At 40.4% G+C, this 72089-nt stretch overlaps 1 protein-coding gene across 1 annotated transcript; it reads right to left on the bottom strand.

Moving 5' to 3' along the window:
- Positions 1–24360: 24360 nt before the first annotated feature.
- On the bottom strand, positions 24361–53205 carry myl3.S (myosin light chain 3 S homeolog; the record flags this gene model as incomplete). The annotated part of the gene is given in 7 exon segments (NM_001089150.1): positions 24361–24572; positions 27593–27628; positions 29081–29158; positions 30291–30464; positions 33836–33985; positions 36295–36322; positions 53052–53205. Coding segments are annotated over 6 exon segments (565 nt in total), but the record flags the coding sequence as incomplete, so codon positions are not given.
- Between the last annotated feature and the right edge of the window lie 18884 nt (positions 53206–72089).

Here is a 72089-nt window from a genome sequence, read left to right on the forward strand (position 1 = left end):
GACGTGGCAAATTTTGGAGGAAGTTTTAGGTGCGTGCATGTGTGTGGGTGGGAAGGAGATAAGTTGAAAGCCGGTTGCTAGAAGGAGGGCAATTCAGTAGTAGTTGACATATTTTCCACCATATCCTCCATATTTGCACCTCTGCAAGGAAACACTTCTACCTCTCTCCTCTTCATGGTGCCAAATACTTATACAGGTACGGGATATGTTATCCAGAATGCTCGGGGCCTAGGGTTTTCCCAATAACAGATCTTTCTGTAATTTGAATCTTCATTAGTGAAGGGCGATTTTTTTCACCAGACATGGATTTGCAGGGAATTTCTGCATATCACCATCTGTGAATCTTTTAGCAAAAAAATTATTGCAGACACAAAAAAGTGGGCATAAGAAAAAAACGCCCATTGAATTCAATGCATTTGGACAAAAAAGTCGCTGAGACTAAAAAGTCACAGAGACAAAAAAGTCACAGAGACAAAAAAGTCCATAGACTTTATGCATTTGGAGTGAGAAAACTGTTGCATGCGTAAAAATGTTTAAAAACGTTGGAAATTTTTCAGTGAAGTGAAACAGAAAAGATTCGCTCATTAAAAAAATTATTTAAACATGAAATAAACCCAATAGGCTGGTTTTGCCTCCAATAAGGATTAATTATATCTGAGTTGGGATCAAGTACAAGTTACTGTTTTATTATTACACAGAAAAAGGAAATAATTTTTAAAAATTCGGATTATTTGGATAAAATGAAGTCTCTAGGAGAAGACCTTCCCGTAATTCTGAACTTTCTGGATAACGGGTTTCCGGACAATGGATCCCATACCTGTTCTGTAAAGGGCAGATTTACATAGGGTCAAATCCAAATCCCTCGACTTCGAATATCGAAGTCGAAGGATTTACCGCAAATAGTTCGACTGAACGATCGAACAAAAAATAGTTCGATTCGAAGGATTTTAATCCATCGATCGAACGATTTTTCTTCGACCTAAAAATTGCTACAAAGCCTATGGGGACCTTCCCCTCGGTAGGTTTTAGGTGGCGAACTAGGGGGTCGAAGTTTTTTTTAACGAGACAGTACTTCGACTATCGAATGGTCGAATTTTTGTTCGAATCATTCGTTTCGAAGTCGAAGTCATAGTCGAAGTAGCCAATTCGATGGTCGAAGTAGCCAAAAAAACCATTCAAAATTTTTTTTTATTCTATTCCTTCACTCGAGCTAAGTAAATGGGCCCCTGTGTGTGGCAGCTTGTGACCCCCTAATTCTATTGTTTATGGGTATCCCCTAAGGTGTGCACTCCTTCTGTCTCATTGTTTGATGGAACTGTACAGGGGCTCCTGTGTACTCGTCTCCTTTGGAAGACAATGGGGCAAATTCACTAAAGCGTGAAGCGCCCAACGCTAGCGTTAATTCGCTAGCGTTGGCCATTTTCGCTACTGCGCAAATTCACTAACGAACGCTGGCGTAGTTTCACTAGTGTTACTTCGCAACCTTACGCCAGGCAAATCTTCGCTAGCGACGAAACTACGCAAATTCACTAACTTGCGCAGTGCAGCGAACGCTACCTTTTACGCTAGACTTCCTTCGCCACCTCAGAACTGGCGAAGCGCAATAGAGTAGATAGGGATTGTTTCAAAAAAAGTCTAAATTTTTTCTAAGTCCCAAAAAACGCTGGCGTGTTTTCTACATGACGGGTGATAGGCTGAAGAAGATCGAAAATTTTTTGGGGCTCCCCTTCCTCCCCCCTACATTTCCTGACTCATGGCAACTTACCTAGACAGTGGGCACATGTGTAGGGCAAAATACATTTTTTATTGGCTGATTTGAAGGTTTTCTAGGCATTTGTAGTGCAGATACGTATTCCTCCATTGAAATTTGAATTTCGCGCCGTATGCAAATTAGCCTTCGCTAGCGCAACTTCGCTTTATATAGCGAAACAACGCTAGCGCAACTTCGCAAACTTACGCTACCCCTGTGCGCAACTTCGCATTTTAGTGAATTTGCGGAGCGCTGGCGAAAATTCGCCTGGCGAAGTGCGGCGAAGAGCGGCGAAGTTGCGCCTGGCGCAACTTCGATTCTTAGTGAATTTGCCCCAATGAGTTTTGATGCTCCATGTTGGAAACGTAGAGAAAAAAAGCCCTTCATGCCAGGAGATATTCTGAATAAATCCAAGAAAAGCTGTGAGGTTTTTCCTAGGTTTTATCCAGCTTTGGCTTTACTCTGTAAATGCGTTGGTTGTGATGAGTCACGGAAATCAAGACAATTTATGAAAACAAAGAAATTCCCAGATGAACTTGAATCATTTATGCAAACGCAAGAATACTGCAATGAAGCAAATCCCCAAAAAGTGCTGGTTAGAGTCATTAAGAACCTAAACACTGAATCATTGTAAAGTCCAGCCACCCAGTTCCTTTCTGAGCTCATTTGTTATAATGTCAAAGGAATTCATGAAAACAGCATTTACCAATGTATCAGCAGATGAGGAGCAGATGGTTTCCAATGGGGTGGAGAATTTATATAAAGAGAGCAGGATAATGAAGATGCATTATTTAGCAAAGCCAACAACATGAGTTATCATTCTGGTTATGAGCAGACATTTTTTTCTCTGTTCCCTGTGCAGTCTTTTAGCCAACAGCTTGATTGTCCCTCCAGTCCTGAGCCTCTCGCTTTAAATCAACCCCTCACCTGCTGTATATAACATAATAACATAGTAATTTAGGTTGAAAAAAGACACAAGTTCATCAAATTTAGCCTTTTAACTCTATATATAACCTGCCTAACTGCCAATTGGTTTCAATTTTGTATCGTTTATCATAGATAAAAAATTAAGACCAATTGAAAAGTTACTTAGACTGAGCCATTCAATAATATACTAAAAGTAAACTTAAAGCCATTAAACTTAAAGTCGTTAATGAAAAAAGTGAAATAATAATTATATAATTAAAGTTAAACAAATGTGGACCCAACACTGAGCCCCAGGGGACCCCACTAAGAACCTTACTCCACGTAGAGAATGTCCCATTAACAACCACCCTCTGTACCCGATCCTGTAGCCAGTTTCCTATCCATGTGCAAACGACTTCATTAAGCCCAACAGACCTTAGTTTAGAAAGCAGTGGGCCACGGGATCAAACAAATGCTGATTGCTGCTCATAATGCCATTGACTAGGACAATGGTGATCCCTTTACAAGCCTTCAAATACTTTGCTCACCATGGATGTCAAGTTTACTGGCCTATAATTGCCAGGCTGAGATCATAATCCCTTTTTAAATATAGAAATGACATCAGCTTTTCTCCAATCCATAGGTACCATATCAGATGAAACATTAGGAGACCGAGATTTTTTGGTAAATAGATACCTACAGAATTAGACTCTACTGGATATGATCAACAGTTCCACCTCCTGGTAAAACTCTAAGGAGCCAGTTAGCTAGTTGTTCCTCTAAATCCTATAGTGTATATAGTCTAATAAATATTAATCACGAGCAGTTAAGCTGCGTTTGAGTTCTCTCCTTCTTCTTCTTGAAATATTGTTCCTCTAAATCAGTGATCCCTAACCTGTAGCTCATGAGCAATAAGCTGTTTACCAACCCCATGGATATTGCTCTCAGTGTCCTCAAAGCAGGAGCCTATTTTTTAATTCCAGGCTTGGAGGCCTTCCAAGTAGAGCCTCCTGTAGGCTTTCAGTTCACCTAGGGGTGACTAAATAGCCAATCACAGCACTCCCTTGGCACCTCAATGAACTTTTTCCATGTTTGTGTTGCTCTCCAACTTCACATTTTACATTTGAATATGGCTCATGATTAAAAAAGGTTGGGAACCCCTACTCTAAATGAAAATAGCCGCTATATTCTAAAGTTGTCTTGAGCTCCACTGGTGGTAACCTTTCTTTCTACACGGGCTGTTTGGGATACAATTACTGAGATCTAGCTCTGTCCCTGTGTCCTGAAACTTACTCATTTTGGCAGTGGGAGTGACATTGAAGCATTAAAGCTACAAGAAACCTAAAAAAACCTGCAAGTGAAAACACTTTCAATCTAGCTCAAGTCAGGAAAAAACCCGGGTTGAATAAAATCATCCTGATTTTAGCCAATATACTCACAAATATAACAGATTCATTCTGCTTCATGGTACAGCAGATCCTCCATACAGGTGTGAGTCATCATATATGTCTAGAGTATGTTGTCCTGCTATTGAGAGTTCCAGTGATGCAGCTTGTGGACAGACAGCTATAGAGTCAATGGAGCTTAGACTTTAAATTGCAGACTGGTTCATTAAGATTCCTTAACATTATGGTTCCAATGAAATGCCTTTCTCACTATGGACAGTATTGCTGCTCTACTTTCTTCTCACTATGGGACATAATTGATGTTACAGTTCTCTCTCACTTGAGGAACAGGTTTCACTTCACTTCTTACTCAGCATGGTAAACCTTGATTGTCCCCATCCATCTTTATCTCAGAAGAACAGAATATCCGAATGGTTTTCTTCTTTTGTCATCTTCGGACAACTTGCTTATTGGTCTTCCATGATGCCAAAGTAGGACTTGGTCTTTGTGTCAAACAGCTTCATTCCAATCGCTCCACTCTAAGAAGTTTTTATCACCATTTTACAACTCTGGCTGTGAATAATTGGATGTAAAGCAGAGTCTGTAACTTGCTAAAGAGTATCATCGATAGAATCACTATCTTCAACATGTCTTCCATTGAGGCTTGGCCAAGGCAAGTCACATACACAAGCCACACTCAGCATCAACCCCATCTAATTGGAAATGTTCCTGAGGGGATTGTTTTATACCTTGTGATGAATCCCAGTGTGGGGACCTTGGTTTCTTATTCATTTTCTCTGTAGAGTTTATAGTGCACTGTGCATCTACAGAGAAGGCTTAACTATAAGTAATTCATATATTAAACTTATTTTACATCAGAGGGTTCTGAATTCCAAATATTATCAAACAATAGAGGATAAAAGAATGATTTTACTCACCAGCGTTGACTTTGGTGACCCCAGTTTTCTGGGAATTGCATTAAGGCAAAATGGCCAAATTCTGATATTTCAGAATTCTGATATTTCTGCCTAAACAACGTATACAATGATGTTGTCCATTTTCAGTTCCCCCAACGCATTCAAAAGACGGCTTTCTAGAACAAGGACGAAGGATTACGAGCGTGTTTGTTAATAAGAGCATTTACCTTAGATAACCTCATGTTAACTGAAGCGAAGGAAGTCTGTAATTTCCATAATGCAGAACAGCCTGATTACATTCTGCCCTTTAATTGGCTTATAAACCTCCTTTAGATAGTGGCCGACCTGTTCTCAATTTAGTAATGAGAAGTTAGAAATATATGTCCCCTACTCGGCACAGGGAACAGGCGGACATTGTGCCAGCCACAACTCAACATTCATAAAGGTAATCTCGTTTCAGCCTTCCTTTAATTACAGATAGCAGTTGCTTTCATATTATTTTTTCCCCCAAGATTAGAAAGTGTTCTTAAAGGCCCATGAAACTAATATTGTCAGGCTTACCAGTATGATCCAGACGTAGAAGGAGTAGGAACAGAAGACAATGAACCACAAGCGCCTCACACACCCGCTAACTCACCCGAGGTTGGAAACGGGGAGCAGGGGTGTGGAGAGTAGCCAGTGAGACTAAACGAGGTACAGAAGGATCAGGCAAGGCGTAGTCAGGATATCCGGGTCAAGGCAGGCAGCGAGAATCGTCAACGGTAAACAGGCAGAAGGTCTAGGCAACAAGCAAGAATCAGAGTCCAGGAACAGGCAGGGGTCAAACACAATATCGACAGGAAGGTATCAACGCTAGGGTTTCAGTTATAAACCTAATAACCAGGCACAGAGCAGAGACTGGAGCAGGTTTAAATAGCGCTAGTTTGGCGCCAACTGACGTCATCAGACCGCGTCCGTTACGTGCGTCCGTCGCGCGCGTCCGTTACGTCGCGCGCGTCCGCTACGTCGCGCGCGTCCGTTGCGTCGCGCACGCCCCGGCGCCAGCGACCGTCGCCCGCGCCTCCGCGCCGGCGTCCGTCGCCCGCATTCGATGCGGCGCGCAGGCGCACATCAGTTGCCTGATTACTGCACCTGCGACCACACCGACCAGGGCGCAACGCTGACACAGCAGGGACCTTACATTGCCCCCCATCAAGGAGTGGCCTCAGGACACGACAACCAGCGGTCTTGTTAGGATGCTCTTCGTGAAATTTTTTCAACAGATCTGGAGCGTGAATGTTCTTGACTGGCTCCCAGGAATTCTCTTCAGGGCCATAGCCCTTCCATCCCACCAAGTATTGTACTTGCCTGCCTCTAATACGAGAGTCCAGAATTTTTTCGACCTCGAATTCCTCTTGATTATCCACTAGAACTGGGAGAGGAGGAGGAGTCGTACGACCTGGAAACTGGAAGGTGGAAGCAGATTTCAGGAGAGCCGAATGGAACACCGGATGAATACGCCAAGAAGCAGGAAGCTTTAACTGAAAGGCCACAGGATTAATTTGACGAACAATAGAAAAAGGACCCAGGAAACGTTGGCCGAGCTTCCTGCTGGGAGAAGATAACTTAAGATTAATAGTAGACAACCAGACTCGATCACCCACCTTGAACTCTGGGTCTTTATTCCGTCTCCGATCAGCGTATAACTTGAAATTCTTCTGGGCCTTGGACATGTTCTCTTGCAGTTTCCGAAAATTGTCTGTTAGGAAGTTGAGGCGGTCTTGAACTGCGGGAACCAGAATATCAGCCACTATAGAAGAAGGAAAGGTTAAAGGGTGGAGACCATAATTAGCAAAGAAAGGAGACTGGTTAATGGATGAATGGTGAGCATTATTGTAAGCGAATTCAGCAAGAGGTAGAAGGTTTGCCCAGTTGTCTTGAAGATGAGAAGAGTAGCACCTCAGATATTGTTCTAAAGTCTGGTTGGTTCGTTCCGTCTGGCCGTTGGATTGAGGATGAAAGGCTGAAGAAAGGGAAACAGAAATTTGAAGGGCGCCACACAAGGTTTTCCAGAACTGAGATGTGAATTGTGGGCCTCGATCCGATATCACCTCCTGCGGAAGACCATGGAGCCTAACAACTTCCTTGATAAAAACGTCTGCAGTTTCGGAAGCGGAAGGGAGCTTGGGCAAGGACTTGAAATGAGCCATCTTGGTCAAACGGTCAATAAATACCACTATGGTAGAACATCCATCAGACTGTGGTAATTCCGAGATAAAGTCCAACGAAACAGAGCTCCAGGGACGGGAAGGGACAGGAAGGGGTTGAAGAAGGCCAAAGGGTTTAGAATGAGAGTCTTTAGATCTGGCACAAATTTCACATGAAGAAACGAATTGGAAGCAATCTTTGGCTAATCCTGGCCAAGAGAACGATCTTTTAGCTGCGATAATAGTCTTCTTGACCCCTGGATGTCCGGCCAATTTGGAGTCGTGTATACTTTTAAGAACCTCCAACCGCATCTCCTCAGGAACAAAAATCTTGTCTTTTAGAAGAAGAAATCCTCCCTTAGGAACGAGGGCTGGTTCCATGATGGACTTGGAAGCGTTCTGGATCTGTTTAAGAAGGGTCGGCTGTAGTAAAAGGAAATTGTTGGATTTCAGGATGGTTTCAGGAGAAGAAGGTATTTCGTCATCGAGGGTAAACATACGGGATAAGGCGTCGGCTTTAGTATTCTTAGATCCAGGCCGATAGGTAAGGTGGAAATTAAACCTCATGAAGAAAAGAGCCCACCTCGCTTGTCTTGGTCTCAGTCTCTTGGCGGAACGAAGGTACTCCAAGTTTCTGTGGTCGGTGAAGATAAGAATAGGGTGCTTGGAACCTTCCAGAAGATACCGCCACTCCTCCAGTGCCAGTTTAATAGCGAGTAGTTCCCGATCGGCCACATCGTAATTGCATTCACATTTTGCCATTTTACGGGAAAAAAAAGCTACTGGATGGAGCTCCTCTTGGATCCCAGATCTTTGGGACAAAACAGCGCCCACCGCAACTTCAGAGGCATCGACTTCCAGAACAAATGGTAAGGATAAATCAGGATGACAAAGGATAGGAGCTGATGTGAAAAGTTTCTTTAAGTTTTCGAAAGATACTTGGGCTTGAGAGGACCAAAAAAATTTCTTATTCATGCGAGTCAGCTCTGTTATTGGTAGAATAGTCTGAGAGAAACCTCTAATAAACTTCCTGTAGAAGTTTGCGAAACCAATAAAGCGTTGAACTGCCTTCCTGGATGTGGGAGCTGGCCAGTCGAGGATTGCCGAGATCTTCTTTGAATCCATCTGGATGCCTAGAGGAGAAATAAAGAATCCTAGAAATTCAACAGAGGACTGCTCAAAAATGCACTTTTCAATTTTGGCATAGAGTTGGTGAGTGCGAAGGCGAGCAAGAACCCTCCTCATATGGATCCTGTGTTCATCTAAGGAACTAGAAAAAATTAAAATGTCATCCAGATAAATTATAACAAAAATGTCAAGAAAGTCCCGAAAAATGTCATTGACAAAATGCTGGAATGTTGCGGGAGCGTTGCAAAGGCCGAACGGCATCACCAGATATTCGAAGTGGCCGTAGCGAGTACGAAACGCCGTCTTCCACTCGTCTCCCTCACGTATCCTGACCAGGTTATATGCTCCCCTCAGATCCAACTTAGAAAAAATCTTGGCCTCCGTTAAGCGTTGGAATAACTCTGGAATTAAAGGAAGAGGATATCGGTTTTTGATCGTTATTTTGTTCAAGTCTCTATAATCAATACAGGGTCTTAATGAGTGATCTTTCTTTTCGACAAAGAATATCCCTGCCCCGGCTGGAGAAGAAGATTGACGAATAAAACCTTTGGCCAAATTTTCATCAAGATATGAGCGAAGTTCAGCTAGTTCTGGTTCGGACAACGGGTAAATACGACCAAAGGGTACTTGGGAACCGGGCAAAAGATTAATTGGGCAATCATAGATGCGATGAGGGGGTAGAGAATCGGCACCTTTCTTGTTGAACACATCTGCGAACTCCCGATAGCTTTGAGGAAGAATTTGAAGAACTTCGGATGAGGAGGATAACGAACAAACTTGACTAGAAGAAGGATAACTTTCGAATCTACATTTAGATTGACAAAATTGCGAAAGAAAGGTTATTTCCCCTGTGGCCCAATTGATGGATGGATTATGTTTTTGTAACCATGGCAACCCCAAAATGACAGGAAAAAGAGGAGACGTGACCACATCTAAATTCATCATTTCCGAATGCTTTTTATTGAGGGAAACAAAAAGAGGAATGGTTTCTTGCACCACTGGGCCCGAAGTAATTAAGGAACCATCAGCCACCCGAAGGGAAATGGGATTCTTCTTAGGTTGGAGAGGAATCTGGAGTTGGGAAACGATCGTACTGTCCATGAAACAGCCACTTGCTCCGGAATCAAGGATGGCTTGGAGTTTTGCTGTTTGACTTCCCCACTGCAGAAAGAGAGAGACTGTCAGTAAAGGTACTGGTTTGTTACAACATTTTAAGTCTTTACTAAAAAAGTCTTTACCCGTAGGACGGGTTGGGCAGCTCCTTAGTAAGTGACCGGCCTGGCCACAGTAGAGGCAAAGGTTTAATCTGCGGCGACGAAGGCGTTCTTCCGCAGTGAGGGCAGACCTGATGGCTCCAATTTGCATCGGTTCCGAGGACGAATCTGAAGCAGAGGAAGGCAAGGGAAAAGGTACTTGGACTGGAGGAGGGGCGGTAGGTACAACCCAGGTATGAGGTATCAGGCCAGCCTTTTCGGCTTTCTCCTCTTCTCTGCGCTCTCTGAGTCTCTGGTCGAGCTGAATGGCAAGAGTGATGAGACCCTCCAGCGTGTCTGGAATTCCTGTACGAGCGAGCTCGTTTTTCAGTTCAGGGAAAAGACCCAAACGATATTGGTGCTTAAGGGCCGCAGGATTCCAATCCGTATCTTCGGACCATTGCCGGAACTCAAGCGTATAGTCCTCCGCAGGACGAGTTCCCTGTTTGAGAGCATGAAGGGCGGCTTCAGCGGTGGAGACTCTATGAGGGTCGTCATAGAGAATCGCCATGGCATCAAAAAAAGTGTCCACAGAAGCTAATACAGGGCTCCGTCGATCCATTAAACGAAAGGCCCAGGTCTGGGGTTCTCCGGACAGAAAAGTAATAATAACCCCTACTCGTGTGTTCTCATCGGGGTATGTGTGAGGTTTCAGAGAAAAAAGGAGTTTGCAGCTGCTCCTGAAATTACGGAAGGCTTTCCGATCCCCAGAGAATTTTTCGGGAAAAGCAACTTTAGGTTCCGAGATTTCGGAGGTGAGAACTTGTACCTCAGTGGGACCAACAGAAGTGGTAGCAGCTACAGTGGATTGGCTTGCGGTGGATGGTTGGGCCCTCAGCTGGGATTGCATCTGGGTATATCCGCTCTGAAGCTCCCTCACTGCTTGTGTCAATTCCGACATCTGTTGGATGAGTACGGTAAGCGGTGAAGCCCCTTCAGCTGGATCCATGGCCTGGTTATAATGTCAGGCTTACCAGTATGATCCAGACGTAGAAGGAGTAGGAACAGAAGACAATGAACCACAAGCGCCTCACACACCCGCTAACTCACCCGAGGTTGGAAACGGGGAGCAGGGGTGTGGAGAGTAGCCAGTGAGACTAAACGAGGTACAGAAGGATCAGGCAAGGCGTAGTCAGGATATCCGGGTCAAGGCAGGCAGCGAGAATCGTCAACGGTAAACAGGCAGAAGGTCTAGGCAACAAGCAAGAATCAGAGTCCAGGAACAGGCAGGGGTCAAACACAATATCGACAGGAAGGTATCAACGCTAGGGTTTCAGTTATAAACCTAATAACCAGGCACAGAGCAGAGACTGGAGCAGGTTTAAATAGCGCTAGTTTGGCGCCAACTGACGTCATCAGACCGCGTCCGTTACGTGCGTCCGTCGCGCGCGTCCGTTACGTCGCGCGCGTCCGCTACGTCGCGCGCGTCCGTTGCGTCGCGCACGCCCCGGCGCCAGCGACCGTCGCCCGCGCCTCCGCGCCGGCGTCCGTCGCCCGCATTCGATGCGGCGCGCAGGCGCACATCAGTTGCCTGATTACTGCACCTGCGACCACACCGACCAGGGCGCAACGCTGACACAGCAGGGACCTTACAAATATGGTTTCCAAGGTCAGAAATTCCTATGGTCATTTTGAGGGTTTTGGACAGAATGTGTCTCAAAATTGTTCCTTAAACTCTTTATAAAGTAATTACTGGTCAATAATCACAGGGGCCATATATTTTTTGTGATTTATTGTCACCATCTTGCCCTACTGTTTCTATAATGTCTTAAAGGCATGATAATATTCTACTATCTCCATCTGTACTTACTGTCACCATGTGTTGTCTCTATTTTGTCTTATCAGTATCATAATGTTCTACTGTCTCCATCTGGATTTACTGTCACCACCTTGCCCTACTGTCCCCATCTTGCCCTACTGTCCCCATTTTGGTCTACTGCCTCCATCTTGCCCTACTGTCTCTATCTTGCCCTACTTTTAATATCTTGCCCTACTGTCACTATCTTGCCCTACTCTCTCCATCTTGCCCCACTGTCTCCATCTTGACTTACTGTCACCGTCATTTTTTAACATCTCCACCTGGACTTACTGTAACCATGTTGTCCCACTGTCTCTATCATGTCTTACTGGCATCATAATGTTCTACTGTCTCCATCTGTCCTTACTGTCACGACCTTGTCCTACTGTATCTATCATGTCTTACTGGCATCATAATGTTCTACTGTCTATATCTGGCCTTACTGTCACCACCTCACTCTACTGTCAGCACCTTGTCCTACTGTCTCTATGATGTCTTACTGCCATCATAATATTCTACATATCCATCTGTAATCACTGTCACCATCTTGTCCTGATGTCTCTATTATGTCTTACCAGTATCATAATGTTCTGGTGTCTCCATCTGGACTTACAGTCACCACCTTGCCCTACTGTCCTCATATTGCCCTACTGTCCCCATTTTGGTCTACTGTCTACATCTTGCCCTACTGTCTCCATCTTGACTTACTGTCACGGTAATTTTTTAACAACTCCATCTGGACTTACTGTCACCACCTTGTCCTACTGTCTCTATCATGTCTTAGTGGGATCATAATGTTCTACTGTCTCGTCTAGCCTTACTGTCAGCACCTCACTCTACTGTTTCCATCTGGTACACATTTCAGTTAATTTTAGTATGTCATAGAATGGACACTTCTTAGCAACTTTCCAATTGGTCTTCATTATTTATTTTTTATCGTTTTTAAATGAATTGCCTTTTTCCTCTGATTCTTTCCAGCTTCCAAATTGGGGTCACTGGAAATTGGGCCCATCTAAAAACAAATGCTCTGTAAAGCTACAAATGTATTGGTATTACTACTTTTTATTACTTATCTTTCTATTCAGGCCTCTCCTATTCATATTTAGTTTCTTATTCAAATCAATGCATGGTTGCTAGGGGAATTTTCTGAAATTGCAAACTGGAGAGCTGCTGAATAAAAAGCAGCATGTGTGACCCCTTTTGTGGGATTCCACTGCTGCTTTGTAACAGTCCCTATACAGCAGCCTGGTGATGCCCCTGAGAAATGGAGCTGATTAGTAGGTTCCCTCTTTTTACTTTGGGTAGACTGATTGTTGCAGAGATTGGTTCCTTAGGTGAAAGACTTTGTGATTGAATAGATCACTTTCTACAACCCTTAGTTTTAAGGCTTCCAAGTTATTTAAGAGATAGAAGTCATGTGTTACATAGCTTTGAACTATTTAACTGGCAACCTGGCTTTAAGTGGGCCTCAATTGATGTTAACTCACTCTTGCATACCTCAAAATGTAGGCATTATGCTCATTAAGGTCAAAGTGAAAATTCTAATTAAAAAAAAATCTAATTTCAAGCTAATTCGATTTGAATTTGAAAAAAATTTGAAAATTTGAATTTTAAAGTTTTGAGTCTCTTTAAAAATTTGACTTCGACCATTCGCCATCTAAAACCTGCCAAATTGCCAATGGGGGACCTCCTAGAACCTATCTGGAGTCAGTTAGTTTTTTTTCTGGGAAAAACTTCGAATCGTTCCATTCGAATGCACTATTACTTCGATTCATACCATTCGAATTCAATCAAAAATTGACCAATTTGGCCAAAAAAAACTTCGATATAATTTTATTTGGTCTTTTTGAATTCGAATTTCGACGTTTTTCAAATTCGAAATTCGACCCTTGATAAATCTGCCCCTTAGTATCACCTTTACCGATACAGTTTGTATGACAACAACAGTATCATTTTTATTTTGGATTGTGTTTTGTTCTTGCTCTCACACAACTATTGTCTGTTTGATCAGAAATAGTATCTTCAATGCTGCGGCACAGCAATGGGTGCTACGTTTGCTCCCTCCTTTGCAAACTTGAACCTTGGCTGTGGGAGGATCAGGTCATTTTTCATGATTCAAACACATACAAAGAATCTATCATCTATTATGGCCGCTATATAGATGATATTCTATTAGTTTGGTCACTCTTTCAAGAGTTTATTTCCCACATCAATGGTAATGATCTCAATCTAAAATTCACCTTTGAATTTAACATGCACACATTGAACTTTATAGATATCACACTTTTATCTTTAAGTGATAATTAGTGATGGGCGAATTTGCGCCGTTTTGTTTCGCCGAAAAATTTGAAAATTTCCCGCGAAATTCGCGAAACGGCAAAAAATCTGCGAAATGGCTCCGGCTTCCACTTTTTCGACACCGGCGTCCATTTTTTTCCGAAAATTTTTCGACACCGTCGAATTTTAGCCAGCAAATTTTTGCGGGCGTTTCGCAAATTTTTTTGTCGGCAGTGAATCGCGCAAATTCGCCATCACTAGTGATAATGTTTTCTCTACACTCTACCAAAAAGCCTGTGCAGGTAACACCATTTTACATGCCAGGTTCTTTCACCCATACCATCTTATAGCCAGTTTTTGAGAGTTTTAAGAATTTGCTAGGTACCAAATATATAGAGACAGAGACAAGAGAAAAGGGTTACTGTCTGCTCTGCTCTTATTTCCTAGATAGGTACCTAATATATAGAGACAAGAGGAAAGTGTTGGAAGGGTTACTGCCTGCTCTCTCTCATTTCCCTACAGAAATAGGGATTGGTAACACTAGATAGGTACCTAATATATAGAGACAAGAGGAAAGTGTTGGAAGGGTTACTGTCTGCTCTCTCTCATTTCCCTACAGAAATAGGGATTGGTAGCACTAGATAGGTACCTAATATATAGAGACAAGAGGAAAGTGTTGGAAGGGTTACTGTCTGCTCTCTCTCATTTCCCTACAGAAATAGGGATTGGTAACACTAGATAGGTACCTAATATATAGAGACAAGAGGAAAGTGTTGGAAGGGTTACTGTCTGCTCTCTCTCATTTCCCTACAGAAATGGGGATTGGTAACACTAGATAGGTACCTAATATATAGAGACAAGAGGAAAGTGTTGGAAGGGTTACTGTCTGCTCTCTCTCATTTCCCTACAGAAATAGGGATTGGTAACACTAGATAGGTACCTAATATATAGAGACAAGAGGAAAGTGTTGGAAGGGTTACTGTCTGCTCTCTCTCATTTCCCTACAGAAATAGGGATTGGTAGCACTAGATAGGTACCTAATATATAGAGACAAGAGGAAAGTGTTGGAAGGGTTACTGCCTGCTCTCTCTCATTTCCCTACAGAAATAGGGATTGGTAACACTAGATAGGTACCTAATATATAGAGACAGAGGAAAGTGTTGGAAGGGTTACTGTCTGCTCTCTCTCATTTCCCTACAGAAATAGGGATTGGTAACACTAGATAGGTACCTAATATATAGAGACAAGAGGAAAGTGTTGGAAGGGTTACTGTCTGCTCTCTCTCATTTCCCTACAGAAATAGGGATTGGTAACACTAGATAGGTACCTAATATATAGAGACAAGAGGAAAGTGTTGGAAGGGTTACTGTCTGCTCTCTCTCATTTCCCTACAGAAATAGGGATTGGTAGCACTAGATAGGTACCTAATATATAGAGACAAGAGGAAAGTGTTGGAAGGGTTACTGCCTGCTCTCTCTCATTTCCCTACAGAAATAGGGATTGGTAACACTAGATAGGTACCTAATATATAGAGACAAGAGGAAAGTGTTGGAAGGGTTACTGTCTGCTCTCTCTCATTTCCCTACAGAAATAGGGATTGGTAACACTAGATAGGTACCTAATATATAGAGACAAGAGGAAAGTGTTGGAAGGGTTACTGTCTGCTCTCTCTCATTTCCCTACAGAAATAGGGATTGGTAACACTAGATAGGTACCTAATATATAGAGACAAGAGGAAAGTGTTGGAAGGGTTACTGTCTGCTCTCTCTCATTTCCCTACAGAAATAGGGATTGGGTAACACTAGATAGGTACCTAATATATAGAGACAAGAGGAAAGTGTTGGAAGGGTTACTGTCTGCTCTCTCTCATTTCCCTACAGAAATAGGGATTGGTAACACTAGATAGGTACCTAATATATAGAGACAAGAGGAAAGTGTTGGAAGGGTTACTGTCTGCTCTGCTCTCATTTCTCTATAATAAAAATAAAAAACACTATTTCCATCGTGTGCTGCTTGGCACTTTATAGTAATAGTCTGTGCCCGATAAGATACACACTGTACTTTCTAAGACTTTATGAGCACAACAACAGGACGGCATCATATGAACATCCAAAAACAGTTTAGAATTTTCCAGGCTTGACACTTCTGTTTCCTGTGGGGCCCGAGGCGGCAGTCAGACCACCCTCTGTCACCCATCGTTGCAAGTGGTCTTTTTGGAACCCACCGCCGTGACTGTATTTAACCTGTGTGGGAGATTCTGATGCGCCGGCGGTACAAACCTTGGATTAAAAACAGACTTTAATAGCTGAATATAAAAACAACAGGAGAACTGCCAGCTCCCACAGGCCTCAGCTCCCATGTAAAGGGACTTTATGGGAAACAAGGAGCCGGGTCGGTGCTGAAGAACCAAACCTAAAGCTATTTTGGGAAATGGTTAACAGACCCCCCGCTATGAAAGAGCTGAGTGAAGTGCTTTGTATCTGTGAGTTGTTTCGAGAAACTGTGTGTTATTTACCCAAAAATGACTCATTTAAAGGACAAATTCTGGTAAAAGGCCATGTAATCCTAAGAATATGTAACTCTAAGCAACTTGTTTGTTTGTTGCAGTGTTTGTCAGTCCCTTTCTACACTGTTGGTTCTGACTCCAGAAACCATGAAACCAGCTGATAATAACTGTCCTGCATGGCTGACACCTGCTACATTGTAGCAACCAGCAGTGCAGAAAAAGCTTTCAGCTGCAATAGAGACATGAAACCATTTTCGGAATATGTATTTTGACATTATAAATATTACGTTAAGTGTGCTCTTGTGTCTGCGATTACTGTGTCTTATTCTGAACAGATGGTGCTGTAAATCAGTGCAACTTAGCGTTGCAATAACCCCAGATATGCCTGTAAGATCAATGCAAAGAATGAATAATGAGCACTGCATTAACAGCTGTCAGTTGTCACTGTCACTTTGTTTTCTGAGAAGAGCAACATCACAAGACTTTCCTCTTCTCGCTAACTTAATTTTCTGTTGAAAAATATATTATCTTAGAAGTGTAAAAACTGCCAAAATATTTTAAAAACTCTAAACAATATAATACTGTTAGGGTTAGGGCAGAAGAGCATTCTGAACAGATTTATATTGCCAGGTTGCTAAGGAAAGGATACCCTAGCAACACAATACCACCATTCCAAACTAGAAACATGCAAAATAAAAAGGTAAATAAAAAAAAAAAACACAATTGTCTCGTTTCAATTCAATTCAACCAAAATTACAGTTTTAACAGGGAAACCAACCCAGATCTGTAGGGTTGCATCTTGGCCATGCCTACTCCAGCCTCACCCTTTTCTGTCTATGGTTTTCCAAAACTGCCTGCCCAGTTGTCCAAATTAGGTAAACCGGGCAGGATTCCTTGAGATTATCACAGTGATCGCCATGTCATAGCCACTCCCCTCTACACCACATCACGCCCCTCTATGTCATGCCCCACCTCTGCTACATCACAGCCCCGCCTCTTGTGAGGAAAGGTGTCAACCCTAATTCTGTCCCATCCCTGCCCTCATTCTACCCCAGGCCGACCCTCATGCTGCCCGTCCACTGCCATGTGTAGAAATTCCAAATTAGAGAGCTGCTGAAGGAACCTTTACAAAACCATTAGAAAATAAAGAACAATTGTAGATGGTTTCAGAATTCTAAAGTTTATTTACTCTACTCCTTTAAAGCTAAACATTTAGTTCCACTTCCCTTCATTCTTATTGGCCAATAATCAAGGGTATCTGATGTTTCTGTCCAGGTTTTGTACAATTCCTATTCCTTTCTTCAACCAGCTTCCTGACCAGCTTTGGTTGACCCTCTGGTTGTGACCTCAGCCTTTTCTTTGATGTTGCCTCACTCCATATCTGCTCTGTGTTCCACCCTATGGTACCCAAAGTGCTGATTATGAACCTCAAGACCAGAGATGACTGGTTTAGACTAAAGAGTTGTTTATGACAGAGGTGATGAGTTTTGTAGTTTAAGCCAAGGCAATTGCATGAGCTCCATCAAGGAGGCCCAACTGGAGACAACGGCAGGGTTATACATTGCCAGAGAACCAGAATAGGAAGGGATATTATTTCTTTGATGGCAGAATTACATCACACAGGCCCATAGTTTTGGTTGAATATAAAATAATGTAGACATTACTTTTCCATATGGTCTTTATAGTGAGGTCAATATTCTGTAGGACTCACGGCTGCTCAGTGATGTTCATCTCCCAGCCCTGAGTTTCTTTGTAGCCAAATACATATAAATCTTTATTAACTAAACTATCCACAAATTCCATTTCAATAACCCAATTCATCTGTGCCTGGCCTTAATTGATTAATCCCTGCCTTCTTCTGTTTGCAAAGCTTTCGCTTGTTAAAAATAATATTGGGGTTCTTTGTGAATGAGGAGCAGCACGTTGTGTACCATAAAATTAAATTAGTTTAATTACAGTGCCATTAACTGGCCAAATAGACTACTCACAGTGTGCAGCCGAATTGCTTGCCCCTGTTTATTCTTTGGATGGAGCAGCGTGTGTATTTGTGAAATTGAGCCTTCAGTTCTGTGGTCAGGGATCCAAGGAACTGTGTGCAGAGGACGGGCAATGCTCTCACCCCCCTCTGTGGTTTGGGCGGAATGTGCCCACACCGTGTAGCTTTGAATTGACACTAATGCTTCAAGGGTGGCACATCTTAAAAATAGCCTGAGCAGAGAAATACACTGACTTTTGTTACTGGGCGTAATGACAGCCTCCACATTCCCTCTCAACCTCCTCCCGCAGAGTTAAACAAACCCTGAGTCAAAATAGGTTTATGGCAGAGGAAAAGCAGCAATGGATCGGTAATTGCTTCAAGCTGAATGATCCTTCTTTGCATCGGGTCTTTTTTACTCCCTCTCCCATTCATCCGTCTGTTTTTTAGTCCAGCTCTCCACAGGAATGTTGTGGGGGGAAGAAAAATGCGTGGGGGGGGGGCCTCCGATCCAAGAGTTCCATTCTCCACACTAAATATACAATATTAATGATGTAGCATTGGGTAATTGGTTGGTATTTTATAAATCCATAGTAATAAAAGAATATGCTCAGGATTATAAAAAAAAACAATACTGAACATGAAGAATGTCTGGGACTCAAATAATATGGAGAAGCCACAAGACGAGAATAACAATGCCCACCATTCAGCCATATTGATATGGTCTGCAAGATGTATTTTATGTATTTACTGCATTCTAGAAGATCTGGAGTGACAAAGGTTGACTATTCCCTGACCAGTAGTTGCCTATTATTGGACCTCTGGTTGCTTATTCCTTGACCACTGGTTGCTTATTCCTGGACCACTGGTTGCTTATTCCTGGACCACTGGTTGCTTCTTCCTGGACCACTGGTTGCTTATTCCTGGACCACTGGTTGCTTATTCCTGGTCTAGTGGTTGCCTATTCCTGGACCACTGGTTGCTTCTTCCTGGTCCAGTGGTTGCTTATTCCTGGACCACTGGTTGCTTATTCCTGGACCACTGGTTGCTTATTCCTGGACCATCGGTCATCACCCTAACTTCTCTACAGGATCAGAAGTGAAGAAGACTGCTGTCGTACAAGGGCTCACACCATAGGCTGATGGTATCAGGAGAACCAGAGAAATATGTTACTGTGCAATGATTTGACTATTTTGAAACTATATCAAGTTCTAGCAATCTGTTAGGAACTCACTCCAGTAAAGCAGGAGTTAAATGAGAGGTTGCAACTGGCTTACTCTTACTTAGAGCCCATGTGCATGCGGGCCAGTTGCCAGTACAAGTGGTTATTCAGCAAACAAGGTTGCTGCTCGCGAGTCTGCTACCCGAATCTCCTAACCGTTCATAGTGTTAGTCCTGGTCAGTCCCCGACTAACTTCTGCCGTGACTCCTGTTTCCGCGTTAGTTCCCAGTGCGGTTCCTGCAGGTGCTCTCCCGTTTGCCGCATCCGGCACCGCTGCTCGTGTTTCCCTCACTCACCGATCTCCTGAATGGCACCCGCAACTGGGTTACTAAATCCTAACACAATCATCTGAATATCTATCAAAGACCTCTCGGTTGGCATTGTACTGTAAGTTTTTTTTTTTTACTAAACTCTGTATGCAAAAATCACGAAAAATTCATGAATTTTTTAATAAAATCTGAAAATTATGATTTTTTCGGAATTTATCAAACCCCGAGGATGGAAAAGTCTAAATCTGAAAATCCGGCATCTCAGACCTGTCGAGGTTGCATATAAGTCAATGGGAGAAGTCCCAATGATTTTTTTGATGTGCGCTGGGTTTGGGGCAATACCGAAGTATTCAGGTGAAAACTACGAAAAAATGAGAATCGGATGAAAAAGTCCGAAAAATTATTAAAAATCGGATTTTTTTCCCGCAAAGCAAATTTTCAGGAAGATGTAATAATAAATAAGCGTAAAAAAACCCAAGCAGATTTGATCGGAGTTTGTGGCAGAAGATATTGAGATAAATTCAGACTTTGATAAATAACCCCCCAAGTGTTGTCTCTGTGTTTACTGATGGTACTTAATTGGGGTGACTCAGCATCTAAATGTCGTCAAACTAAATTATACTTTATGGTCAAAAGTATGGGTGGGACACATGCCTATCCAACATCTCATTTTCAAACCAAAGGGATTAATATGGAGTAGGTCCACCCTTTGCTCCTTCAGAAGGTTCCCACTAGATGTTGGTACATGTTGGAATTTGCTTTCATACAGCCACAAAAGGATCATTGAGGTTGGAAAATGATGTTGAACGATCAGGCATGGCTTACAGACAATGTTCCAGTTCATCTAACATGTGTTCCCGTGGGTTCAGATGAGGGCTCTGAGCACGCCAGTCAAATTCTTCCCCTCCCATCCCATTCTGTAAAACCTGTCATGGTGCATGGGGCCATTGTGGTGCAGCAGCAGGAAAGAACCTTCCCCAAACCCATCATTGAATTGTCAAGAATGACATTGTATGACAAAGCCTTGAGTTTTGGTTTCAATGGAACCCAATACCATTATTTCTCCTGCACCAAATGTGACCATCATGATGTTTCATTAAGGTAGGTAAGTGTTGCCCTGGCAACTTCTATACCAATTATCACTCCAATGGACACATTTCCACTGCCCCAGTCTCCAATGTTGACCTTTAAACCTCTCCAGCCAATGGCTGACCAACTCATAAAACAAATGCTGCCAACATGTAGTTCTTGTTGTGGCATTACTTCCAGAGACAGTTTTCCATTTTAGAGGGACTGTCGAGATACTTTTTAGTTAAAAAAAAAATGTGTCCGGATATTTGGCTGTGTAGTCTACATGAGATGGAACGCTATTCACAATGAACTCTGTTCTGCCATTTGTAGAGTTATTTTACAACAAGAAAGCCCTTTTTGCTTTTAACTATGGTACAATAGCCATTGTGTGACTCCCCTGTGTTTAGGCAGGGACAACTTGACTGAACATTGCCAGAAGCAACTGAGCAGTGACTGACGCACCTTCTTCAGATAAAATGAGAGAATGAGACTGATTATTGAAAGCAATGTACAGAAGAACATCTCAAGTGCTGCCGTGTCATTGAGCAATCTGTCATTAGGTGGGACTGATGTGACAGGTGGGTGCTAATAATTTGCCATCGATATATTTCCCTTACTCTTCCCCAGTTCCATGGTAGGCAGCTGTGCCTGACAGTTTTTGCTCTACCCTTGTTCAGGACTAGGCAATCCAATAAATCAGTGAATAGCATATTTCAATTTGTCATGCATTGCTACCTGAGGCTGGGGATAGATAAGTGAGACCACAGGAATACCATAAGGTTGGTAACTATAAACTACAATCAAGATTATAGATATTTATTTATTATGTCTACATCCACATGGCAATCAGAGATACCTGTGTGGAAGTAGGAGAACCCAATAGAACCGAAGGCCTCCAAATGGATGTCGCTGTATACAAAGTATCAGTAATAAGTGTGTAAAACAGGGAAACGTCTTTTCATTTCTAGTTATATCGGAAGATATAGGAAGAATAGGCCAACAGGAGAGTACCAGGAGAGTAGCAGAGTCAGTGTTGGACTAGAAGGACACCTGATGGACCCTGCTGCCCTACGCCCGCTGCCTGAGATCTGTGGTGGGATCGGTTTGTGGTGCCCTCAAGTTATCAGCGCCAAGCAAAGAAAAGGTTTGGCTACAGCAGTCTCAACGTGGGTGGGCCACCATGACTGGGTTGGTGGGTTCTCGAAGTGGCAGCTCCAACCTGGCCCTGGTCACCCCAGTCTGACAGTGAGTGCAGTGCTACAAGTCCTTCCCTTGGACAAAGTCCTTGAACCCATCTCAAGAGTTGTCCCTTTAGCCCCAACTTTGCTAAGGCTTTGTTTACCCCCTAAGTAGTTTCTCTTCTTCAGGCCATTACTCCAGCCTCCTTCCTAAGACTCTCTAGCAACATCCACTCCCTTCTGAAGGAAAAGTCCAAAGAGGAAGAATCACTATATTGAGCCATCACAGTAAGTCCTTCCTGGGTCAATAGGAATTGGTCTCCCACCAAAATATCCAGGTTGCAGGAATCATGACTTAAATGATAAGAATATGCTTTGTATTCCTACACTTTTTTTATGGTTCCTTTAAACCATGGTTATTCCAACAATGTTTGGTCAATAAATAAGGGGGTGGGATTGACTGCATAAAAACTGACAAAGTATGACTAGGAGAACTTTATACAAGAAACCATCTTCAGCAAGTTATTTTATAGGCGGTTGTGTATGATATTATAAACGATATGTGAAATAAATTAAAATTAGGCAGCCAGTCCCTTTAATAATTCAGTTAGGCAAATCAGTAGTAAAAAAAAAAAAAAGATAAAAAAGTACAATAACCCTGTGGATTATGCCCAGATGTGTTCCTTGGATAAAAGGCAAGCCTCTGCTAATAGAGGTCAAGCTCTCAAGCCTAGAAAGGAAGCCAACAGCAAAGAACAAGTGAACCCTTGGCACTGAATATGTGAAATCTGCTTATGATATGTGTAAAGATGGCCGCCCTGTCCTTGATGTATCCCTCTGGCACGTCCTCCCCATCATTATTCTACAAAACTCTTCCAACATCAATCTTTTATCTTAATACACACTGATTTGTATATTATTTGAAAGCACTGAAACGCCAATTATTTTTTATATATTGGTTTATGTTTTATAATATTGCATAATAAAGATGCCCTTTTTGGCCAATCCGCTGTTACTTGTGACCATGAAGGACTCACTGGGGTGCACACAAGCTTGAATTAGGCAGAATAAAAATTAACCCACTGCCAATCAGACCAGTAGAAAAGTAGAATTTATGAGAGGCCCCGCAACCAATCAGAGCGGTTCATTAAGAAAATCTGAGAGACATATCAGTTTGTTTTCTATGATCACTGTTAGAAATTATCCTGCATGTGCAACCTTTGTATTTGCTAAGGAAGGCCTGTTCAAATATTGGACTTTTGGCCAACTGAAAATCTCTCAATCAATATTAAAATATTCAGTGTTCAATGCAATAGACAAAAGCCATGAATATTCTGTAAATAATATCTGACGCATATTTATACCTTGTTATATATATGTTTATGTATATACGGTCCTTAGTGGTGTAATTTGTGAAACATGACTGGAACTTGTTATAAGGAATAATAAATCCCTATGGTATGAGGACATTAAAAGTCATGCTGAGTCCCTATACCTTTATAAATGCATTCAGCCTGCAGCCTTGTGCCTTTATATGGTCACAGAACAACCCCTCAGTGACTTCTAATATCCTTATCATTTACAGTAGGGGTTACATTATCCCTTATAATACATGAGTGATACTCAGAGTTCCCTGTATAACTCAGCCTGCAGCCTTGTGCCTTTATATGGTCACAGAACAACCCCTCAGTGACTTCTAATATCCTTATCATTTACAGTAGGGGGTACATTATCCCTTATAATACATGAGTGATACTCAGAGTTCCCTGTATAACCCAGCCTGCAGCCTTGTGCCTTTATATGGTCACAGAACAACCCCTCAGTGACTTCTAATATCCTTATCATTTACAGTAGGGGGTACATTATCCCTTATAATACATGAGTGATACTCAGAGTTCCCTGTATAACTCAGCCTGCAACCTTGTGCCTTTATATGGTCACAGAACAACCCCTCAGTGACTTCTAATATCCTTATCATTTACAGTAGGGGGTACATTATCCCTTATAATACATGAGTGATACTCAGAGTTCCCTGTATAACTCAGCCTGCAGCCTTGTGTCTTTATATGGTCACAGAACAACCCCTCAGTGACTTCTAATATCCTTATCATTTACAGTAGGGGGTACATTATCCCTTATAATACATGAGTGATACTCAGAGTTCCCTGTATAACTCAGCCTGCAGCCTTGTGCCTTTATATGGTCACAGAACAACCCCTCAGTGACTTCTAATATCCTTATCATTTACAGTAGGGGGTACATTATCCCTTATAATACATGAGTGATACTCAGAGTTCCCTGTATAACTCAGCCTGCAGCCTTGTGCCTTTATATGGTCACAGAACAACCCCTCAGTGACTTCTAATATCCTTATCATTTACAGTAGGGGGTACATTATCTCTTATAATACATGAGTGATACTCAAAGTTCCCTGTATAACTCAGCCTGCAGCCTTGTGCCATAAATACTGGGTGCAGGAGACCCATGTCCAACTTTCAAGCATTTTATGCCCAATAAGAAAGGCAATGAGGACAACTCATTTGGAAGAGTAGGTCAGTGATTTTATTGGTTCATTGGATGCAGAGCTGAACAACCCTGTGATCTCCGTGTGTTTCTGAATGGTGTTCCTGTGTAATTATATGCGTGTCAACCCTTGTTATGATTGTTGGATTCAAAATATGGCAACTAGAATTTCTGCAGCATTGGTTTTCAAAATGAGTTCTAATATTTGGCAAATTCCAACAATATTACCTATTAGAGAGAGAGAGAGAGAGAGAGAGAGAGAGAAGAGAGAGAGAGAGAGAGAGAGGTATCAATAGAAAACATTATTTAAGGCATGATATAGAATAGCAGTATCTGGATGGGTTCTGTGAACCTATTGTTATTAGGCTGTGGACCATCTTCTGCTCCATCCATGGTACATCAATAGAAAGTCACCCACCCACATTGTAAGTGGCTGAGGACAATAGACAGTGGCGTTACTATAGAGGAAACAGACCCTGTGGCTGCAGGGGGGTCCAGGAGGTATAGGGGCCCCATGAGGTCCTAATTCATACACAGTTTCAATAAATATTGGTAAAACAAGTCAACCGCTAAACATTTCGAGGGCCTGAAAAAGAATTTGCTGTGATACCCAGTAATAACTAGTAGTGATGGGCAAATTTCTCCCGTTTCGCTTTGCCGAAAAATTTGCGAATTCCCCCCAATATTCGCAAACAGTGAAAAATTCACGATATCGTGAAATCGAAAAGTTCATGGAAAAATTGTGAAATTCAAAAGTTTTCGGGAATAAATTGTGAAATTCAAATGTTTTCACTAAAAAATCGTGCAATTCAAAAGTTTTCACAAAAAAATCAAGCAATTCAAACATTTTCACAAGAAATTCGAGCAATTTGAATGTTTTCACGGGAAAAAAAATCAAGCAATTCGAACGTTTTCACAAAAAAAATCGAGCAATTCGAAAGTTTTCAGTAGAAAAGTGAGCAATTAGAAAGTTTTCACGAAGAAATCTAGCAATTCGAACATTTTCACAAAAAAATTTCGAAAATTGGAATTTGATGCCGGCGAATTTTCACCGGTGAATTTTCGTAGGAGATTCGCAAATTTATTCGCCGGCTGCAAAACACAGAAACCGGCCGTGAATTCATGCCAGATGAATTTATTCGCCCATCACGATATCTAGTTAAAGGAAAACTATACCCCAAAAATGAATACTTAATCAACAGATAGTTTATATCAAATTGAATGACATATTAAAGAATCTTACCAAACTGGAATATATATTTACATAAATATTTCCCTTTTACATCTCTTGCCTTGAACCACCATTTCGTGACTCTATCTGTGCTGCCTCAGAGATCACCTGACCAGAAATACTACAACACTAACTGTAACAGGAAGAGATCACCTGACCAGAAATACTGCAGCTCTAACTGTAACAGGAAGAGATCACCTGACCAGAAATACTACAACTCTAACTGTAACAGGAAGAGATCACCTGACCAGAAATACTGCAGCTCTAACTGTAACAGGAAGAGATCACCTGACCAGAAATACTACAACTCTAACTGTAACAGGTAGAGATCACCTGACCAGAAATACTGCAGCTCTAACTGTAACAGGAAGAAGTGAGGAAGCAAAAGGCAGAACTCTGTCTGTTAATTGGCTCATGTGACCTTACATGTGGTTTGTATGTGTGCACAGTGAATCTTACGATCTCAGGGGGCGGCCCTTATTTTTTAAAATGGCAATTTTCTATTTATGATTACCCAATGGCACATACTACTAGAAAAGTATATTATTATGATAATGGTTTATTTACATGAAGCAGGATTTTACATATGAGCGGTTTTACTCAGTATCTTTTAATAGAGACCTACATTGTTTGGGGGGTATAGTTTTCCTTTAAGCCACAGACAATGGGGCAATGCCTTCAGGTGAGAAGAAGAATTATATGAAATTGTCTATGCATAGTTAATGTTGTGGGGTAACATGAGTTTTACTTTCCTTTGGGTAATCATTATATGCTGCTCTTTTAGCTATGGAGGTTTCCACTGCAACATGTCACATCTACAGCCAGCCTAGCTTTGAGGGCATCTTAATTGCATTGGTGATCCTCAAACATTCTGCATTGCTTTTCCAGCTTCAAAAAGGACAGGATGACTTGTAATACACTACCCCCAGTTATGAAGTCCTATGGGAATTTGCCCACAACTGAAGGAGCTACTGTAAGTTCAACATTCAACATCATCAACCACATGCATCTGGCTTGACCCCTTTGGTAGTGCTTGAGTGTCATTTCAAACTGCCACAGGTGGGACTGATCAGCCTACAGTCTAAACTGATGGATTTTGTTCCCATTCAACCTTTCAAATCTGTTTTTTTTTTGTTGCTCAGTATTTTAGGTGAGAGATTCTGAACTAAAGTGAGCTGGAGATCTCGCTCCTTCCCTTTCTGGATCTGCTGATGTCCTATCCAGCACCCAGTGTGGGAACTTGAGAAAGAAAACAAATCCATCCACACGACCATAGCTTGGTCCATTGGGCATATGTCCCAACATGTCTCTACAGGTATGGGACCTGTTATCCAGAAAGATTCATTTTTAGTTAGTTGGGATCAAGCACAAGGTATAGGTATGAGATCCCTTATCCAGAAACCCACTATCTAGAAAGCTTTGACTTACGGGAAAGGTCATCTCCCATAGACTCCATTATAATCAAATAATCCAAATGTTTAAAAAATAATTTCATTTTCCTACGAATAATACAACAGTAGCTTGTACTTGATCCCAACTAAGATATAATTAATCCTTATTGGATTAATTATCTAGTAGGGATGCACCTAAATTCTTGTGCCTGGCCGAACCGAACCCTAATTTGCATATGCAAATTAGGGACAGGAAGGCAAATCATGTAACGTTTTGTCACAAAACAAGGAGGTAAATTTTTTTTCCACTTTTTACTTTCCAGACCCTAATTTTTTATTCTGTGGTTGTATGGATAACGGGTTTCCCATACCTGTACCTGTAGGAATAATTCCTGCTAAATCCTGACCTATCACCGCACTGAATCGCTCAAGCTGATTTTACCAATAGAATGTTGTGGGGCTCTGAGCTTCCATTCAATTCTCCAGCACCTGTGACACAATATGACTATATCTATGAACGATGTCCTGTTCTTTAATGAAGTCGTTTTTATCTCTGCACAACGTTTATTTGCCTTCATTAGCTTTGCTGCTTTATACAAAAAATCCGTTTCTTTCCATCATCTCACCTTGTGCTCAGTTTGCCAAGATGTACTTCGCAAAGGCTGTAAAAATAATAAAATCAAACATTAAACAACATGATATGAAATAAAGTGAACTCTGCAGACGAATGGCTTTAATTCTCTAGTGGCTAAATGTTCATTATTGCATTTGCTGATAACAGGGACACCCAGTGTATATAACGGGAGGACATTACTTTCCCCATACTAAGGTGAAAAAGCTTCTTCTATATGACGATTATTTATTTCCCATAATTGAAGGTATGATCAAGTTTCTATGAAAATGTTACTAGCTCAGCGGAGTGTCATCATTCCCTTGCCTGAAGGCACCATTCTATCGAAACCATTCACCAGAGCAGTGTGCAAACGCCATCTTGGAAACAAATCACAATGTTTTTTGTAACCATAATGCAGTGATTTTTCAAAAATTCAAGGTGTAGTCAAAGCTGTGTTCCAAGTAACGCCTGCCCAAGATGCTCCTGGTGCATCAAAAAAGCTGAATTGGGCTTGTGGTTTGATGCAAAATGGGTTCAATGTTGTCCCTAGTGGGGGGTGTCACTGCTTGGGCACTTGTTAAAACTAATGTTTACATGTATTTTGCTGGGCAAAGGTCTGGTCTACCTATTCACGCAATACACTGTGGGAGCCCTTGAGTTACTACCAGAATGGAAGCAGTTTCAGGGTTCCCCAGCGTTAATTGGCCTCATGCATCAAAACAAGAAGGATGGACTCTTGTCTCAACATGCTCTCTCCATTGTGACCATTTCAGAACACCCACAATTGCAGGTGCATTTGCAAGTGACCCCTTATGAGTCACAGGGTAAAAGTCAAACATAATTAAACATCTCAGTCTCATACTATGACATTGCAGGTGGTACCTAGTCTTATCTGTTGCAAGAAGGTAGGCTATTTCAGAAAGCAGAGGAGATTTAAGACATACTAGATAAGGTTGTACCATGTCTAGTGACCATTGGGAAACAACCACATGATTTAAGGAGAATTATAAAATGTTGCGCCATGTCTAGTGACCAATGGGAAATAACCACATGATTTAAAGAGAATTATAAGATGTTGCTCCATCTCTAGTGACCAATGGGAAATAACAAAATGATTTAAAGAGGGTTATAAAATGTTGCACCATGTCTAGTGACCAATGGGAAACAACCAAATTATTTAAGGAGAATTATAAGAGGTTGCAACATGTCTAGTGACCAATAGGAAACAACTACTAAATTATTTAAGGAAAACTAGAAGATGTTGCACCATGTCTTCTGACCCATAGCAGCAGCTAAATATTTGCATTAAAATGAGTGACCAGTTAGTGCTACTTTCTATAGGTTCTAGATCTGCTGCAAACGTTGTTCCTTTTATTATAACATGTCAGAGAAAGCTTCATTCTTATGGGTTGATAAGCCAAAAATGTGGTAGTGATAACCTAAAGAAGTGTATTCCCTAGTGGCTTCAATGAGGTGATTGAAAACATCCTTCAATCTTTACCATCATAATTGATGAGTCCATTTGGGTCTTCTTGCCCCTGCAGTAACCTGTCTACCTCTTCTTCTGTCATTCTTTCCCCTAGACATTATAGAGAGAGAGATACACCACTAAGACAAATCATAGTCATACAATAGAAGTGGTAATTGGCAGACAGGTACATTTTTAGGCATTTAGCACTAATTTAACTTTACATTTTAAGTTCTAGTTTTAGTTGGCTGGAGGCATTGTATCCATTTCGTATTCCCTATGTAAAGCCTTATATCAATGGTATAAATAAGTGAGCATTGCCATTAAGAATGGGAAAGCAAAGGCAATATAGAAAGAGGTGTTAGCTGTAGAAAGAATTGAAGTTGTGGTTGGGCCAATCACAGTAGGACATTGGTCATTGGTCCAACCATAACTCCAATGCTGTGGGCAGTTTTGGATGCCCATCCTTTGAACGGTATCAACATAAAACTAAAATGAATCATCAGTAGCTAATTTATAAATAGTCAAAGCAAGGTTGATGCCAACTGCAGCTATGGATTAATGATTGGTACAGTCACTTAGGGGGTTATTTATCAAAATCTGAATTTTTCTATGTTATTTTAAAAAAGTATGACCAAACTAGAATCCACGATTCAACCTTATTTATTATTTAAAAATCATACAAGTTTTTCAGGCTTTTTTACTGAAAAGTCCAAATTTTTCTGATTTTTTCCCGAAAAGCCCAAAATAGTCAGATTTTTGGCCTATTCGAGTGCAGAAAAACAGAAGCTTCTAAGTAGGATAGGGACCTCTCCCATAGACTTATATACAACCTCGGCAGGGCTGAGATGGCTGAGTTTTTTTTATCTCACTAACAATTTGATTTTTTTGAATTTTTTACCATTCAGACTTTAATAAATAACCCCCTTAATTAAAGAACTGTCCAAATCTGTCAAGAACTGTCACATGCAATTGAAGATTAAATATTTAGATGGGTGTTAGCACTCAGTGCTGCATCTAAGCTCTAAAACCTTATATGGCGGAACTTGTTATACTAGATGGGATTTCTGGCTTCACCTCTTTCCCTATGACCCATATTACTGAAATGGTTTATACAGACATCGCATCAAAAACCAGCTTGTTTGTGCTGTGTAGACAAGTCAAGGTTGGCAAAAGATTTTGTTTAATTGACCCTAAATTGTTACTAGACACATTGAGGCACAGGGGGCAGTAAAGAGCTTACCGAGAGTAGCCAAGACGTGACGGATTTCAGCTCCCATTACCGTACCATTTCCTTCCTTATCAAACACACGCAGCCCTTCAACAAAGTCTTCGTATGTCCCCTTCTCCTTTGACTTGGAAATGTGTTGGAGCATGGGCAGGAATGTATCAAAATCCATCAGCTTAAGATTTAATTCTGTAAATAATCATTGCAGAAACGTATCCGTTTATTATACTTTGGCTTTGTTAGACATACTATATAATAAATAAAAGATTCTTTTGCTTCTCATCAAGAACGAGGCATATTTTGCATCAGTACAAATAATGGCACCCAACAATTTGGAGACCAAACAGCCTCCAGGTTGGTCTGTTCACTTGGCTGTACATAGGGATGGCCACATGCTATTGTTCTGTTCCTTCTGGCTGATGGGCCAAACAAATGAATATTTCATGAAGTGAAGAGGAGCTCCTTTAGTTGCTGATGCATCATGGCAAAATGGATCAGCAGATGACAGTTTGGATATATTAGGGTTCATTCATCAAACTGTCATGTTCATTGCACACTTGCAACCTGCACTGCACTTTGCTGAATGGCCAAAAGTTTCTACTCCAAAATGGGACACATGGAACTTCATCTTTCCCATGAATACATCATTGTCTGTGTTTGGTAGCACTGGATTTATGACGGACCGGGGGAGTCATGCATCAGAAGAACCTGCATTCACAAAATACCTGCAAAGAGGTTGGGATTCTGTGTCTGTGCTAGTAGCCTGTATGTATTCTACCTGGGGATATTTACCTTCCACTTTTTGAGGAAATCAGGGTTTTTTTGTCACTGGGTTGATCTGCTTTTGTAATGATGTCACTTCCAATCCGCAGTAATTTCACAGTTTGAGGACAAGATTAAAGTTAACTCATGGGAGTTGGTTCCGGTAGCCATTCTGGGGCAAATAAGGGTCTGGGTGGGTCAGCAGGTCTGGTTTGGGCAAGATTCTGCCCCATTGGACCCTTGTGGGCATGAGGTGGACAATGCAGATATGTCTTTGCTGCAAGATAAGTAAACCTTTAAAATAAGTGAAAGTAAAAAAAGAATGATCAGCTTCTGACCATTCTGACCACCAAATGGTCAAGGAAGAAGTTGTCAGAAGAAAGAGGCTGCTCTGATGTTTTTCTGCTTAAGAAAGGTTTGAGAATGTTTTTTAATTTTTTTCCTAAGCAGACGAACATCAGAGCAGCCTCTTTCTTTCTGTTCATGACTTCCTTGACTACTTGCTGGTCAGACTGGTGGGAAAATGACCAGCAGGTGGTGCTGTTGTAACAAAATTCATTCCTATTAACAGTACATGTATCCCTTCATGTCTTGGGAATAAAAACAAAATAAATAATGAACGTCAAAAAGTTCTTAGAATTGCCCCCTCATCAATTATTTTAAAGGTTTACTTATCCTTTAAGAATCAATGCTAAGTGTCATGCTTTTTGGGTTCCTAAGTACAACTTAGGCTAATGACCCCTATGAATTTCATCTTAAATGGAACAGAATATTATCCCTTTCAATATACATATGAAATAGACACTGGAATGGCGTAACTTTATTTTGCTGCTTGGCCGGTCAAGCAATTTCCTTTTCAACCATGTATTTGTGCATGAAACATTAAAATATATGTATTAATATTTACGGCTAATGAGCAAAGTGTTTTGACATAAATCTGTTCCCCCTTATTTAACTCATTTAAATATCAGGGACATGCGTAGCATTAGCATATAAATTGCTCATCGGAAACCTTTCTGCTCCGCAATTTGTCATTTATACTTTGCTTGGAATGTTAATTATTGTTATATTAGATTAGGGGTTTACGTAACCTACAGAAATGCTATTACTCTCGCCACTAGGCCAACATGAAAAGCAAATTGTTTAATATTTACATTTTGGGTCTGCTTATTGGAGGGGGTAAAAAAAATAATGATGTTTTGAGGAAATTTCTAGGTACAGATGCAGAATTATTACTATAATGACAGAACCGGAGATAAGTACAAATGCAAGGAACTATATATATATATATATTATTATATATGCTGTATGCTACAGAAAATAGTCAACTGGAAAGAAAAGAAAGCCAAGGACAATGGGCCGTAGTAAGGAAAACATCATGTCAATACAGGTATGGGACCTGTTATCCAGAATGCTCAGGACCTGGGGTATTCCAGATAACAGATCTTTCTGTAATTTGGATCTTCATACTTTAAGTCTACTAGAAGATCATATAAACATGAAATAAACCCAATAGGCTGGTTTTGCTTCCAATAAGGATTAATTAAATCTTAGTTGGGATCAAGTACAAGATGCTGTTTTATTACAGAGGAAAAGGAAACCAATTTTAAAAATCTGGATTAATTGATTATAATGGAGTCTATGGGAGACGGCCTTTCTGTAATTCAGAGCTTTCTGGATAATGGGTTTCTGGATAACAGATCCCATACCTGTAGTGGATGTATCTTTAGGGAATCTGGTTATCTCATCATAAATGATAAATCTTTCTTTCTACCTCTCCACCCCTATCTAATATTTAGCCATTATACCACATGCCTTTCTTTCTTTCTTTCTTTCTTTCTTTCTTTCTTTCTTTCTTTCTTTCTTTCTTTCTTTCTTTCTTTCTTTCTTTCTTTCTTTCTTTCTTTCTTTTTCTTTCTTTCTCTCTCTCTCTCTCTCTCTTTCTTTCTTTCTTTCATTCTTTCTTTCTTCTCCACCCCTAATACCACATGCCTTTCTTTCTTTCTTTCTTTCTTTCTTTCTTTCTTTCTTTCTTTCTTTCTTTCTTTCTTTCTTTCTTTCTTTCTTTCTTTCTTTCTTCTCTCCACCCCTATCTAGTATTTACCCATAATACCACATGCCTTTCTTTCTTTCTTTCTTTCTTTCTTTCTTTCTTTCTTTCTTTCTTTCTTTCTTTCTTTCTTTCTTTCTTTCTTTCTTTCTTTCTTTCTTCCTTTCTTTCTTTCTTTCTTTCTTTCTTTCTTTCTTTCTTTCTTTCTCTCTCTCTCTCTCTCTCTTTCTTTCTTTCTTTCTTTCTTTCTCTTTCTTTCTTCTCTCCACCCCTAATACCACATGCCTTTCTTTCTTTCTTTCTTTCTTTCTTTCTTTCTTTCTTTCTTTCTTTCTTTCTTTCTTTCTTTCTTTCTTTCTTTCTTTCTTTCTTTTTCTCTCTCTCTCTCTCTCTCTCTCTCTCTCTCTCTCTCTCTCTCTCTCTCTCTTCTTTCTTTCTTCTTTCTTTCTTCTCTCCACCCCTATCTAGTATTTACACATAATACCACATGCCTATCTTTCTTTCTTTCTTTCTTTCTTTCTTTCTTTTCTTTCTTTCTTTCTTTCTTTCTTTCTTTCTTTCTTTCTTCTCTCCACCCCTATCTAGTATTTACCCATAATACCACATGCCTTTCTTTCTTTCTTTCTTTCTTTTCTTTCTTATATTTACCCATAATACCCAAAATAATGCCTATTGACAGGAGCAGGGAGATGAATATGTCTATTAATAATCAACCTCTTGAAAAATGACTTTCCAAATACACACTGACCTTCAGCTTTTGGCTTGCCAAGGACTTTTAAAACTTCTGCATTGGTTGGATTCTGTCCCAAAGCTCTCAGGACGTCTCCGCACTGCCCATAGGTGATTTTTTGCTCACATGTAGGGGTCCGATCAAAGAGGGAAAAGGCTTCCTTAAATTCTGCCAAGGAAAAGAAAAATATCAGACTTTAGACATTTGCGTACACTTTTGAATTTGTTGCACGTTAGTTATTATTGCAAAGCGCAGCAAATATTTGTGTTGGTGGAACTTTACAAGTAACCATCATCCACATCATTTTTTATTATGAACTGAGTTTCCTGGAATGATGGTATGAATGTCCGTGCGGTTAGGCCTCTGTAGTGTTGGATGACGGAACACTCGTGTTTGATTCCAAACTCTGCAAAATGATTGGCTTTGGGACAGGGCAAATTTATGTCTTCAATCTGAGAACTTGGTGGAAGAGCCCTTTCTAAGACACCTGCTGAACGAGCAATGAAGAATCTATAGACCCAAACAATTAGTGGGACAATGCTAAGAATTAAAAGTGTACATGGATCTTGCATGCTCAGTTGGAGAAAGGTTACAAATTAAGTTGCCCCATGGTCTCTTATTAGCTTGAAGCCATTGTTGCCAGACAGAATGTACAATTTCTCGCACCCATCTGTCATCATTTACTTTCATTGCCCCGTTTTCTTTTCTATGTTTTATGGAACATTTGCAAATAAGAATATTCCTCAAGAAATCTAACTGGTTTTGGAGCAACTACTTAACAGCAAAGGATTATCTCAAAGAGCTTTTTGTTCCCCCCCTGTTGCCAATATTCTATGCTAAAAATAAACAAAATTATATGTGCTGGGAATTTGTAGTGTTTTCTACAATTAAATCAGTGTGTATTCTTGTTCTTAAAGATCATCCGGAGAAATTAACGGAATTCTTAGTATTTGCATGAAGAGAAGTGGGTTGAGCCGTACATAGTATACAGTAGGCATCTGGACTTCAACAAAACACTTCCATTAGAAAGTGGTCAGACCTCACAAAATTTATGGAGCTAATTGTGAATTGTTTGCTTCTGAGTATTAGGAAACTATCAGGCTAATGGCTACAAGTCTGATTTATTGGCATATGTGCTTAACTGCTAATTGGTTGCTGTTAGCATTGGCACAACCTATTTCATTTTAGCTACAGTAACTTACCTCTTTAAAATATATCCCTAACCCTTCTGCTACCTTCCAGTTCTTCCAACTGGTGGTAACCAGATTTATCTATGAGTTACAATCTATTTGACATTCAGGGAACAAGGACCCAAAAGGGATTTCTTGGCCATGGCCCCTAATCCTCCTTCTACCTTCTGGTTCCTCTAACTGGTGGTAACTGGATTATCTATGAGTTACAATCTATTCGATATTCAGGGAACAGGGACTCAAAGGGGATTCTTGGCCATGGTTCCTAACCCTACTGCTACCTTCTGGTTCCTCTAACTGGTGGTAACCAGAGTTATCTATGAGTTACAATCTAATCGATATTCAGGGAACAGGGACTCAAAGGGGATTCTTGGCCATGGTTCCTAACCCTACTGCTACCTTCTGGTTCCTCTAACTGGTGGTAACCAGAGTTATCTATGAGTTACAATATAATCGATATTCAGGGAACAGGGACTCTAAAGGGATTCTTGGCCATGGTTCCTAACCCTACTTCTACCTTCTGGTTCCTCTAACAGGTGGTAACCAGAGTTATCTATTATCTAAATGTTGTTTAGGGAACAGGGACTCAAAAGGGTTTGTGAAACTTTGAAATATGTCGTTGGCAAGAAATAGCTTGAACTTGCTTTACACAGGAAGGGGCGGTCTTACATCCACTTTCGAGAAAGGTAACCATCCAGAGAAGTGAAGAAGAAGGGATCAGAGCTCAGAGAGAAGTGATGCCTGGAGATTAAGAGGGTCTGATCTTCTGTCTGGTAAACTTTGTGATGTTTAGGAGCTCACCAGCTGTTGCTGAGGAGCTGCGGGAGTTCTCCAGTAAGCTCCCAAATTTTTAAGCCACCAGTGGGAAGATGTTGATGTTGATGTATAACTAGAATATGTATAACTAAAGGCCTTATGCCATACCTGTTAGATAAGAGAAACTAAGGGACATCATTTAAGAAATGAATCAATGCTTGGGGTATTCACAGAGGAACTGTTATGCATATTCACTAATAAAGACTCAAGTAGGTTACACAGTCAAAGGTTATAACACAGGTCCCTTTTATTTCATATTATAGGAGTACATGATATTTTAGATGCTGATATTATTTAAGTTAATATACTATACAATTATATGAAAAGTCAGCCTCCGCTTCCACTAGGCAGGTTTAATGTCTTTTGAAATAAAGCCTTTTTTTTACTTTCACATTAAGCAAATGAAACAATTACAGTTTCTGGTAGATGAAAGCAAATATTCTTAGGAGGGATGGGACTTTTCTTCCTTACCTTCAATTTGATCTACACTGAATTCAATCTGTGGAAAGGAGAGAAAAAGAATCATTAAAGGCATGTCATCTCAATTAAGAAGAAATGTCCATATTCCCACAGATATTGCACATGTATCTGCCTGAAGCATATTTCATATAATACTTGTGGGAGATCAAAGAAATAATGTCGCCTTTAGGAAGTCATAGATATTATTATTAAAATGAGATGTTATTTAATAATTATGGGTTATTATGCACTAAGGTTGTCAGGGTACCCTGCTTTCATATATTCACCTCCGTTTAATGGAGAGTAGCATCTGCAAGGATCAAGAATGCAGGTAGCAGGTATATTATGGCAAGATGGGGACAGAAAGATAGGTGGTAGGGCAAGAGCATGAAAAGAGGACAGAATTCCAGAAGTAGAGCGAGATGGCACTAGTTGGATAAAATGTCAGGGCAGATTAAGATTTATTTAGCAGGGCAAAGTGGAGAGAGCAGGGCAAAACAGCCAAGGTGGAGACAGTAGGGCACAATGCTGGTTTTAGAAACTCAGTGTTGTTAAATGAAGTAAGTGCAACTTCAGACATTTTGGGGCATGGCTTGGGGAAACTTGGCATGTGCAGATTACAAAAAACACCAAGAATATGAGCACTGGTCTCCAAGTTGGGTCATTCTAGTTGATGTGTGCGCTCTGAGAATTACAGTATGTATCATTATAGTTCAGTAACAAGTAGAGTATGAAAGCTGGATGCCAATATTCTCCACCCACACAACATCTCTACTTGGCATAGAGCAGCCTGTGAAGAACTCAGATATACCACAAGAAAAGATCCCAGTGATGCAGATTTACTGTAGGTCCAAATGAAGACCAATAAGGGCCTTTAATTGCACTATTTTTCGCAGATCATTGAAATATCTGAGCATAACCGGGAGTGACAAGTTACGGGAACATGGTCTTGATCACCCTGCTTTTTATTATAAAGATGTTATGGAGTATGCACTAAAGATAGTATCAATGGACTCCTGCTAGATTTACTGATCCTTGGCTTTCTCACATAAATGGGGCACCTTCTAGCAGATATTTGCTAGCATTAAAGAGCAGATATAATTTGATAATCAGTAATAACTCCTTTTGTTTGGGGTAAAGCCCACTGAGAAAACATTATATTTTTGATCTCTATTAATTTATGTCTTTCCTTGTTGGCCAGGGCAAGGCAAAATCGGACACTAGAGAAATGGGGGAACCAGAAAGAAGAAATGCAGAGTAAATATTATAGTCTCCAGAAGGCTGTGATGACAGAATGAAATGTGAGTAGAGCAGAGCATTCTATCACGCTGTGTGCAGACATGGCCTCTTGTCACTGGCCCTTCAAGCAGAATGAAGAATTATGAGTTGGCCCAGCAAGTGGTGAAATGTCAACGCTGAGCACCAGAGACCTAAAGTCTTGGCACGGGCAATAATTGAGTCAAGTGGCTGTAGAACAAGAGGCTTAATAGAAGCTTTCAAAGGGCAAGAAAGGTCATGGAGAAGGTATGGATCAACAGGAGCAGTCATAGAGAGAGAGAGAGAATGAGACCCAAGGAATAGTTAGCTCTGTGAGCAACACTTTACTCAAACAACAAACTGGATATATGAAATGTGAGTATGATCAAATGCTATGATTGGCCACAGATAGGTCCAGTACAGAGAACACCACAATACTCTGGTTAATGGTAGGTCTAATGCAGAGAACACTTTAATGCTTTAATGAGCTAAAGGTAGTTCTAGTGCAGAGAACATTTTACCACCATTATTGGTTATAGGTACGACAGGTGTTTTGAAGAAACCATTGTAATGCTGTGGCTACTGGTGGATCTAGTGAAGAGAGCACTTTAATAGTCTATTACTCACTTGTATATCTAGAACAGAGACTACTACAATGCTCTGATTGTCTACAGGTAGGTGTGGAATTATAAACAGGCGTGGAACACATTATCCATAATGATTTAGGACCTGAGACTATCCAGATGACAGATCTTTCTGAAATTTGGACTTTCATACCTTAAGTCTACTAGAAAATTAAGTAAACATTAAATAAAACCAATAGGCTGGTTTTGCTTTTAATGGGGATTAATTATATCTTAAGTAAAAGCTACTGTTTTATTATTACACAGAAAGGGAAATACTTTTTAAAAATTTGGATTATTTGGATAAAATGGAGTCTATGAGAGATGGCCTTCTTGTAATTTGGAACTTTCTGGATAACAGGTTTCTGGATAACACATCCCATGCCTGTACTCTGATTGAGCACTTTTAGGTTTAGTACAGGGAACATTTTAATGCTCTAATTGGCTTTCAAAACTGATTTGAAGTTTCTTTTACATTCTTGTATAGCGCCATAAACTCAGGTCAAAGTTAAAAGAAAAAGGCCAATCCAAGGGAAAGTCAAAAATCATGAGAGTAAAGGCGGACTTTTCTCATGCTAAAAATATTTAATTATAACGGTGCATCGTTTGTACTTTTTCCCAAGGACATTTTTTTGGCTAAGAATCTGCTATGGGGTTTTAGGCCCAGGGTGTGGTCTCTCTTTATTCTGCTGTAAAGCCAACTCAGCATTGTACACGTAAAGTTTGGCACCAACCATCATTTTTCAGCTATAACCAACAGTATACAACTACAAACAGCAGCAACAAAGATTTAATTCACAAATTAATCAGCAATATATGTACAGATCATGTAAAGAATAATAGAATACTAATTCCACTGAAAGAATCACATACAGTACACAGTATTATGTAAACTAGACTTACAATAAAATGCTACCGTCACTTTAATAAGCTCTACCCCGCCCCTGCGGAGCTTTAAACTATAAACACCTAAATAAATACAGGAGGCAGAGGTGCCCTTCATTTCTCTGGCTAAATACATTAGTGCATTGGTTAAATACAAAGAGCAAGTTAAAAAGTTACAAAGACAAACTTTAGCAAATTCCACCAAGAGACAAGTAGCAAACACTGAATTGTAGTCATCAATCTCTGCTTAGAAATGACTATGAGCAGTATTTTCTTTCTCATTCTACCCAACTCTGCTGAGCTTTACAAAAAAACAAAGTGACTGTCAAGTCAATATGAAGAAGGAAGAACTGTCAGAGGAAAATATAAAATTAAATCTGTGCTACTCTTATCTCTATAGCCAGACTCACAATGTGCTGTAGATGTGATATAAACACAACACAAGATGATGTTCCAGTTGACTTCTTGAATGAAACTATTGATCTCACTTGCATTTCCCACCGGTATTCTGCCTCATCTGGTTCATCTTTCCCCATGAAAGATAATGGTGACTATAGACTGCATGGAGATTGGGTTCTCTTTAATCTTGCTGTTGTGTTTGAGATATGAAGACCTCGTATACATTGTATGTCTAATCACCCAAGGGAAAGCTGGAAGGTTTTATAAAGACTAATATCAAGGGAATTCAGCCCAGGGGCACAAGTTCATATAAGGGTAAGGGAAAATCACCACTTCTTGACAAGTCTACCACACTACCCTTCCAGTTACACCAGGGGTCCTCAATTCTTTTTTACCGTGATCCACATTTAAATGTAAAAAAGAGTTTGGGAGCAACACAAGCATGAAAAAATTCCAAAGGGATGCCAAATAAAGGCTGTGATTGGCTCCCTACAAGAAACTTATCTGTTTTTTTTTTCCAACTAGCACCTACTTTGAGGCAACTGAGAGCAACATCAAGGGGGTTGGAGAGCAACATGTTACTCATGAGCCAATATTTGGGATCACTGCCCTATATCATCCCATTCTCGCACCCTACCTCCCCCATCCACTGTGAACTAAGTGATATATTCTAAGAGACTGAGAAAAAAAATGGCGCTCAAAACATGGTATTTCATTGGGGTCTTTGAAAGTCTTGTTCCACCACTATTTTCAACCCCAACAGCAGATCCTAGCACAGATACCTTCAGCTCCTAAACTGACATAGATCTTTAGATTGGGCAACTGATTTGACTGATTGTCCCTGGTATAATGTACTTTATACAGCCACTCTAGTGGCCACTACTAACCTGCAAGAAACATAAGAGACTCTTTGCCCCTTTTCTCCAGAGACCATAGCACATATAATGGTAGCCATGCCTGTAAACCACTAGATTCTGGATGAGCATGTACAACTTGATCTATTCGGTTCTACACATCAGCTTGATAAAAGTATCTGTGCATATGCCTTCTGGGGCCTTCGAAGTTGATATTCTGTCTCATGTCCCACAATCATATCCCAAACCTACAGTCCCCTTTACAGGTATCTTCTAACCTGTCTACAGAGCCTGGACAGATCCTGAGGCCCCCTTCTGTAAACTTCAGTGATATGTCCCTTTTTAGTTCCATTGTTACTGTCGATGTTGCCAATAGTTATCTAAATAATGTATTCAGTTGAGGACAGAGGGTGAACCTATATGTGCTATAGTCGTAGAAGAAGAAGCTCAAGAAGTCTCTTTGGTTTCTTGCTGGTTAGTAGCAGCAACTGGTGTCCCTGTGTACTTTTATAACAAGACACACAGTCAACTCAGTTGCCCCATCAAGGAGCCATCTCAATTTAGGAGCTAAAGGCATCCAACTAGGTCCCGATCTTGTTTTTATTAATGGTGGTGGAACAAGACTTTCAAAGATCCCAATGAAATAAAATGTTTTGAACCCGCATTAGTGACAGGTCTGAATTGCTGGGCTCCTTGCGCCTATAATGCTGGGCACTCTGCCCACCATCTCACTCACAATTGATAGATGTGGTGCTAAAATAGTTCCTCTTACCACTACAGGAATGGCACAGATACACATTTTTGCACCTAGTACTGTGCTTAAATATAGCAAATTAGGCCATGCTAGTCTTGGATTGCACTCCTGAGCTGTAGCTTGAGGCTGTTTGCCCCATTACACCCTCTCAAATGAAATACGGATCTCCAGACAGCACATGTGGAGCACAGCGAATGACCAAGAAGGGCACACCACCACTTCAAATAAACCCCCATTCTATGAAACTGAGATGGAGAATTCATATCAACCCAGTGTAGTCTTCACCGCTAGAAATCCAAAGTCTCCAATTCCTTCCTTCACATCCTATAATTTCAACATGTTTATCCAGATGTTTCTGACCAATGAAAAGATGACAGATCACCGTGTGGTTGGGGGAAATGTTATGTTTGTTGGTGGTTTTCAGTAGGGAAAAAAAAAAAGAAGGAGAAAATGGCTGAAATTAAAATATCTTTGTGGGAGTGAGAGAATTGATGTTGGAACCGTCAGTAGACAAATATTTAATATAGGAGCTTGGGTTTTTGTACAGGCCACACTCCTTCCTTCTTCATGTACAGATGCAGCCACTTTGGTTTGTCTGTTTGACACAGAATAACTAAACACAGATATCCCATTTATCTCATTTAACACAGAAAACTGTGACACAACATCCCATCTAATTAAAGCATTCACCATTGTGAACAATGGTGCTTTGGTATGCTAATGAAAAGTTTAAATGCATTAAATGAGTTAAGATAACTTTAGATAACACAGTTTCTTCAATTAACTCTGAGTCATGACGCATTTAACTCACAAATCCAAGTGGCTTCATCTGTAACAGAACTTCACAAACCAAAAATGCAAGTTTATCCAAGAGAAGAGAATTCTGATGCTGCCGGACTAAATTAGTAGGGTGGAAATGTGACTTTATAAAAAGCAGGAATGGGAAAGTGCTGTTTCAGCTGGCGATACATTCATTCCCTTCAGCTGCAGGATTTGCCGACTTTCAGAGAAGGAAAAATAAGACGTGGATAAAATAGCATTAAACAGACAGGGAAACTTTGGGGAGACGTTTCACTTTATATTCAAAAGCATAATTTATAGTTTGTTTCAACATTTTTTTAAGTAGAATCGTCTATCGGAAAATTGGTTTTGATGAAAGTTGGAAGGGGTCGCTTTGCAGCCCATGGAGTCCCATAGAGAATGCACATACACCTTGTAATCTCATCGCCCAGTAGTTACTGCATGTCAGTATAGTGCACCCTAGTGTCTTGTCTCTTAGGGCCCTGCTAGCTTGAACATTCTAAATCATACACAGGCTAGGGGTATGCTATGGGGCATATGTGTGCCACCCACTTTCAGCCCTTTCCGCCATGCAGGTTGTGCCACATACACAGAGAAGTGCATGTTTTTGTGTTCCATTCTGAAATGTGTTGATATCTGTTAGCAGCAGTCCTGCCCTGCTTTATGGCAGCTGAGATTCTAGCTATCTGTATAACAGAACATTCTGTCCCAGTGTCTGCACAGATCCTATCTGATCCCCATTGTAAGCAGCAGTCCTGTCCTGCTTTATGGCAGCTGAGATTCTAGCTATCTGTATAACAGAACATTCTGTCCCAGTGGCTGCACAGATCCTATCTGATCCCCATTGTAAGCAGCAGTCCTGTCCTGCTTTATGGCAGCTGAGATTCTAGCTATCTGTATAACAGAACATTCTGTCCCAGTGGCTGCACAGATCCTATCTGATCCAATTGTAAGCAGCAGTCCTGTTCTACTTTATGGCTAGGGAAGGGGACCCTGCATGCAAACAATACACAATACAAGGCTCTTGTCACGGTCGGCACCCAACACCAGAACAAATGCCAAGCACCCTGGTCTCGGCTTGTGCTTCACCTGTAGTGTGACCGCCGTTGGCCTCGGGAGGAGCCCTCAGCTACTTGGATGCCACCAGGACTTAAATGAGAGGTGCAAAGCTAGAGGTTCTGGATAGACAGAGGGGCACGACTGTTAGCGAGAGTCTTTAGGCCGAGGGTCACGGTAAAAAACAGGAAACCAGAATCGTAGTCAGTACAGGCAGGGTCGAGGCAGGCAGAAGTCAATCGTAATAAGGCAGGCAAAGGTCAAAACCGGGTAATCAGTCAGACAGAAGGGTTCAGCAGAAGGATAGTCGATATTCAGGCAAGGGTCAGATAAAGAAGTCAGGATAATCGTATGGCCAGGCAGGAGTCAAAATCAGAATCAGAATCAGTATCAAAACAACTCACAAAGCACCAGGAACAAGATCCTATCATGGGAAGTTTGCTCAAGACTGAATTCCCCTTTTATACCCTGGTGTTTTTGCGCCATTGCGTCCTTTTGTGCGTCGGCGTCATCACACCAGCGCGTCTGCATCATTAAAGGAAACAAGATGCGGGCGCGCGCGTGCCCTAAGAACCAGCAATGGAGGAGGAAGAGGAACCACATGGCGGACTTCCCTCGCCGCACCGCTGGGTGAGTAGTTTTTATTACAGCTCTGGGCAGTGGATAGATTGCAGTTTCTAAGATGATGTGTGTTGTTTGAGAGAAGGAGCTGTGCAGTTTTGTAGTTCTGTTTGTTGGCCAGTAGACTGACACATGTGTCTCATTATAATTGGCCAGTGTCAGATATAATTGACATGACAGTGTCAGAAGTAATTGTGGGTGTGATGACTGATTGCCGGTGGCTACGACCTGCCCATTAGGCTTCACTGTTTCCGGATTTCTCTCTGATGCGCTTTGTACAAAACGCCTCTTTGCTTGAAGGGGCTCAATTTTCACAAGGTGCTCTGAAATAATTATGCCCAGTAGCAAGATGCCAATATAGGAAAAATCAATAGATAAATCGAAGGCAATTGTGAGACAAAGGAAACGAATGAAAAGAAACATTCGATCCAACTAGTGTAGCGTAAGCAAATATGAACAATATCTAAAACATCTTTTATGTAAAGGAAACAGCCTTGGAGAATTGATTCACCTGTCAGCAGCCATTGATTACATGAATAACGGGCCCTTTGCTTAGATGTGTCCAAATAAAGTTACATGTGCTACAAAGCTTTTTGTAGCTTTTTTGCTACTCAGCGGGGCTCATTTATCAAATTTGTATCTGGTCAGTAACCCATAGCAACCAATTATTATCCAGCCATGAGACTGGATTACTGCCCAGGGGCAGATATGGCCAGTGTTAATCAATGAGCCCTACTCACTAACACAGTTGTGGTTTTTAAGAAAGTAGTTCCCAAACTATGGGGTTGATTCTTTGTTAGGACGTAGAGCAGATACAGGGGTGCTCAGCCTGGAGGCAAGTTAGGGGGAGATTGGTAGAGAATGAGTGTTTGATCTTCTAGACACACTCCTTAAAGACTAATCTTGAAGGTCTATGGGGTGGAAACCTATAAGATATTCTTGATATTCTTGGGTCCGTGACTTAATTACTAATACATCAATATTGAGTTTAGGGAGTCCCTGAACAAAGGCTGAGGTGGGGGACGGGGCTTAGTGCAGTGGTGGGGGGTTCAGGCTGAAGGCCTAGAGATTTGTAGAGAATGAGTGTTTAATCTTCTAGACACACTCATTGTAGACTAATCTTGAAGGTCTATGAAGATGAGATTTGGGATGGAAACCTATTAGATATTCTTGATATTCTTGGGTCCATGACTTAATTACTAATACATCAATATTTTCCTCTCTAACCTGGTTATGAGTTTATGGACACCCTGAACAAAGGCTGAAGTAGGGGCAGGGCTTAGAACAGTGGTGGGAGGCTCATCCTGAAGGCCTAGAGATTTTTGTAGAGAATGGGTGCTCTCTGAGACACACTCTTGAAGGTCAATTAAGATGAGATTTGGGGTGAAAATGTATTTGATGTTCAAGATATTCTTGGGTCCATGAACTAATACATCAATATTTTCCTGTATGTCTTATCTGGCTTTAGGCCAGTTAGAGTGAGAAATTGGGATAATGGTATTTACTCTCCTAGACATACAGTACTTATTGTGCCAGATATTCTTGGAACTATAGCTAAATGGTGGATACCCCAATATTTTTTCTATATCTGTACCAATTTCATGAGCTAAACGGAGCTCTGACAAAAGGCTGGACCTTCAAGGTGGGCCCGGTCCAAAATCTGGACCTTCAAGTGGTGTTTGAACTTAATATGTGCAAATGTCTATTAGGCAGTGGCAGGTGGGTGATTTTGATGGCAGTTAACATGCCAGCCATATCCTCCCATTCCCATTAACATCTATAAACCCACATCAACACAGTTTTGGGAGATCTTCACAGAATGAATCAAAGTCATCCCACCTACAGTAGGTTTCATTGAATAGCAAAGAATCGAATGTGGCTGCTCATAATCAGTTCTGACTAATTGACGCATTTGAAAAAAGGCAAAACAGGCTTTGATAAATGCTCCAATTTGTTTAAACACTTTCCAGATGGTCAGGAAGTTTGTTGGCGTGTTATTGGTACCATGTGTTCCTTCTTCAAAAATTCATCTTCAATTATAAAACATTGAAATCATTGCACTCTGCTCTACATGGGTGATCTTGGGAAATTCATCTGCGCTTTTTTAACAGCCCAAGAATAGGCAGCTCCAACACTTTTCATATAAATCTATGAATATCAGAAACTCTTGTGCCTAATAAGAAATGTAGGTTTTCTCTGCTTCTTGAAATTAACATTTAAAAAAAGGCCAATCTGAGATTCACTGTCATTTTCCCATAACACCAAACTCCTGATAATGACATTTGAAGGTCATGAGAGTTTTGTCTCAACATATAACATACAGTGTGTCCAGGCCAATTATTTTGATAATGGAATTGGCCAGTGTACTGCTACACTGAGCCATGACATAGTTAACAATTGCATTACATCTCATATACATTCTGAAGATATATACGAATTTCATGAGGATAGCATCCCCTTTCAATTGTTGTCAATACCATTGTCACCAGCGTTGCTTCCAAGTTCACTTGTTCATCCAAAACAATTCATCCAGAACAGTATATCAGTTCAGCCAAAACAGTTCATCAATTCAGACAAAAAAGTTCATCACTTTAGCCAAAACAGTTCATCAATTCAGACAAAAAAGTTCAGCACTTTAGCCAAACCAGTTCATCAATGCAGGCAAAACAGTTCATCATTTCAGCCAAAACAGTTCATAAATTCAGACAAAAAAGTTCATCACTTTAGCCAAAACAGTTCATCAATTCAGACAAAAAAGTTCAGCACTTTAGCCAAACCAGTTCATCAATTCAGGCAAAACAGTTCATCATTTCAGCCAAAACAGTTCATCAATTCAGACAAAAAAGTTCATCACTTTAGCCAAACCAGTTCATCAATGCAGGCAAAACAGTTCATAATTTCATTTCAGCCAAAACAGTTCATCAATTCAGACAAAAAAGTTCATCACTTTAGCCAAAACAGTTAATCAATTCAGTCAAAACAGTACATCACTTTAGGCAAAACAGTTCATCAGTTCCTCAAAGCAGTTCATTCAATAACTGAGCTAGATAAGGACCAATTTATTTGCAAATCTAGCTTCAAAAATGAGATATTATGACACAAGGTAACTCCCACTAGTGTTTTTTTAACTGTTCCTGCATTAGGTGACTCAGGGAGATCTCCTCCTCCCATGAGAACTATTCTGCTCATGTGTAATTGTTGTTTCACTGCATCTACAAGACATTTCTCTATGCTTTTTCTGTAGATCAGGTGTTAGAGTTCTGCCTCTGAACTCTGACACACAGCTAAAAAGAAATGAAATCTGCAGTTCGAAGTCAATGCTGACAAAAAGACTTAGATAAAAAACATTTGAAAAACATTTTAGAGTGACTGGGATATGGTTCAAGTCCATTAGAATTCTACTGTCTGATAATTTGAACTGACCCAAACATCTAAAATCCATATTACAGGTATAATTACATTGTGTTTTCCCAGCCACCACTGACCTTTCTCATTATCCAATAATTGTGTTTCGGTTGGGTCATTAATATGTTCTATTACTTACATTTCATTAAATGGCAGCTTTAACATTTTAATTTCCTTTGGTTCCATCCATTCTGCTGCGGCTCCTTCTCATGTGCACCGGGGAATTCAATTATTATTAATTCATTTACATGTCTCCGTCGAATGAGGTTTTTATTCCGGCGTCTAATTGCCCTACAGTAGAAATGTAATCAAAATCTGCATTTTATCCTTTTACATCTCGTTACTTAAGGTAATGGTATTTTTCTACCGGCAATCCTCCGTGCAATTGCCTGATTGATTTCTTTTTGTACATTTTATTTTTTAACCATTATTTTAGCCTATTTTGTTATAATTTAAGAAGGGACCTCAGTAGGTTTAAAGGAGAACTAAACCCTAAAAATGAATGTGGCCAAAAATATCATATTTTATATAGTGAACTTATTGCAGGAGGCTAAAGTTTGAGCTTGTCAATAGCAGCAATGATCCAGGACTTCAAACTTGTCACAGGGGGTCACCATCTTGGAAAGTGTCTGTGACACTCACATGCTCAGTGGGCTCTGATTGGCTGTTGAGAAGCTAAGCTTAGGGCTCGTCACTAATTATCCAGCAGAAAATGAGCTTCCCTGGCTGTAATATAAGCTGATGCTACAGGTTTGCTGATTATTCAATTCTGATGCTAATTGCACTGGTTTCTGTGCTGCCATGTAGTAATTATGTGTATTAATGACTAATCAGCCTTATATTGTGACATTTCTATTCTATGTGTACTGTATATTGTGAGTGGGTCCCTAAGCTCAGTAAGTGACAGCAGCACAGAGCATGTGAATCAGTGAATCAGCAGAAAAGAAGATGGGGAGCTACTGGGGCATCTTTGGAGACACAGATCTTTACTGCTAAAGGGCTGTGGTTGCCTTGGGCTGGTACAGATGCACAAAACATAATGTACAATATTTCTACCTACTTCTTTAGTTAGGTTTTAGTTCTCCTTTAAAATATAGATCTGAATACCCTTAGACAGCTTTTTGGTTTTACCAATTTGTATTCAAAATATTCAAAACTTATTCCAGATCTGGCAAGGACGTCACATGGACCCCACTACTGCTTTGCGTCCCACTTGTACCCCCTTTCCCCTTGAGCTCTACAAATTAGGTTTTTCTCTCCCTTTAAGTTGGGGTGCACAAAGCGGAATGCTGAAACAATATTGCTGGTTCTACGGTGGCAATGAGGCGTCTCTCTAGAAGGAACCAAGAAACTGTGTGGTTCTTGCTCTGCCAGCTTAAATATTGGAAAAGCTTAACTGTCCCACTTGAGTCCAAGACCTCTGATGTGACTCCTATTCCGTATAGAAAGGGACATTTTTTTTTTACAATTTTTATGTTTCTAGAAAGTCTGCCTTCATGGTGTATCTCTCAGACTTTTTTCTTCTCAGCATGAGAGGTCAACCATAGTATGCATTTCTTTCAGTATTTATAATTTGTTGGTGCATAGAAGTTTTAACTGGTGATACCACCAGGATAATATCAACATTCTATGCAATGAGAAATATATACCATTTTATATTTTAATCTGCTTCTAAGGCAAGCACATGCAAAATAATCTATTCAACAAAAGTTTTCCAAGCCCTTTGTGTCTTCTTCCCACTCCCTGCAGCCATTCCACTTCATCCACTGACTTGTCTGATAACCTCCAAATGGCAGAGAAGGTCAGTGGAATCTTAGATCCAACAGGGAGCAAATGGTTGATGACTGTATTACTGTGATCTGTTTATAATGATGGTGACAGCCCACTTAGGTTAATGATAAGGTACTTTTATCAGGTTTTATTTTTAAACTGCCTCTGAAATCTATCAGTAGGTTCTACAGGAAGTTTGGCTGACAGTTGCCAGGCTGTTGGTTGAGACCACGTACTTGTGAATACTATATATCTAGAACAGCAATGCCATAGACCTCGCAGAATCATTTACTCCAATTCGGTTGTTAAGTACACCTCCTATCCTTATAGTTGTATCACTTATCCATTGCCTTGTATTAACCTTTAGGGCCCAACCATTCACATACAGAAAGAACTTTAGAAACACATCAAAACTTTGGATCCATGTCCCTGTTTCAGCCTCTTGGACCCAACCATTCACATACAAGATCTTGTGACACACATTAAAGCTTTGGATCCATGTAATTGTATCAGCCTCTATGAGCCAGTTATTCACATACAGAAAGAACTTTGAAAACACATTAAAACTTTGGATCCATGTCCCAGTTTCAACCTCTAGGACCCAACCATTCACATACAGAAAGAACTTTGGAAACACACCAAAGCTTTGGATCCGTGTCCCTGTTTCAGTCTTTAGGACCCAACTATTCACATACGTAAAGAACTTTGAAAACACATCAAAGCTTTGGATCCATGTTCCTGTATCAGCCTCTAGGACCCAATCATTCACATACAGGAAGAAATTTGGACACACATCAAAGTGAAGACTTTAAGTGAGGCTTTTTGAAAGAACCTTTGAAAACACATCAAAGCTTCAGATCCATGTCCCTGTTTCAGCCTCTAGGGCCCAACCATTCACATACAAGAAGAACTTTGGAAACACATCAAAGCTTTGGATCCATGTCCCTGTTTCAGCCTCTAGGACCCAACTATTCACATACAGAAAGAACTTTGGACTCAAATCAACGCTTAGGATCCACGTCTCTGTATCAACCTCTAGGACCCAACCATTCACATACAAGAAGATCTTATGACACACATTAAAGCTTTGGATCCATGTAACTGTATCAGCCTCTATGACCCAGTCATTCGCATACAGAAAGAACTTTGGAAACACACCAAAGCTTTGGATCCGTGTCCCTGTTTCAGCCTTTAGGACCCAATCATTCACATACGAAAATAACTTTGGAAACACATCAAAGCTTTGGATCCATGTCCCTGTTTCAGCCTCTAGAACCCAACCATTCACATACAAGAAGAACTTTGGAAACACATCATAGCTTTGGATCCATGTCCCTGTATCAGCCTCTAGGACCCAACCATTCACATACAGAAAGAACTTTAGAAACACATCAAAACTTTGGATCCATATCCCTGTTTCAGCCTCTTGGACCCAACCATTCACATACAAGAAGATCTTGTGACACACATTAAAGCTTTGGATCCATGTAATTGTATCAGCCTCTATGAGCCAGTTATTCACATACAGAAAGAACTTTGAAAACACATTAAAACTTTGGATCCATGTCCCAGTTTCAACCTCTAGGACCCAACCATTCACATACAGAAAGAACTTTGGAAACACACCAAAGCTTTGGATCCGTGTCCCTGTTTCAGTCTTTAGGACCCAACTATTCACATACGTAAAGAACTTTGAAAACACATCAAAGCTTTGGATCCATGTCCCTGTATCAGCCTCTAGGACCCAACCATTCACATACAGAAAGAACTTTAGAAACACATCAAAACTTTGGATCCATGTCCCTGTTTCAGCCTCTTGGACCCAACCATTCACATACAAGAAGATCTTGTGACACACATTAAAGCTTTGGATCCATGTAATTGTATCAGCCTCTATGAGCCAGTTATTCACATACAGAAAGAACTTTGAAAACACATTAAAACTTTGGATCCATGTCCCAGTTTCAACCTCTAGGACCCAACCATTCACATACAGAAAGAACTTTGGAAACACACCAAAGCTTTGGATCCGTGTCCCTGTTTCAGTCTTTAGGACCCAACTATTCACATACGTAAAGAACTTTGAAAACACATCAAAGCTTTGGATCCATGTTCCTGTATCAGCCTCTAGGACCCAATCATTCACATACAGGAAGAAATTTGGACACACATCAAAGTGAAGACTTTAAGTGAGGCTTTTTGAAAGAACCTTTGAAAACACATCAAAGCTTCAGATCCATGTCCCTGTTTCAGCCTCTAGAACCCAACCATTCACATACAAGAAGAACTTTGGAAACACATCATAGCTTTGGATCCATGTCCCTGTATCAGCCTCTAGGACCCAACCATTCACATACGGAAAGAACTTTGGACACACATTAAAGCTTAGGATCCACGTCTCTGTATCAGCTCTAGGACCCGATCATTCACATACAGGAAGAAATTTGGACATACATCAAAGTGGAGGCTTTTTTGTTGGCATGTACCAAATTCAGGATTCAACTAGAGATTGAACTTTGAACCCCAAAACTTTTTTCCCCTAATTCGGATTGCGCCAAATTCTTTGGGTTCATATTTGGTTGGGCAGAAGTCATGCTCTGAAGAGACTATGTTATGGTCACAGACTCTGAAATTGAATACTTGGATTCTGGTTCAGCAGTCGCAACTGGAGAATTCTGTATTTGGCTGAATTCAAAAACTACAGATTTAGTGTCTACTTTTTGGTCAGTGTATTATATATTTAAAGCACTAGCTGGTCAGTTGAAAAGACAAATGCGGTGCAATCCACACACTGATACACGCAACAAATCATGTCAATGCTCTTCATATCTTTATAAAGATGCCCTGTGTGTTTGGGTCTTCAACATTTTCTCTTATCTGCTCTCATATGTTTCCTGCTGGTTGTATTATGGGGCAGCAATGTTCCGCAGGGATAATAAATGAAGTCAGGGGAAGACGCCAGTTCTTTATATTACAGATTTACACAGCCCCCGGGGGAAGCATTGAACAGTAGCCGTGTGTTTTGTTAGGCTGTCACTGTATAACCAGCAGCCAAGTCACATCTAGTAAACCCTTGCCTATTGTCCGTTACTTATTGGAGCTTATTCAACTTTCTTCTTTCTACTTAACCTCAAATACAGTAAGTGTGATAAGTGTTACCCCTTGCTTTATGCACTGAAATAACTGCAGGGGTCTGGAAAATTAACATATTTAGGTGGGAGCAGTAATAATGAGTAGAAGCCCAAAAAATAACTCATCCTTTGCCACATAATTATTGTCACCACCAGCCAGGATTTAAGCAGGAGGGTTGAAGGTTGGATCTACTTCTTTTACTTAATTATCATATGATTAATTCAGGTACTGCCTACATAGAACTAACCAAGTGGTTACACTTTGGCCTTAAAGACCCAATTTGAGCTGCAACATACATGAGTATCACTCATCTATTATAAGGGCAATGTACCCCCTACTGTAAATGATAAGGATATTAGAAGTCACTGAGGGGTTGTTCTGTGACCATATAAAGGCACAAGGCTGCAGGCTGAGTTATACAGGGAACTCTGAGTATCACTCATGTATTATAAGGGATAATGTACCCCCTACTGTAAATGATAAGGATATTAGAAGTCACTGAGGGGTTCTGTGACTATATAAAGGCACAAGGCTGCAGGCTGAGTTATACAGGGAACTCTGAGTATCACTCATGTATTATAAGGGATAATGTACCCCCTACTGTAAATGATAAGGATATTAGAGGTCACTGAGGGGTTGTTCTGTGACCATATAAAGGCACAAGGCTGCAGGCTTGAGTTATACAGGGAACATATTAAAAAGGAGTTGTACCCCCTACTGTAAATGATAAGGACATTCATAGTAAACAATGATTCTGTTAATACGATGCACAAAGTTGCAGACTGAGCACATTTTGCTGGAACTGTAAGGTTATTACTATGATTCATGTGATACAGTGAGCATTAGTGTGATATTTAGCCTGTGTTCCGTAGGGCTTATTGCAAAGTAGATGAGTAATAGAGTCAATCTACAGCTACAAGTATCACCTCTATTATGTTACACAGCCTTCGAGCCTTGATGCTTCATCACCTGATGTAGATAATGAGGGTTTTCCTCACAAAGGCTCAGGCTCAAAGGCTCACAAAGTGTTTTTATACCTGCAGTAATTATCCTCACACACACAGAGCAAGAGATACAGAAATAAATAATAATAAAAATCATGAACAAAACCTATGCCCTCATTGTTTTTAATGAATAGTTGCCCAGCATTCCGCCCCATATAAATGATAGATATCCCATGCAGTATCCAGAATCTACTAGTACAATACATACTGTGACAGTGGAGGGGTCAAATAAAGGCTCCTTGGGTGGCTCGGGCTCTGGAGCTTTGGGCACAGGCTTGGGTTCTTCCTTCTTTGGCTCAGGCTTTTTGGGTGGCATGATGAACACTAGCTTGGATGAGAAAGTGTTGGGTTCAGCGATGCGCAGTTCAGTCTGGCCCAAGAGCTTCTTATCAGCGGAGCATTTTAAGGCTTCCTAACCAGCCCCCCTCCCCTCGTGCCACTTGTAATGGACCTCATGACAATAGAGAGACTTCTATAAAAGGCCAAAACATTTGCTCAGCTATTTAGAGCAGGTGGGCAAAGCATTGTTCTGAATTATCACTTACATGGAGAGACGGCTCGTGGCACCTTAGATATGGCCAGAGCGTGGCACTACATTAAGGTTTATTAATAATGATCCCTCCCTCCCTCTGCTCCTCTCTGTGCTGTACATTACTGATTCCCTATTATAAACCAGTCGTCACATATACAGAAGGATCCCCCTAATTTGTTATTCACGGTCTTCTCTTTTCAGAGAAATGTATCAGCAGCCAAATAATGGGCTTCTTTATTCTAGGCAGCGGCCGCACTGCAAATCAATAGAACTCAATACTAATGTCATTGCAACAATTATAAATACAGTTTAACCCTTTCAGCAGCACCCGTCGATGTACCATCCTACTTACTTACATACACTCTATCATTCGGGGGTCCCTCTAGATCTATGGAGCAACCAGTAGTGTGACAAAATAAGACAAACTTATAGTCCAGCACCTCATTTACTGTATCTATTGAATTAGCTCAAATTTTGTATTGTTATGAGCTGGGGGGGCCCAGTCTGAAGGTCAGTTAGGGGGAGATTTGGGGTGAGTGTTTATTTGTGCCCTGGGTACCCCTGAAACTATAGCAGGGTGACTGTTACCCAAATGTTTCTATATAACTGTAACCTTGTTATGAGCTAAGGGGGCCCAGTCTGAAGGTCAGTTAGGGGGAGATTTGAGGTGAGTGTTTATTTGTACCCTGGGTACCCCTGTAACTATAGCAGGGTGACACCCCAATGTTTCTATATATCTGTAACCTTGTTATGAGCTAAGTGGGCCCAGCCTGAAGGTCAGTTAGGGGGAGATTTGGGGTGGGTGATTATTTGTACCCTGGGTACCCCTGGAACTATAGCAGGGTGACACCCCAATGTTTCTATATATCTGTAACCTTGTTATGAGCGAAGGGGACCCAGTCTGAAGGTCAGTTAGGGGGAGATTTGGGGTGAGTGTTTATTTGTACCCTGGGTACCCCTGGCACTATAGCAGGGTGACTGTTACCCCAATGTTTCTATATATCTGTAACCTTGTTATGAGCTAAGGGGGCCCAGTCTGAAGGTCAGTTAGGGGGAGATTTGGGGTGAGTGTTTATTTGTGCCCTGGGTACCCCTGGAACTATAGCAGGGTGACACCCCAATGTTTCTATATATCTATAACCTTGTTATGAGCTAAGGGGGCCCAGTCTGAAGGTCAGTTAGGGGGAGATTTGGGGTGAGTGTTTATTTGTGCCCTGGGTACCCCTGGAACTATAGCAGGGTGACACCCCAATGTTTCTATATATCTATAACCTTGTTATGAGCTAAGGGGGTCCAGTCTGAAGGTCAGTTAGGGGGAGATTTGGGGTGAGTGTTTATTTGTACCCTGGGTACCCCTGGAACTATAGCAGGGTGACTGTTACCCCAATGTTTCCATATATCTGTAACTTTGTTATGAGCTAAGGGAGCCCAGCCTGAAGGTCAGTTAGGGGGAGATTTGGGGTGAGTGTTAATGTGTGCTTTGGGAACCCCTGGAACTATAGCAGGGTGACTGTTACCCCATCTTCCTTAGGGTGAGATTTGGGGTGACTGCTGTATCCATAACCTTTGTAATGAGTGACCAAACCTTGTACTAGGAAAGAGTGTATGAAACCTACAATCCCACTGCCACTGCCCTAAGAGCAGGTATGGGACCTGTTATCTAGAATGCATGGCACCTGGGGTTTTCTGGATAATTGATCTTTCCATAATTTGGATCTTCATACCTTAAGTCTACTAGAAAATCATGTAAACATTAAATAAACCCAATAGGCTGGTTTAGCTTCCAATAAGGAATAATGCTATCTTAGTTGGGATCCAGTACAGTTATGGGGCCTCTTATCCAGAATGTTCAGGACCTGGGGGTTTCTGGATAATGGATATTTCCATAATTTGGATCTTCATACCTTAAGTCTACTAGAAAATCATGTAAACATGAAATAAACCCAATAGGCTGGTTTTGCTTCCAATAAGGATTAATTATATCTTAGTTGGGATCAAGTACAAGCGACTGTTTTATTATTACACAGAAAAAGGAAATCATTTTTAAAAATGTGGATTATTTGATTATAATGGAGTCTACGGGAGACATCCTTTCCTTAATTCTGAGCTTTCTGAATAAAGGGTTTCCGGATAACAGATCCCATACTTGTATTTACAGACATATAATCAATCGTTCAGCAGCAGGTCCTAAGCAACTGGAATTATGATCTTATATATAATGAAACCATGATTTAAAGCTCAGCTAGGTGCACTGCTTTGCATACATATGGACCATAAGGAAAAGCACTTGATCATGACATGCCGGTGATCCATTCAATGACATTATCTTTTCCTGCTTTGTGAATGGCAATTATTTCTTAGTGAAACACGGTCCTCTACATGCGTTTATCACTACCCTGCTTTGTCTGTGCAGCTTTCTCTGTCTAAAATAGATGGATGTACAGCTGGTCTGAGCCATTCACACAGTCAGGAGGCTTCATCTAAGAAGAATAAAGAGGCTTTTGAAGGAAAAAAAATACTTCTATATCAAACCAGTCATTTCAACAGGCTGTGTACTCTCTTTTTGAGCTTCATGAATCAGATATATTGTCTATACGCTAAACCTGCTACTCTGGGATGTGGCGTTGTTGGTTATTCCATTGGTCAGTGACCCCTTCTGTATCTTGTAGAGTGAAAAAAGACTCACTGAAAAAAACTACCCAACTGTATTAAAAGATATAAGCTATATTATATTCCTGGTGCATATGGGTAAGGTAGAGAAGACCTACATGGTTCTACCTGGGACTGCTTATCCATGAAATATCAGTAATGGTCCTCATAATGCAAAGCGAAAAGACACAAACATTTAGAAAGGTCTAAAGCTTAAGTGGTCCTAAACCAAAAAATTTTTTTTGGGTGAAGACACCTCCTTTAATGCTAAACTTTGGTTCAGGGCAACTTTAGCTCATGACAAGGTTATAGTCTTATGTAGAAATCAAAATCATAGGTCCACAAATATCTACGATTGCAAATAAGTGTTACCAGGGTCGAACTGGGGGAAAAAAACCCCGAATTGTTCAGTGCTGGCCAAGATCTTCTCTCTGTCCAAGTCCGTTATTCAATCCACCTTCCTTCCTCTCCAGGCCACTTGTGTCAAAAATACAGGTGCATGCATGTGCGGAAGTGGGGTCCTGAAGGTGGGTTGTCCGACCTTGGGTGTAACCCCAAACATCTCACTGTCATTGTCCTTCAAGCTGGTCTTCCAGCAGTATCTAAGGGACAATACAGGCATTTTACTCTTTACCCCACCAATTAAGGCTCTGGGCTCTGGTCACTCTAGGGGAGCAAGCCTCGCAGTCTAGGAAGTGATGGCTTTCCCATATGGTCCTTGCATCTTGGTTTTGGAAAACTCCAGTTAGTTCAGAATTAGAAAACAGAGAAATGGTGTGGTTTCCTCCTTCTATCAGGAAGGTGACTTTGCATTTTTTGAGTGGTGATGTACGGTATAGGAGGGATCTGCTTCTTACTTTTCTTTCCAAAACTAACTGTAGTTAAAAAATTCTACTCAAAGCATCTGGTAATTGCCTTGACCATGAGAGAGTCTAGCCATCCTTCTTCATAGTCCTCAACCCATGCCAGAAATCATCCGGCTGTGTATAGGGCGCTATCATCTTGAAAAGCTCAACCTTGTCGGTGTGTGCCATTGGGTGGCACCTAAAATGGTAACAGTAATCACTGGATTTGATTCTATCCTCAATTTCATTTTCAGTTTTTCATTGTACCTTGGATTTTCTTTTTATGGCAGCGTAGCTCAGGCAAGCCTCATAACATTCCTCTAAAGAGGCCTTGAGTAAACTTAGGGTGTTGTTCCTGCTGTTGGTATCAACAGAACTTAAAACAGAGACAAAATCATCAAAAGCAGTCAAAGGAAAAACTTGACCTTGAATAGTAACATTTCTATGTCTCTATTCTCTATATAACTTCCAACTATCGATGAGCAAAAATGTTTCATTTCACTGAAACATTTGTGAAACGGCAGAAAAATCTGTGACTTTTTTTTGTGCCAAATACGTTGGAGTCAATGGGCGTTTTTTCTTGCACCAAATACATTGAGGTCAATGGGCTTTTTACTTCACAATGGGTGTTTTTTTCCCATGTCAAATGCATTGGAGTCAATGGGTGGTTTTCTCACATTTTTTTTCTTGCGCCAAATGCATTGAAGTCGATGGGTGTTTTTTCTCACTTTTTCTTCTGCTAAATGTATTGGAGCCAGTGGGCATTTTTTCTTGCTTTACCTCCCACTCACCCCCAAAAAAAGCTTTTTCACATTTTCACCACTTTCAAAAACAGCAATTTCAACAAAAAATCTGTATCGACCACAAAATCCACTATGCCTTCTTCTTATACTAATATACTATAGATTTTTTCCTATTCCCTTCAGGGGCAATCCTGGCCCCTCTACCATCTGAGGCTTCTTGCTGACTGCCCCCCCCCAAAACTCGCCTTTTTGTTTCCCGGAGGGGGTGTAGGGAAAGCCAGTGATGCAGAAGGGTTCCAGCCAGGGCCGTTCTAAGGTGAGCACCATGTTTCAGACAGCAACGAGTGGCCAGTTACAAGGAGAGGCAGAAAGCTGGCTCTTGTAACTTTAAGAGCCGATTGTCCTTGTTTTAACCCAGAAATTTGGCTCCGCTAGTGTAGAGAGCACTATTGCGATGCTGCCCACCAGCTCCAACATTGATTTTTAGGTTCGGAGCGGGAGAGGCGAGTGCCATCTGGAGATCCCCCCAGGGCCATCAGGGGGGCAAAGGGGGTACAAGTGTACTGGGCCTGATGGGGGAGGAGGAGGCACGGCTTCGGCACTGTCAAGGAGAGCCCGGCTCTTTCAAAAAGTTCAGCACTGCCGGGCTCCCCTTGACAGCGCCGAAGCCATGCCGTCGAACAGCCAAAGTCCCAAAGCGGCGAAAAGACCCGAAGTCATGAAAACAGCCGAAATTGAAGTCCTGAAACTGTGAAAAGACCCGAAAGGAGGCAAAGTTGAAGTCCTGAAACCACGAGTTCAATTCTACTGAACACCAATGTGTGTTTTTTTATTTTTTTGAATCCCCTGACCACCAATGTATTATTTTAATACTCTATAGGCCCCTGCCACTAATGTTTTTTAAAAAAATATTCTTTGGGGCCCCAATTTTTTTTTTAAATTGTAAGGGGGTTCCTGGCGCCAATGTTTTTTTTTAAAAAAATATTCTTTATTTTTTTAACTTATAGGGGGGCCCTGGTCCCCAATAGCTTTTTATAATTTGGGGGGTTACCTTTTTTAGCACTGATGTCTGTGTGGTCTTTTAACTGTGATGTGGAAGGGATGGGGCATGGAGGCTGGGGTCTATGGGGCCCCCAAAAAGTTCGTTGTGATTTCTAACCCCTGCGTCCAGGATGCAGACAGCAAATTACACTCTCTGCACTAGAAGAGCCAAATTTCCCATTTGAAAACTGGAAATTTGGCTTCTAAAATTACCAGGAGCTGCATTTTTGCCGCTCTCAGATAACCAGTTTCTCAACTCGCCTCATTGTTAAACCCCCTCTGATTCCCATAAATAACGAAAAACATTTTATTTATTCTTACAGATTCTTGCACCTTTTTTTAAAAACTAATAAAACATTGTATTTCCCTGCAGCATAATCCCTGTCTGTGCCTCTCAGTTTGAGCTGCCACATCCCATTGTGCACAACAGAGCGACACTAATTGCACCCACCGTCGTTACGAAAGAAATAACGGAGCATTTAGTGCTACAAGTTCCTGCCGTTCTTTCCCGTAATTGGGTTATTAAGGATCTGCCTGGAAGGTGTTGTTGGAAGAGGCTGACATTTCGGCCAGTAATAAAGTCTTGTTCGATGAAGGACTTTCTGGCCAGAACCTTTCCGACGCTCCACTCAATTCTAAAGTCCACAATGAGTTGACCTTTCACGTCAAAATCCGACGCTCCTCCAGAAAGCCGCAATTACTTTCTTTTAAGTTACAATAGATACAAACTTTTTGAAAAGTCCACGCCCGTGTTATTAAGTGTTTCGGGGGAGCTTGTGTTTAACAACTCTGCAGCCCAAAAATAGCAAATCTGATTTAATTGGAAACCAGCTTTTTTTTAATAGCAGAATATTTGTAACTGAAAAAAGGGCGACTTTGAGAGTTGAATGTGTAATTATAGCCAGGGCTTCTAATCTATTCTAGCGGCTCCGCTGCAGCACGAATGGCTCAACATGAGCAAATCTGTCACATTTTGGCAAAAAAAAGAAATTCTGAAGTGGCTGGAAAATAAATAACATAAATTTTCGTACCACAGCGACATTTCCAGTACAAAATACAATGGAGTTTATGGACTTTTTTGCAACAAATTTTCCACGTTGAAATTTTGCTCATTTTTCAAATTCATGTTTTTTTTTTTTTCAAACCCATAAAAATTTCCATTAAACCAGATTTAGTGTTTTTTTCCCCTCAACCACTAACCTACTGACAAACAAAAAAGACTTGGTTCGGAAAAACTAGATCTCAATAAAAAAAAATTAAATTCCAATTCATGAAACTGCTGAAAAATTCTCAAAAAGGTGAAAATATTATAGTCATGTGTCAATAGGTGACACAATTTTACGAGTGCAACTTTTTCTCTCAATCCAAAAACATTAGTCAATGTCAAAATTTACTTAAAGGTGAACAACCCCTTTAATATGGTAAGCGGGTCATTAACCCTTGCGGGGAAAGATGTGACCTTTCTGCACTGTGGGTTCTCACACAATATACATGGTGCTGCACAGGTCAAAGTGAAACATATGAAGGAATGGCGTTACCCTTGGGTCACCAGTGTCGTTTCTACGTTGTCTGACACTTAAAGGGTTAATGCAGCAATTTTTACAGCAGGGACAGTAAACACCCGGATTAACTCTTTATTCTCTGTCACATTTGCTCCTGCAACATCTCAGGCTCTTTCCACTTCAATTTCCCAAATCCTCAATATGTAGAATGCTGTGTATTTGATGATTTGGGGGTTTCTCAACTCCTCAGAATAAACATGGATTCTGACAGCTGGAGCCCAGTGGTCCCTGGGGAATTCTGCGTTTATTCCTGACATTCCGCTGATAAAAAGGCTGAAAGAGTGAATTTGTCAGATGCTGCCGCGCTGGAGAATCAGACGTGATTTGTTACTGCCGCTCATTGGCTCGTACAGACATCAGCGCCGGGCCGTATACACTTGAGATTGACTAGAAAATTATTTGGATTGGACTGAGAATGTGATTTGCAGAATTGCCCCTTTCATGGCTTTTATTCCCAAACCCTTTCCTTGCCAAATCATTTGTCAGTGAAATATTCGTCAGTATTGTTTGTTTGTTTAATGCTCTTAGTGTCACTGTATTAATATCTGTCCAGTATATCTATGTAGCCTCCTGTATGTTCCAACTCCTTCCCACGGAATTCTACTAAATACATATTATAGGGGAACACCTTTGCTGCCATAGTTTTATGGGATCTCTCTGTACAGACTATGAGCAAACTTAGGGGACTGTTCCTGCTGAATTGTGCTTAGTACAGGGAATACCTATGTTGCCATAGTTTTATGGGATCTCTCTGTACAGACTATGAGCAAACTTAGGGGGCTGTTCCTGCTGAATTGTGCTTAGTACAGGGAATACCTATGCTGCCATAGTTTTATAGGATCTCTCTGTACAGACTATGAGCAAACTTAGGGGCTGTTCCTGCTGAATTGTGCTTAGTACAGGGAATACCTATACTGCCATAGTTTTATGGGATCTCTCTGTACAGACTATGAGCAAACTTAGGGACTGTTCCTGCTGAATTGTGCTTAGTACAGGGAATACCTATGCTGCCATAGTTTTATGGGATCTCTCTGTACAGACTATGAGCAAACTTAGGGGCTGTTCCTGCTGAATTGTGCTTAGTACAGGGAATACCTATGCTGCCATAGTTTTATGGGATCTCTCTGTACAGACTATGAGCAAACTTAGGGGACTGTTCCTGCTGAACTGTTTACAATTAATTATTTTTTATTGAAGAAGCAATAGTGTCCAACAGATCTGATTTCCCACTGTGGAGTCGTCAGACAGGAATCTAGTAGCAATTGCAATACATCTTTACTTTTTGTGTTCTATTTTGTTTCCAGCATTTTATTCCAAGTCACCAGTCCCTGGGAGGGCAAAGCAGCATGTCGAGGATAATTCATTCTGATAACACTGGATAGGTTGGGATTCCACATGCAGAATAAATGGCCAAATAGCCCAGGAGGCAACATAGAGGCAAGAAAGGTCACTCAGAATGTTCATTGCCTTTAGTGTTAATTCCCTTTCCAGCGAAATTTATTGCATTGAACATATTCTAAATGTCTGATTTGCCTTAGAAATACTGTTATATATTGAGAAATCCTCTCTTATATAATATAATGTTATCCTAAGGACTACTTATAAAGGCACAAGGCTGCAGGCTGAGTTATACAGGGAACTCTGAGTATCACTCATGTATTATAAGGGATAATGTACCCCCTACTGTAAATGATAAGGATATTAGAAGTCACTGAGGGGTTGTTCTGTGACCATATAAAGGCACAAGGCTGCAGGCTGAGTTATACAGGGAACTCTGAGTATCACTCATGTATTATAAGGGATAATGTACCCCCTACTGTAAATGATAAGGATATTAGAAGTCACTGAGGGGTTGTTCTGTGACCATATAAAGGCACAAGGCTGCAGGCTGAGTTATACAGGGAACTCTGAGTATCACTCATGTATTATAAGGGATAATGTACCCCCTACTGTAAATGATAAGGATATTAGAAGTCACTGAGGGGTTGTTCTGTGACCATATAAAGGCACAAGGCTGCAGGCTGAGTTATACAGGGAACTCTGAGTATCACTCATGTATTATAAGGGATAATGTACCCCCTACTGTAAATGATAAGGATATTAGAAGTCACTGAGTGATTGTTCTGTGACCATATAAAGGCACAAGGCTGCAGGCTGAGTTATACAGGGAACTCTGAGTATCACTCATGTATTATAAGGGATAATGTACCCCCTACTGTAAATGATAAGGATATTAGAAGTCACTGAGGGGTTGTTCTGTGACCATATAAAGGCACAAGGCTGTAGGCTTGAGTTATACAGGGAACTCTGAGTATCACTCATGTATTATAAGGGATAATGTACCCCCTACTGTAAATGATAAGGATATTAGAAGTCACTGAGGGGTTGTTCTGTGACCATATAAAGGCACAAGGCTGCAGGCTGAGTTATACAGGGAACTCTGAGTATCACTCATGTATTATAAGGGATAATGTACCCCCTACTGTAAATGATAAGAATATTATCCTGCCCAAACCCTAAAATTCAGCTTCAAACTTCCAGGGTTTATCCTACAGCCCCAAACTGCAAATTGGAAATTGAAGTGTCTGGAGTATAAGCAATACATATAACAATCTTGCCACTAGTGAGAGGCAAAGAAATGTTTTGACATTTTGTTTACTTATTATTGGGGTACTAACAGAGGGTCATTAAAAAAACGGGAACAGCTTCTTTTACTCCCCTACCTGCCACAGATATTCATTTCTAGAGAGTTAGTTATCATAGACTTAATAGTACAGCACAATAATATCTCTTTCTTCTATGACCTGCCCTGTGTTTACAGGACATACGCAGAGAGTGATGGACGACCCATATAACTGATTTCATTGATTAGAGTTCTACTTGCTCTATGCTGTGGCCTTTTCAGTACCCTGATTGGCTACAATCTGTGATTTTTGTGAATTCCAACTGCCTCAGGGCATGGGGTTTGTTAATAAATTATATACGTATATTTATATATATGTTGACACGATCTCATTTTATTTCTTCAGATACAGTAAATAAAAAAAAAAAATAATTATCTGAATACTTTCTTTATTTCCTAAAATATTCTTGTTATTGAAGTCTGTACTTTTGGGGTGAGGCGGACAGTCCTGCCAGGTGGTGAGTCGGTTTCATAATTGTAACCACATGAGACAAGTACAACGACCACAAAGGATTTTGCTTCACGTTTAAAGATAGAAAATTCTATGACTTCTTGGCTCTAAATGGAAAAATGATAAACGCATGGCAAAATTTGAATTGCTCATAAAAATATAATAATTCACTCTTTGTCTTAAAAAACAAGGTTTGTGTATTTATAGAGAAATGTTTGTCTATAACTGGATGATAGCGCTGTATCCTATTCCATAGAACTGTATCCACAGGTTTGGTGGGCTGAACAGTAGTCAGTAGAGTAGTGAGTAGAGTAGTCAGTAGAGTAGTCATAGTCAGTAGAATAGTGAGTAGAGTAGTGAGTATAGTAGTCAGTAGAGTAGTGAGTAGAATAGTCAGTAGAGTAGTGAGTAGAGTAGTGAGTAGAATAGAGTAGTGAGTAGAGTAGTCAGTAGAGTAGTGAGTACATGTTGAATCTGTGGGCAGGAAGGCAACACCATAAGATGTTAAACACCTTGACTAAACTGGACTCAAACAGTTGAAATTGAATTGGCATTACTGGGCCTTTAAACAAAATAGTATTATTCTACCCCCATCTTGACAAAGATAGTCTATTGGACCTCATATATTACTGCTGAGGATCATTTAGCTCCCTAACAACTACTTCTTACATCTTGCACCCCCTGCTCAGTCTTCCTCAGCAGTTGTTAGTTACTCTCTATCTGTGCTTACAGCTTTTTGCCCCTGGAGTAAAATCCCCCAGGTTCTTGTAGGATACATAGCTCCTCAATACCGCTAAGGCCTCATCAGCATAAAAAAAGCTGATCTCATGAAAGGGTCCATTGATCTAGTACTACAGAAGTCTAATCAACCTAATAAAAAAGAAACCCTAACCTTGATTTTAGGACGGGTTTATAGATCCTCCAGTACCACCGAAGTCTCATCAACCTAGAAAAAAAGACATCCTAATATTGATCTTTGGAAGGGTCTGAAGATCCTCCAGTACCACAGAAGTCTAATCAACCTAGAAAAAAGGGAAAATTGTTTTCATACTTACCGTAATTTTCCTTTCAAAAACTCTGACATATTGTTGAAACAAGAACCTCTAGACTTCTGAAGACTTTAAGCTATTCTGAAGGACACGAAGCATGTCCACTTTTGCAAGTAAAATTTTCTTTATAATTGCCTATTCATATGTTTAGACTCAACTTTACTGGGCTTATGTTTTTGATAACTTTCTTTACTTTACTTTTTTTCCACATATAATGGGCATAAGCATAACCACAGAATCCTTGCCTCCTGAACAGGTACTTCCATCTCTGGATGGAAGGTATATCTCACCCACGGTGGTCTGTGAGGCAGAGATTTTGGTAAGGAAAACAAGGGTGATGGGTCTGATGAGTTGCAACATGTGAAAGTGGAGTGGGGTGGAGTGTTGGGTGAGTTTTCTATCCAGCAAGTAGGGAGTGAGCAAGCTGTAGCTACATAGGAGACAGCTGAGGAGGAAATACAAAGACTGTGAGTGAAATATTTATTTTAATGTATTGGTTTGAGTGTAATCAACAGTGGCTGAGGCCACAATTTTAGAATACCAGTAGGCATGTCTTATCTCGTTTCAGGAGAACGAACTTTCATTGCATATGTTTTCTGTAATTATAAAAATAATTGCCCTGCTTTGAATAGACCTACTTGTTACACTGATCACTCTTTCTTCCTGATTAAGTTAAATGGCCACTTCTGCCATTTGATTTCCATTCAACAAAGTGGGCAAATGGGTAACAACTCCTCAAATTTGGAGTCATACACTAGAAGCCCTACCTACTTATATGGCCTGACCCATAGATAGTCATTCGACTGAGTGAATTGAAACTGGCTGGTATGAGTCAAGGAAGAGTCCATGAATATGTTGCCTTCAAGTCATGTTGTCAAATGAAGGCCTTCAGAAGTGTCACATCGGTCAGAATGGGCTGAATAGAAATTAATGCATCACATTTCTATTAAAAGGCATTTTTACAGTAAGGAATGTAGATCAGAGCCTCTAACAAGTATCCTCAAACCTTTACCACATAATTCTCTGACAGGAGGTGACTAATGGTGAAGAAGACTCTGTAGATGTTCCAGCCTTTATATCAACGTTTGAAGAGAAAATGGACAACCTGATAATTCAAATTTTACCCTGGTAGGTGGGATCCTTCCATTACCATAGATGTAATAATCAGGTTCCAAATATAAATGCACTAAGTGTAGTAGATGGCTGGGAAGGTGAGAGTAACAGATAATGAAGCTTTAACATTGAGTCATGAAATAATGCAAACTATATAAAAATATCTTACTGCATGCCTGTCCAACAAGAGGTTGAGGCTTTTTGGGGGGGAATTTTGCTGTCCAAGCAGATGCTTAGTCTCTGCTGTTGGATAGTCTTTAGTTAGAAGACCAGCCACAAATAAATGGTCTTATCTAGTGTGGGCAATTCCATAGGTTGAACTTTACACACGTCTCTATATTCATATGTAATTGAATGCCACTATTGAATGTATAGGTCAGCATTTAGATCTGTAAATATAAATGGTGCATTAGGTTTAATTCCCAAATAAGGAAGCGTTGGACCCGTGGAATATTATTCGGAACCCCTCAGCTCATTTAGAACCCCTAACGTTGGTAACGCTGGATATTTAGGATCATGTGATGACTTTAAAGAGAAACTTTAGCTTCATTGTTCATTTTTCTTTGCATTTCCAAAATAGATATTAAAAGTGATATACAGTAGTTACAGTATGTCATGTTCAACCTCAGGGAAATTAACTACTTTTTAATATACACAGTTCAACCTTTCCAAGAAGACTTTAGAACCCTACCATTGGAAAAGAACGTCTAAAGAAGAAGTCTAAAGTTGCCTCTACAGATTGCCTTGGCTGGGCTAAAATATAATCAGAATATGATGTGGGTATGATCAGCTGACTTGGATGGTAAATCTGACTGTTAGCTTATAGACCAAACATTTGAAATTGCCTATTTGTGCCTCAATTTGTCCACCATATTTGTCCATCCAGTGTGTGATGATTCATATCTAACATATATTTCTATTTTTGGCTTGAATAGTGTTTTATGCCCAGTTTTCTATTAAAATGTAAGCTTAAATTTTTGTGATGTTGTTCAAGTCAAACACCATAACGACCCCTGGTACAGAGAAGACCTCATTTAGCTTCTCATTTCTATTTTGGCACCAGGGTGAATATGTCATTAAATCCAGTGCTCTTTTGCTTTGAAGTACCTCCTGTTGACATTTTATTCATCCGCAATGTGGAACAAGAATAAAACGATGCCGAGCGCCAGGGATTCTTTTCTTAGAAACTGCCTTAATATAAAGGTACAACAAAAATGATACAAAATGATATCACATATTCCAGTCCATTAACCAGTGTATCATCCTATATATTGTCATGTATCACAAGGTGGAAGGAGAACTCTCCTTTTTTGTACAGACTAGTGATGGGCGAATAAATTCGGCAGGCGCGAGTTTGTGGTGAATTTCCAAGTTTTGCCTCCGGCCAAGTTCTGCACAGCAGCTCTGTGCACTGAAGCTTTTCTTCTGTTAAGATTTCCTGTAACCTCATTGGTCATTTAATAAGTCCCGCTAAATCTGCATTGGGATTGGAAGCCCTTATCCAATCCCTGTACAGCTATACCGGGATTTATTCTTAAAGGACTAAGAGGGTACAGGAAATCTTAATAGAAGAAAAGCTGACAGTTGACAGAGCTGCTGTGCAGCACGCTGAAAGCAGGGGGGCCCGGCTAATTAAGTAAGTGAAGCATGGCCAGGCCCCACCTTAGCCCCAAATCCTAGCAAGCAATTTTTTTTTAAAATTTGGGAATCTTGCCAATTTTTTTTTTTTACTTGCAGGGGGCCCCTGATCACCAATGGCTTTTTATAACTTGTGGGGGGGGGGGCTAGGCCATCAATTTTTTTTACTTTTATGGGGGGCCCTGGCGCCAATGTTTTTTTTTTAACTTATAGGGGGGCTTGACCATCAATAGCTTTTTATAACTTGTGTGTGTGGGGGGTTACCTTTTTTAGCACTGATGTCTATGTGGTCTTTTGACTGTGGTGTGGAGTGGGCGGGATCTGGGATGGGGCTTGGGGGCTGGGGCCCTGAAAATTTTGTTGTACGGGGCCCCGTGATTTCTAATGGCGGCCCTGGATGTAGGACCCTATTTATAAAGTTCAAAATTATAATGAATTCCATTTTTGTGCTTTTCCAGTGCGTCTGTTTGAAATCCTGGGCCTACGGGCACCTTTGAGCCTGCAGTAATTAAACGTTCCTTCTACGCTGTGTCAAGATTTATCCAGTGAATATTGTAAAAACATCATATTAATACTGAACATTTTTGAAAATCCCCACTTGGACACAATTGTGTTTGATTCTTCGGAACAAGAACCTACAGTTACATTTGTTTCATTTAGTAGAAAGGTACATGGGTCAATATTTGCTCTTTGCAAAACTGTATAGCACTGAAATAGAAAGAGGGACAAATATATTTGCCGCTCGCAGTGCAGCAGTGACCATGCCCATTTTGTGGTCACACCCCCTAATTACCATGTTCATTTTACAAAATTTGGCAGGTTATGAAAGTTTGAACATATTTCTGTGTTTTTTATGTGTTATTAAAGTTTTGCTAATGAAGGTGAATTGGCCTTTTAAGCTGCAAGTCTCCGTTTCTCCAAGAGACCTGTTTATCTTAAATTGTTACAATTGTTTCTTTGCTTCTCTTAAATTGTAACAAATGTATTTACTGTAAGTGCACCTGCCACGTATTCTGGGCTTTCGGCTAAAAGCCAATTACGTTTTAGAAACTTTGTGTCTTTTTCTGGCTGTTTCTTGCAGGAGATCAAAGAGAAACTCGGGATATTCCATTAACAATCTGGAACTGCCGGCTGAGCTGTCAAAATCGGGACTGTCCCGTGAAAAACGGCACATTTGGGAAGTCTGCTATGAGCACTCTGTGTCAATAGGTGCAACACTGATGTGCTGAACACACCCGGAACAACTGCATCAGGGCAATTCCCCTTGTGACCACAATGACACTGGTATTTTGGGGGAAAATTCTGCAATGTTGGTATAAAAACAACCAAAGTTGGTGATGGTTTGAAAAAAAGTGCACTTGTTCCATGGTAAATCAATGAGCCCTCGCAAATTTTTCACTCCTTTTTCCAAATAATGGCAAAGTCTGGAGAGAAAAAAAGTCACAAATATTTTGATCAAAAATAGAAATGCAACTGAAATGAAACATTTTATCTGACATGGGAAACGGGCAGATTTTCTTTCTTAGGGGCATATTTAACAAGGGTCGAATTTCGAATGGAAAAAACGTCACATTCGAATTCAAAAACACCAACCGAAAAGAAGTCAAAGTTTTTTTTTGGTCGAATAGGTCAGTTTTCGATCAAATAGGTCCGTATTCAGCTGATTTTGAGGGATTTGAATTTTTAAAGAGACAGTACATGAAAAATTTCAATATTCAAATTTATCAGTCTCACCCCCCACACACACAAAGCTACACCTTACAGTCCACTCACTATACTGATAACACACACACAGTCCATCTCTTTTCTATATGAGTTCCCTTTAATGCACGGCACAGAATAAAAACCCCTGACTCATTTCATTTTTCAATTATTTTCCATTTGCAGCGCCGGTCCCTGTGGAAGGGAAGGAGAGTTACACAACACGGCATTTTGGGTTCAGCTTATCATTCAGAAGGAAATATCAGACGTCTGTTGTTATCAAAGTTACAGCTTTATTAGTCCCGAGGTGTTTAACAGCTTCATCTGCGCTTGGCTCCTGCATAATAAGCACATAAAACTGCCGCACTCTCCTGCATTTTCCCAAACAGACAGAAAATGACAGTCAGTATTACTTTCCTAATGTCAGTACATCTAGCACTTTACATAAGAAACAGACTCCATAACAGAATCTCATCCCTTCTGAGATATTGAACAGAGAGTCATCATCAGGCTCTTGATGTAACTGTACGGCGCCATCCAAAACTGCATCTGATTCACCAAAATTAAACATTTTTTTGCAAATCAGCAGTGCTGGATTTCAAAACGAGGTGCCCCTAGACACAAATTGTGAAAATCGTACGAAAATTTGAATCATATGAATTTTTCGGATTTTCTGCAAGAAAAAAATAATTTTTCGAATTTTTGCCTGAAAACCACAAAATCTTCGAATTAATGCATGAAATCCAGCACAGATCAGGAAATCGACAGGACTTCTCCCATTGAATTATATACAACCTCGACAGGTCTGAGATGCCGGATTTTTTGGATTCTGACCTTTTCCATCATCGTGGTATAATAAATTTCCAATAAAAATTCAGATTGTATGAATTTTTCGGATTTTCCGCCCGAAATTTATTTTTTTGCTTAAATGAAACCCAGCACAGATCAGGATATCTTCAGGACTTCTCTTATTGACTTATACATACAACCTCGCTGCCTGAGATTTTCAGATTCGGACCATTTCCGTATAAAGAATCACAAAAAAATGCAAGGTTTGTTTTTCCAATAAAAATTCCGATTTTTTCCTGAGTTTTTGGCCTTTGGACTTTAAACTTTTAACAGGATTACTGTATTTATCAAAATATGAATTTATCTAATTATTTTCTAAAATCTACTCCAAGCAAATCTTCATGGGTTGTTTCCCCTTATGTATTAATTCATTTTCCTGAAAAATTCCAGTTCAGAAAGAAAACTGTAAAAAATTTTGAAAATTTTATGAAAATTTGAATCGTATGAATTTTTAGATTTTCTGCCCAAAAAAATTATTTTTTTGAATTTTTGCCTGAAAACCACAAAATTTTCAAATTATTGCATGAAATCCAGCACAGATCAGGACTTCTCCCATTAATGACTTATATACAACCTCGACAGGTCTGAGATGCCGGATTTTTGGATTCTGAACTTTTACATCATAGGGGTATAATAAATCATGAAAAATGTAATTTTTATTTTTACAATAAAAATTCCGATTTTTTTTCCTGAGTTCTTGGCCTTCCGACTTTAATGGGTTTTTTCTCAAAATATGAATTTATCTCATTATTTTCTAAAATCTACTTGGACCAAATCAGCCCGGGTTGTTTCCCCTTATTTATTAATTCATTTTCCCGAAAAATTCCAGTTCTGAAAATTTTAGAAAATTCGAATCGTTTAAATTTTTCAGATTTTCTGCCTGGAAAAAATAGTTTTTTCGTTTTTTTGCCTGACAACCACAAAATCTTCAATTATTGCATGAAACCCAGCACGGATCAGGATATCTTCAGGACTTCTCTCATTGACTTATATACAACCTTGATGCCTGAGATGCTGGATTTCCGGATTCGGAAAAATGTGAGTTTATTTTTTCCAATACAAATTCCGTATTATTTTCAGAGTTTTTTGCCTTTTGGACTGTAATCGGGTTATTTATCAAACTATGAATTCATCTCATTCAGAAAAAAATTGGAAAAAATTTTGAAAATCTTACAAAAATTCGAATTGTATGAATTTTTCGGATTTTCCGTCCGAAAAATATTTTTTTTCGGATATTTGCCTGAAAACCACAAAATCTTTGAATTATTGCATGAAATCCAGCACAGATCACGATATCTTCGGGACTTCTTCCATTGACTTATACACAACCTCGGCAGGTGTGAGATTTTTGGATTCAAACTTTTTCCATCCTCAGGGTATAAGAATAATTTCCTAAATTGCAGCATTGCAAATACTTGAGTTTGGATAGTCCAGTGGCCAAAGCACAGAAGTGTATCAGCCCATACAATTTCCCCACATTTGACTGCTCGCAAGACCAAATGACTCCATGCCACGTTGGGTTGCTCGATGCTCATATCCCACAATCACATGAGGAGGAGAGTAAATTATAGGAAAGTCCTTGAAACAGTTCAGGTAGGGTCACTCCATATAATCAATCATATTCAGAAGAGAATAATCAGTCACCCAGTCTTTCCACTGAGGTCCCAGCATGACATCAAGTAAAACCACTTCATCTATTTCTTCTGTACAATGAAACACGTGTATAGTGATGTGGGATTGCAAATTAGCAGACACGTGGAATACTTTCCCTTTCACCAGCATATAACTTCCCTCTATCCTACCGCAATAAATATTCATGTAATTAACCACGTTATTTGGGCGTAGGATTTGTCGGTTTTACAGGACTACGTGCCGTGTATTTGATATCCTTCAGAAATGGGTAATCATGATCTTTTTCACTTTGAAATGTTCACAATGAGGCTTGATTTTCTTTCTCAGAATGAGATTCACTGAGCATTTTATGAGTGGTCGGGAGGTCACCAGTGACATAATTCAGCCTATAGGTTGGCCTATAAGTTCCATAAATCCATACTGATGGCAGAAACATCTTGCTTTCCTAGTCACAGCTTCAGCTTATGGAGTAATGTATTTGGGTAAAAGTGTTTATGCAGTCGGCAATGGTGCCATCAAAAAAGAGGCCTGTCAGGCTGAAGGTCCATCAGATATAAAATATATTGTAGCAAAAGGGTATTGGTGTGACTCTATGGTGGCAGAAGGTAGACAATGTCCTGCAATGAGGCTCACCAGGACTTAGACCCATTGATAGTTTCCCTATTATCGTGGCATTACAATCCAACCCTGGAGCCAGAGCAGCACCACGCAGATATATAGGAGCCAGTTTAGGACCAGCACAGGAAGTAAGAAAGTGG

This window comes from Xenopus laevis, chromosome 6S (assembly GCF_017654675.1).
Source record: "Xenopus laevis strain J_2021 chromosome 6S, Xenopus_laevis_v10.1, whole genome shotgun sequence".
NCBI lineage: Eukaryota > Metazoa > Chordata > Amphibia > Anura > Pipidae > Xenopus > Xenopus laevis.